The sequence below is a fragment of the Solanum verrucosum genome, unplaced genomic scaffold (assembly GCF_900185275.1).
Source record: "Solanum verrucosum unplaced genomic scaffold, falcon-dt-bn FXZP01000260.1, whole genome shotgun sequence".
In the NCBI taxonomy this organism is placed as follows: Eukaryota; Viridiplantae; Streptophyta; class Magnoliopsida; order Solanales; family Solanaceae; genus Solanum; species Solanum verrucosum.
Window position 1 is genome coordinate 304,722 of NW_026019972.1, and position 72,089 is coordinate 376,810.

General features: G+C 33.7%; 5 protein-coding genes across 8 annotated transcripts; 1 reads left to right on the forward strand and 4 right to left on the reverse strand.

Moving 5' to 3' along the window:
- Nucleotides 1-17,615: 17,615 nt before the first annotated feature.
- Nucleotides 17,616-26,228, reverse strand: LOC125817196 (protein FAR-RED IMPAIRED RESPONSE 1). 3 transcript variants are annotated; one of them, XM_049496743.1, is made up of 12 exons: nt 26,195-26,228; nt 25,153-25,277; nt 22,820-25,037; nt 22,674-22,730; nt 22,387-22,455; nt 22,195-22,257; nt 22,038-22,106; nt 21,908-21,952; nt 21,724-21,829; nt 20,551-20,674; nt 18,360-18,434; nt 17,616-18,209 (listed from the first exon to the last, which is right to left on the reverse strand). In XM_049496743.1, the coding sequence occupies exons 3-9, from the start codon at nt 24,938-24,940 to the stop codon at nt 21,779-21,781; spliced, it is 2,475 nt and encodes an 824-aa protein (XP_049352700.1). In that variant the 5' UTR covers nt 24,941-25,037; nt 25,153-25,277; nt 26,195-26,228; the 3' UTR covers nt 17,616-18,209; nt 18,360-18,434; nt 20,551-20,674; nt 21,724-21,778. The 3 variants fall into 3 exon arrangements, with proteins under 3 accessions (XP_049352700.1, XP_049352698.1, XP_049352699.1); XM_049496741.1 differs by having other exon boundaries at nt 22,195-22,263; XM_049496742.1 differs by lacking the exons at nt 17,616-18,209; nt 18,360-18,434 and adding an exon at nt 19,913-20,141 and having other exon boundaries at nt 22,195-22,263.
- Nucleotides 26,229-29,315: 3,087 nt separating this feature from the next.
- On the forward strand, nt 29,316-30,068 carry LOC125817207 (uncharacterized). The gene has a single exon (XM_049496754.1). The coding sequence runs from the start codon at nt 29,316-29,318 to the stop codon at nt 30,066-30,068; it is 753 nt and encodes a 250-aa protein (XP_049352711.1).
- A 20,649-nt stretch (nt 30,069-50,717) lies between these two features.
- On the reverse strand, nt 50,718-51,964 carry LOC125817208 (MDIS1-interacting receptor like kinase 2-like). Its single transcript, XM_049496756.1, has 2 exons — nt 51,145-51,964; nt 50,718-51,049 (listed from the first exon to the last, which is right to left on the reverse strand). The coding sequence occupies exons 1-2, from the start codon at nt 51,962-51,964 to the stop codon at nt 50,718-50,720; spliced, it is 1,152 nt and encodes a 383-aa protein (XP_049352713.1).
- An 85-nt stretch (nt 51,965-52,049) lies between these two features.
- Nucleotides 52,050-54,223, reverse strand: LOC125817209 (probable leucine-rich repeat receptor-like protein kinase At1g35710). The gene is made up of 2 exons (XM_049496757.1): nt 52,317-54,223; nt 52,050-52,131 (listed from the first exon to the last, which is right to left on the reverse strand). The coding sequence occupies exons 1-2, from the start codon at nt 54,221-54,223 to the stop codon at nt 52,050-52,052; spliced, it is 1,989 nt and encodes a 662-aa protein (XP_049352714.1).
- A 4,893-nt stretch (nt 54,224-59,116) lies between these two features.
- LOC125817197 (polyadenylate-binding protein-interacting protein 7) lies at nt 59,117-65,095 on the reverse strand. Of its 2 annotated transcripts, none has more exons than XM_049496744.1 (7): nt 64,964-65,095; nt 64,809-64,857; nt 63,043-63,948; nt 61,915-62,365; nt 61,748-61,818; nt 60,325-60,449; nt 59,117-59,731 (listed from the first exon to the last, which is right to left on the reverse strand). In XM_049496744.1, the coding sequence occupies exons 3-7, from the start codon at nt 63,817-63,819 to the stop codon at nt 59,440-59,442; spliced, it is 1,716 nt and encodes a 571-aa protein (XP_049352701.1). In that variant the 5' UTR covers nt 63,820-63,948; nt 64,809-64,857; nt 64,964-65,095; the 3' UTR covers nt 59,117-59,439. The 2 variants fall into 2 exon arrangements, with proteins under 2 accessions (XP_049352701.1, XP_049352702.1); XM_049496745.1 differs by having other exon boundaries at nt 64,979-65,090.
- Nucleotides 65,096-72,089: the final 6,994 nt, after the last annotated feature.

Sequence of the window (72,089 nt, forward strand, 5' to 3'; positions counted from 1 at the left end):
TTTTAAACAAAAAAACCAAAATTAATATATAAACTTGCATTCATTTAATAGACACTTTGTGACAAACTTATGTTTAGTATTTGGGTTCCACTTGCACTTGTGTAGATGCCAAATCCAACATTACTTGATCCACCATCAGTTGGCCTCTTTGGTCCCCCCTATTGCAGAATCTTCTCCAGTTGCAACTCTTCCTCTTTTTTGTCCAGCAGTTTGTCTTGTCCTTGGAGGTAGTTGACTGGTTATTCCTCTTGTGACAGGAATACTTGTATCCACAAATGGTGGTGGTTGGCTTGTTTTTGCAGTTTCCCTTGCCCTCTTAACTCTACTGGTATCACCACAAACTGTTGTTGAAGAAATATGATTGCTTGATGTTGTTGATGCAGGTTGGTTGAATATTGTTGGTCCAGATTGGTAGGAGCTTGTTGGTTCAGGATGGCTACTTCCTTGTGAACTTTGACCAGCAGTAAATTGTGAACTGTGGCTAGCTGATTGTGAAGTATGGACACCAACCTAAATATCAAACATAAAGTTTGTTCATTACATTCAACAAGAATTTAAAAAAGGCACAAACAAATAATAAATTATTTTACCTTGCAATATTTCTTGTTGTGGCCTTGTTGTTTACACTTGGAACAAGTAATTTTCACCTCTTGTTTGGACATCTTTCCATACTTCTTTCTTGGTTCATCTTTATCTTTTTCTCTATTTCTTGGAGGTCTACCTGACATTTATTTAGGTTCAGGATGCTCAATCCTTGGATTGTTAGTTTCAGGCCACATCTTCATATTTGGAATTGGTTGAATGAAATGACTATAAGCCTTTAAGAAGGTATCTTTCTTATACCAATGCTCCACAAGTTGTTCAGGTTACTGTTCTATGTGGTACAAAGCAGAAATAGCATGTTGGCATGGAATGCCTCTCAATTGCCAAGTTTTACAACTACAAACTCTATCAGTCAAGTTGCATGTTTGCCTATACTGCCCTTCTCCAATCTCAAACCCAACATCAGCATTCCAAAACACCTTGCATGCCCTAGACTTGTCCTTATTCTCCTCCAATATAAGTCTAGCCATAGGTACAATATCACATATCCAGGTGTCAGCAAACTTAACCATATCCACAATTCTAGTCATTAATTTTCTCCTAATTTCCTCCAACATGGTTATTATAGATTTGTGTCTACATGATAAGATCCATGAGTTAAAGGTTTCACACATGTTATTTTCAATTACATCACATTTCGAATGCTCTTGAAAGAATGTCCTAACCCATGACACATGTGGATAATGCAATAAATCATCATTAATTTCATTACCAAGTCTGCTTATTTTAAGAAGCTCATCACTGTACTTCACTTCAAAAGTTGCCTTGGAATATCTCCAGAATTGTTTTCTCTTTTCCTCTCCCTTCCATCTTTTACTCCAATTAGACCAGATGTGTCTAGCACACATTCTAACTTCAACATTTGGTAGCAGTTCGTGCTTGAAGACCCTACAATAAAATACAATTCAATACAGAAAATACATTTCTACATATCTATAGTTATCAAAGAAATAGACAATTACCTTATGCATATCTGACATTACAGTAAGACCCTGCCCGGTACCCAACTGCAGGTCCTCTTTCAGGTAGTTGATAAAGAAACTCCAGCTATGTTTAGTCTCCTTGTCCACAACTGCCCAGACTATAGGAAACATCTGGTTGTTTCCATTCCTTCCAACTGCTACTAGAAGTTCACCCTTACAAGCACCATTTAAGAAACATCCATCAAATCCTATTAGTATTCTACATCCTTCCTTCCACCCTTTCTTCAATACATCCAAGCATACATAGAAGTACACAAACAAATTCTTTCCAAGTACAGTTTCTCTATCCATCCTTACCCAAACAGAACGACCAGGATTGGTTTGTTTTATAACTTAGCATAATCACATAACCTTGCAAATTCCATATTCCAGTCACCCATGGTCTCTCTAAGAATCATCATCTTTGCCTTGTAACAATTTGTTCTACCCGCATACAGTCCTAACTCCTCTATGCACAATTCTTGTATTTCCCAAATCCTCAAAGATGGTTGTTTAGTTATTTCATCCTTGAATCTACTTGCTAGGAACTTAGTTGTACACATTTTGTTCCTATTTGATGGTAAACACTTGTGTATAGGATGATAATTCTTAATCATAAAGTTACCAGAATCCCTATCAATAGCACCAGAGCACAACCATTTGCATTTTTCTTTGAATTTACATTTAGCTCTCACTCTATGAGATTCATTAGGCCTTAACTTAATATGATAATCTTTTTCAACAATATATTTTGCCAAAGCCTTTCTAAATTCCTTAGCATTCTCAAAAATCATTCCAAGTTCAAAAATAGCAACAGTACATTCATCATCATACCTGACCTTTTTGCTCTTTCTTCTGCCTGGTAGATCAACACCTCTAACAGCTTCTACATCTAGCATATCAGTGCTATCATCAGTATCACATTCTGAGCTATCAATATACTGCTCATCTCCTCCCAATCTGCCTACATATCTATCCTTCTTATTTATTCCAATATATTCAAAGCCTCTGTCCACACCAGCCTCACCTATTCTTACTTCTTCAGGTATTATTTTCTTCTTCCTAGGATTAGGATCTCTTTTCTTGCTAAGATTATGATTTCTTTTGTTTCTCCTTTCTGCCCTAAGGGATCTCAATTCTTCATTAACATATGAATCATCTTCATCTGGAATAACATCTACATCTGTGTCGCTACTTGGCAGATATGATTCAGCTTCATTCTGATTTGTATCACCTCCAGAACTAGGCAGTTTTGTATCAACTCCATTCAAATCTGAATCATTCTCCACAGTTCCCTCAGTATTTATACCCACAGATTCATCAACAAGATCACACCATGGTAAAAGACCAGTTGAAGCAGGCAATTCTTCCAACTCATCAACTTCATGGACCACATACACATGAAACTCATCACCATCTACCAAGTCTTTCACAAATTCTAACAATTGAGTATCACAAGTAACTTGAACTAATTCATTGTTATCTTCATAGTAAAATCCCTTCACATTTGTATACCCAAGGTCTTAAGTGTAGGAAAGAAACTCGACAAGACTAAAATGATCTTTTTCTATGCCAACACCAAATACATCTACTTCTCGTTGGTAAGTAAGGTTACGATTTCCAAAAAAAAATCCCTCATGATGAAAACAAGTTAAAATATAGCTGTCCATATCCTGAAAAGAAGACCCCCCCCTACAAAAGGAAATACCTAAAAACCCCTTACTTTATCAGAACTAGTTAGGCTAAAACCTAGATTAAAAATGAAAATAAAGCTGAATCAACAACAAAATACTCATTCTTCAAGAAAACAAAGGTAGAAAGCAATGGTAGAAAACAAAATACACCTTCTTCAATTTCTCCAACATCGCACAACCCGATGCCTCGTCAATACAACCTTCAACCTGAAAAATGGCGACATAAATATAACAATGGTTATTACTAACAACTAATTGAAGGAAAAACAAAACAATACATGTGAAGTGAAGAGACATTTACCTAGGGTTTTCATCGGGGAAGAGAGAGAATCGTATGAAGGAAGTTGAAAGATCAACAAAATACAATATTACCTTCTTCAATTTGTCTTTTAGTTTGAATAAAAATGACGTGTAAAGAGGTTTAGAGTTGGCATCATATAATTGGTCAGTTAATCCACGTAGAACGGGTTGTGTTGCACGCGCCTATGGTCTACAGAAATCTGTGCAAAAAGTGTTAAAGTGACACATCAGGACCCTACATTAGGTGTTTAAAATGAAAATCCTTCCGTTGAGGTGTCTATGTGAAAGATTGTGCCAAGTTTAGGGGGCCACCGATGGGTTAGCCCTAGAAACAATGTGACAAATCAAATGAACCATGCACATGAGTTTACAAATTACATCTTGCTCAAAAGAAAACACTTTTACATTATAAAATAACCAAGAGTTGAGACAACCACAAATAAAAGTACGAAATCAAACTCTAAGTCAAGGACTTTATATACAAAATGGTATAAATATAATTATTGAATTTACTATCAGGTTATCGGTTAACCAGTTAAAAAAAAAACCTCAAATCGATAACCCAATAATAAAAAAATCAAACCCGTTATTAAAACCGTTAAACCAATAACCCAATACTGATAAATCAATAACTTTTTTTCGGTTCGGTTTTGAACAACCCTAATTTATACCATAATGAATTGAGTTATCTTATATACATGGTGAGATAACTTCTTCAGAAATTACTTATCTCGGGATAATTAATCTCAAAATAACATGTTCCCAATCAAATGACAATGACAAGTTCTATTGAAAACTTCCTCTTATATACAATATATAATAAGGACAAGTCAAATTATATATTGCTACAAATTATTTTCTAAGAATTTAATTTTTGACAATTCATTTCATATAAGATAAAAAATTAATAACATATTTTTTTTGTTGCAATTTAAGTTAGAATACTCATAATATTCTCCACTTACCTCCTTATTCTAATTTTTCCCATTCTCTTTTTTCTTGCGGTTGTTCCTTAGGAAAGGGTAAAAACATGCTCGCAACGTATTAAAAATGATTGAATCAATTTTTTCCATCTTTCTATCTATCTATCTATTGGGGACAAAAATGTCCTTAATCTATTTGAAATGGTTTAAATTTGCCATTCTTCTACCAAAAAAATCTTTAGCAAAAACAATTTTTTTTTATCAACTACTAGTTAAGTAGTTATGTGCCCGTGCTTCACGGGATCTCAAAATAACTTATTTAAATTTATAAATAAAATATTTTTATAATATCAAAATATCTTTTAAAAAAAGATTTCAAATTTGAGTAAACTAAGTCTCGCTTTTAAATCCATTTTACTACTATTAGCATTATAGTTATATATCCTTTTTTTTCATTACTTAAAAAATTTAGTCTATTACAACTACTGAGGTTTTTATATAATTTAGGGATAAGGCAGAAGTATCCCTTAGACTATGACCGAAATTCTAGAGACACATTTGGGTGATCGTTGTTCGATTGACCAAGTCAACACACTTCCTTCCCGCTCAGTCTTCCTTCAGTGCCGAGAGCTTAGCTAGTGCCTACATTATGGAGGTAGTTCATCTTCACAGGGTACCGATATCTATTATTTTAGATCAGGATTCCCAGTTCATTTCCAGCTTTTGGAGGACCTTTCAGGAAAAGTTGGGCATATGTGTTCTTAGCACATAGTTTCACCCACAGACGGACGGGAAGTCATAGCCCACTATTCATCTTTTGAATGATGTGTTGTAGTCTTGTGTTTCAGACTTTATAGGTTAGTGGGATCAGTTTTTGGCTTTGGCGGAGTTTGCGTACAACAATAACTATCACTCAAGAATTCAGATGGTCTTGTTCAAGGCTTTGTATCATATGGTAGGCGTTGTCTCTCTTTGGTTGGTCGATTTGAGTCTTAGGAGCCTAGGTCGTGTGGCACAAATTTGCTTCAGTAGTCTAGCACAACGCAAACATAAGAGTTAAGTTGACCCTAGGCATTGGCCTTTGAGATTTGGGATTAGTGATCAGATGTTTCTTCAAGTTTTGCCCATGAAGGGCGTGATGCGGTTTGGGAAGTGGGGCAAGCTTATCCACAGGTATATAGGGCAATTTGAGATCTTGCGGATTGTTGGTGACATCACTTATGAGTTTTCCTTACCTCCTACTTTTTCAACTATTCATATGGTTTTTCATGTTTCTATGTTTTGTCAGTATATTCCTAATGAGTCTCATGTACTCTGGTATGATTCAGTTAAGATGGACCGTTTAACCTTCGTGAAATAGCCAATTTCTATTCTAGACAGAGATATATGGTGGTTTTATTTGAGAGCCATTCCTACGATTAAGGTACATTTGAGACATCATCATGTTGAGGAGGCTACCTAGGAGACTGAGCACAAGATGCGAGAGCAATTTCCCCACTTGTTTAAGCCTTCAGGTACTTTATCACACTTACTTTCACAAATGAAACTCTTTTTTACTAGTGGATGTTGTAGTAACCCTCCAGGTTGATTTCCTCTTATTGCCTTATTTTCATTGTTTAGAATTGGGACTGACAGTTCCATCACCTAGTCGTTTGTTTGGATCATGTGTAAGTTTCTATGTTTTGGAGCTTTTGAAGCTTGAACAATTGACTTCTATTAGACGTTTAAGAAGATAGCCTCATAATGCAATTTTGATTGTTCCATTAAATCCAAAACATTGAGTTTGGTCTAGAAGAACCTTCGATGTGTATCCCAAGGATTTTCGGCTTATCCTGATCCCCCTTGTGGAAGTCTTTCTTAAATTGGAGTTTATATATTAGACCCATTTTTCATCGAGATTATGTGGGTTGGAAGTTTTGACATCTTCATTGAGTCCACAATGTTGAATTTGGTAGGGTAGCATATCTCATTTGAGTGCATGGGGTTCCGAACCAATTCCGAGCACTCGAGTAGAGTCCATTGACACTTAGCTAAAATTTCTAGTGTATCATGTTGGTGCAGCCGCTTTAGCGACCCTGATGTCACTTAAGCCATATTCACTTTAGCGGCTAGGGGTCTGCTTTAGCGCGCCAGACCAGTGAGGGTTTAGTGGCCCTAGCTTCGTTTAAGTGTTTGTCTCTTTAGCAGTTAAGGGCTTGCTTAAGCGGTAGCTAACTTGCATGTCCAGCCGCTAAAGTGGCCATGTGGTGCCGCTTAATCGGTATAAGTGACCAATTTTACGGCACATACAGGCAGTTAAGGTTGTTTTGGGATCTTTTTCATCATTGTTTTATGATCAGTTTTAAGGCTTCAAATCTCTTTTTTTGTGGGAATTTGGTTTTTCTTGCTGGAAATTGGTAGATAATTATTTGGGGACCTTCGGGAGGGCATTGTGAATGCATTCCAGAGGTAAGTTCTTCCTCTCTAGACCTCTCTTAGCCCTTTAATGGAGTTTTTTGTGTGGAGTTCTTGAATGAGTTGGGTTGGTTATTTTCCAAGCTTGAAATGTGTCCTATTTTGGGACACAGGTTTAGTAAGCTCATTAGAACCTTTTGATAGAGTCAATTTAAGGAATCTCGGTGTGGGTACATTACTATTTTTTACTAGATTTTGGGTTTATCTCTAATTGTTGTCTTTTTGTGTCAAACCGTTTGTATTGATGTTTTGGTTATATTTTTTTATAGTTTGACAACGTTTTGAGGTTGTTCGAAAGGGAAAACCTCTGGAATCATGATTTTAGAACGTGTGTAATTTGCATTGAGATAAGTTATCGCTTCTGGATCTCCGATTGATTTTGAGAATGTGAATTCATGTTAATTAGTTGAAATTGGAATGGGTTGGTCATCGATTCATGTTTACTTATTAGAAACATGCATTAGGCCTTATTTTCGGGTATTTCGAGAGTGCTAGTGTGTTATTCTTGCTTTATGGTCATGTCTTACCTTGTGGCCTTCGTTCATATTTAATTATGATTATTGGTAGCTTGTTATTTGCCTTAACCTAGGTGTAGGCTAGTGTTTGCCTTAGACTCTGGTTTTGAGACCGATCGGCCTTATAATTGCTCTCACATTGCTTCAAATGGATTAACTCCTTATAGACTGATATAATAGAATTGGGTCTGATAGTATGAGCCTTAGCTATGCAGTAACTCGGCTTTGAGGACCTTGCATCCATAATGCCTTTTGATACTACTGCCTTAGTGATTCTCTTTTGTAATTTCAGACTTTGTTTGACGATTCAGGTTGGATTTGGTTTGGACTTGAAGTGTTTCATATGCAACTTTGGGGTGGACGTCAATCCACAGTGGCCTTATGATGGTGACATGACATGTGACTCTCCCTCGTCATTTTGTATAGTCGTAGATTCAAGGTCCGGGCATACCGCTCTTATAGTTGCATAACAAGGTCTGGGCACATGATCTTCAGTCACAGTTCGAGCTTTGGGCATATTAGCCTTTATTGAGTTGATACCTAGATGCATGGTTTTAAAGGATTCCATGGGTGTTATATCTACAGTTCGAGGTTTGGACTATGCATTCTCCTATTCTGGGTTTACCAGTTTTTGTACTAATTAGTTATAGCTTGTTTTTGTACTTTTCAGGGCTTATGGGGGTCTGTTGGTTATGTACTTAAACTTGTGCATGAATGAACCTTCTAGGCTTATGGGTTCCAGGTAGGTTATAGTTAGTTACTTGCTTTTCACTTCCATACTTTCCTAGACTCGTGTGCATTCCTCTTAGATTTCAGTTAGCATCCCATCTATTTGACCTCTAGTTAGTGTTATTTCCCACTTTTCATATTTTTTTAATTTTCAAGAACAGTCGGCCTATGATGTCTACTGGGTACCTGTTATTTTGGTACTCGTTCTATACTCTACATTCTACATTTATTTTCATGATGCAGGTCCGAGCACTAGTCACCAGTGTTGATATCAAGACGATTGCAGGAGTATTCAGAGATGAGGGCGAGCTTTTGGCGTCCTGGATTAGTCTGCCTCTATCTTTTGTAACTATGACTAGCCTTTTGCATTTTGAGATAAGTCTATTTATTTTAGGTCCACTTTTGGGACTTATATTCTTTTGTAGTAGCTATGTACATGTGACTACCAGTTTTATATATAAATACACACACATTTATATTCGGCTATTTCTTTTAAAGTTTATCTTGTATTTCTCGTTAATAGTTGTTTCTACCCTATATGCATGTTACTTGCCGTTTCGGGCTACAATTTGCCTTACTTACTGGTGGGTTAGAGTAGGTGTCATCATGACTCGAGTTTTAGGGTTGTGAAAGAGACAAACATAGGTTGATGGACCAATAATAGGACTTGGTTTCTTGCATTACTACCCTGCATTACTACACGCATATTACCTCCTAACAATAATGCATTACATATGCAAAGAGATTATTGGTCTTTCTTTGACTACTATATCTCTAAACGATAAATACATAAGTTGGGAGGATAACTAATAAAACTTGGTTTCTTACATTATTTCACATGTATTACCTACTGTCAACAATGTATTCCATATGTGAATGAATTATTTGTCTTACTTTGACTACTATATCACTAAATAAAACATACATAAGTTGGACGAACCAATAATAGAACTTGATTTCTTACATTACTAAACGTGTATTTCATAATTGGATGGAATATTGGTATTTCTTTAGTAACTATATCACTAAACAAGACATACATATGTTGACGGACGGATTCGGCTCCTCTCCATTTCTCTTCTCTCCATTTTTCCAAGTTCTAGCTTGGATTGGAGACACATGTCATAGTTTAAGATTAATGGTTGAGATCTAATTGATTAAAGCAAAGTTCTAACCATAGTTATTTACTTCCATATATTTGCTTCTTAAATATTTTTGCAATCCAACAATTCTAGATTTACATTATATTTTTCCTAAATATATTTAAAAGAATTTCTTTTCTTAATTACTTGAGTAATTTTTTTGCTGATATTTTACTTTTTTTCCCTAACGTTTGCCATTTCTCGAATAGTATTTGCCAAATTAAAAATTGTGAGCTGACGTTTTTTTTAATTTTAGGAGTAAAATAAATTTTGTCACTCAACTTTAAATTCTTTCTTACTCCCTAAATGGAGTCCATATTGCTCTATAAACACTGTAGTCTTAATACTCTATTAGAATAATAAAAACGTTTAACTGTATTATAATTATTTTTTTTAAAGTAAAAATATTTAGTAAAAGTTTTAAATATGTATGTAGGGCAGTAAAAAAAAGTTTTTAATATATTTAGGGAAAATATAATGGATTGCAAAAATATTTAAGAAGTAAATATATGGAAGTAAATAACTATGGTTAGGACTCTACTTTAATCAATTAGATCTCAACCATTAATTCTAAACTATGACATGTGTCTCCAATTCAAGTTAGAACTTGAAAAAAATGGAGAGAAGCCGAATCCGTTGACGGACCAATAATAAAACTATATTTCTTACATTACTACAAGCATGTTATCTCTTAACAATAATGTATCACATATGCAGATAGATTGTTGTTCTTTCTTTGGCTACTATATCACAAAACGAGACATATATGGGTTGGATGGATCAATATATAATAGAACTTGATTTCTTACATTACTACATGTGTATTACCTCCAAACAACTATGTTTTCTAGATATATTAGTCGTAATTCTTTGGCTACTATATAAATAAATGAGACATACATAGATTGGACGGACCAATAATAAAACTTGGTTTCTTACATTACTTCACGTGTATTACCTCTTAGCCACAATATATTACAATACTCGGATGAGTTATTACACTTTCTTTGGCTATTATATCACTAAATAAAGACATACATAGGTTGGATAGACCAATAATAATACTTAGTTTCTTACATTACTAGACGTGATTTTCTTCTAACAACAATGTATTTCATACCTGGATTTATTATTTATCTTTCTTTTGCTACTATATCACTAAGCGAGACATACATATTTGTTGGATGAACCAATAATAGAACTTGGTTTCTTACATTACTAAACGTGTATTACCTACTAACATCAGTTTATTTCATATTTGGCTGGAATTTTACTTTATCGTTGGTAACTATATCACTAAACGAGATATACATAGATTGACGGGCCAATAATAGAATTTGTTGTTAGTAGGTAATACATGTGTAGTAATGTAAAAACCAAGTTTTTGATCCTCCATTTATAGCGTTAATCTCCCTACTTTTCACTATAGATGTCCAATTTTGGCTTTTTCGATGTTGCTTCTGTAGAATTTATTGTTTGTTTTATGAGGACAGTGAGAGCCAACCTATGAGAGACAAAAACATGATTGTTGGCGTTATCTTGTTGATCGACAAACCAATTGGTTAGGCTTGAGTGTTGAAACACCACTTAATGGTACTAAGGAAATTTTAGACAGGGGATGATAGTGCTAGAAACATTGAGTGGACCAATCCATTGATTACTCTCAAACTTGCTAATACTAGCCCTTTTGTTTTTCTCTTTTTCTTATTTGGCTTGAATTTGAACTTCTTTGTTATTTTCTGCTAAAATGGTGATCTTGGGAATGTGTTTTTGGATTTATTTTGTGACATATGAAAGGAAAATTGGTAGAGTTTTCTACGATGTTTTGAATGTTGTTAGCAAGATTACATATATGTGATTAAGAAATAAGGTTCTTGAGTTTATCATTGGTGCCAAGTGGACATTCAGAATAATTCTAGCCTTTTCTTCTAGCTGTTGAAATAGCATAAGACTTTGATGGATTGCCACTGGTCAGTAGCTTGTGTACATAGCTGAAAGATTAGGAAAAATGAAAAGACTTAGCATTGCGTGTTGCTATGGTATGGTATGTGACAACAAGGTTGAAGTAGTTCAAAAGCTCCCATTGTTAGAGGAGTAGAGTATGATGTTGGGTTCTGAAGGTGATTAGGACGTCATGCGGAAGCTTACAATTGCAAATTATAAGACGATAAATTAGACGACACATAAAATTATACTAAAAGAAATATATTATTGTAGGATATGACCAATTGGCCTACATAATTAAAAACTAATCAAAAAACATAGAAACTGTAGAGAGAAAATCTCCCCATAAACAAAACTCTTAAAGAACTACATTGTGGATGTTATTGTTATGTGTTAGAAGAAAACAAACCTATATTTATAGAGTCCTAAAATCTTTTCTTACTAGGAAAGGAGTCCTAAAGGAGAAAATAAACCAAATATAAAATAATATTATATTTTCCTTTCAAGAAAAGTAAAAATATTTATGGTAATGTTTATTTTTTCTTTAAGGAAAAATAAATCTTAAATTATGATAAGAAAATCAGGGCAAAACCCTAACAAATCTCCCCTTTTGGCTGGATTTTCTTGACAAAGCGTGATCTGTCTTCTTCATTGCATGATAATCTTGTTCTTCACAAAATCTCCATCACTGTTGCTTGTCATGGTTAAAAATAAAGTTTAAAATATATGGGTTAAAAAAGGGTTAAAAATATTTTATTTTTATTCTTAAAAATTGCAGCAACAGGAATGTTGAAAATATGTTGAAACTTCTTCTCCACATGTAGCTTGACAAAAAAATCTTCATTAACATCAAATTGATTTGAAACCATCTTGAGCCTGTCTTCAACCTCGTTGAACCATAGGACCATCGGACCATGGGATCGTTAGACCATGTGCTCTGATACCACTTGTTGGGTTCTGAAGGTGATTAGGGCGTCATGCGGAAGCTTACAATTGCAAATCATAAGACGATAAATTAGACGACACATAAAATTATACTAAAAGAAATATATTATTGTAGGATATGACCAATTGGCCTACATAATTAAAAACTAATCAAAAAACATAGAAACTGTAGAGAGAAAATCTCCCCATAAACAAAACTCTTAAAGAACTACATTGTGGATGCTATTGTTATGTGTTAGAAGAAAACAAACCTATATTTATAGAGTCCTAAAACCTTTTCTTACTAGAAAAGGAGTCCTAAAGGAGAGAATAAACCAAATATAAAATAATATTATATTTTCCTTTCAAGAAAAGTAAAAATATTTATGGTAATGCTTTATTTTTTCTTTAAGGAAAAATAAATCTTAAATTATGGTAAGAAAATCAGGGCAAAACCCTAACATATGACACACACAACCATGTATATGTGAGAAATATTCTTGTAATTACTCCTCTTCTTGTATTGATAATTTTGTCAAAGATCTCCTTGGGACTATGTTCCTAAGGAAATCAAGATGTAATGATCATGTAGTGTTATTATTTATTTCTTAGAAATTGAGACAAATTGTTCTGAAAAAACTAAACACTTAGCATTCTAGATGTGCTATCAGTAAAGCAAAACTATGAATCACCTTCATAAATTAAGAAATCATACGTGATTTCATAGAAAGTAACTTTATATTCTAATTACTATGCCAATATTAGGTTTAGACTCTAGAGAGAATTATAAGAATATAAACAAAAAGAAAAGATGCTAAATTTAATCATTCTATAAGTTATTAATCATGTCCTTTGTTAGAAACTTTAATGTTTTGCATCTTTTTCAGTAAATATATTGAGATTTTATCTTTCTTCTTTATAAGTTTATTTTTTTCACTAAACTACATAAACTTCTATTTTTACAGCTCGAGAATTTGAATATGAAAAATCCATCATTCAAGAAAGTATGGAGCAAGTTGAAGTTCAAGAGTTCTTGTACTTTGATTAGGGGTAGTTTAAAGACGGCATCTTATTATTTATATATGCTGCTTTTTTTCATTTTTAGGAGTTGATAAAGATATGACATATCAACTTGAATATGATTTATCTTCTTTAATTAGTTCTTTGTATAATTACCAATGATGTTTTATATGAGTTTAATTATTAAATATATTTTCATGTGTTTCTGTGTATAAAACATTTAATATTATTCATTAGTATAAATTTTTGTATAACAGCAAATGAAAATGGGGTCATTAAAACTCATTTCCAAATATCTTATCAAATATAGAAATGGCCATTAGCGATGGAAAATTTGATCATTAAAAGTATTGATATTGAAACTAACATACAATTAACAAAATGAATTTTGATCGTTAAAAGTACTTATACATGGGGGAAATTCGGTCTCTAAAAAGACATATAACAATCAACATTTATTTGGTCGTTAAATGTACTTTTAATGACCGAATTGAAATCCAATTCGTTGACTTCTAACGTTGGGGTTTTTAACTACCAGTTATGATAGTATTTTCTCCGCTCGTTATTCATATTTAGCGACCTGATTTAGACTTTTAACGATCAAATTTTCCCTCTCTAATGACCATTTTTCTTGAAGTGTAAGATGAGTTTTTAGGACAAGCCCTCAACTAACTCTAACTGACTGAAACTGAAAGACTAAAATGAAGAAATAACAATAGGTCTTGTCCTCAAAAGATGAGGACTCACCAAACTTTGTTGCTGAGATTATATGAAATTGTACTAACCGCAAGATGGATATTGAGCATCTAAACCTATATTTTAAAATAATATAACACAAGAGATTATACGGTCAGTACTTTGAATGAACTGAGTATATGAGATGGGCACAATTTGAACATGATAAATCTCAAATATTGAACTAAACATGGAACTGAAATATGTGAGCTGATGCGATGACCAAAGAGTAAGACATACAACTAATAAATACTGAAATAATTGAATGCAAGATCAATGCTATAATCTAAAACTGAATTGTGGGAGATACTATTAACCGACATACTTTATTTGAGCTAAATGGAGTCCAATTTGTATCCAACTAAGAGGGTGCTCTGTACCTTGTCAGTCATGATTCGATGGGTGATCCTTAAAAACCTATGACGACACGTGATTCTGGGACTTATATATTGCTACTAAAGGTCTCAGTCCTAGCTAATTATAGGTGAGTTTTTAACCCTATGTCCGCTCAGTGCTAAATAATACTACCAACTGAACTTATGTTGATAACTGAATAATACTAACAAAATTGAATAGCTCAGAAAAATTGAAAATCTGATAATAACTGATAGACACTTTATCTGAAAGTATCTTTAAACATGCAAAACTAAAAAACTGAGTATAAAACTAATCATGACATTTTTTGTATTATGAAGAAAACATGCAATTTAAAACAACACAGTTTAGAGGCATCAAGTATTTGTATTCTCAGGGTTCAAAATATTTTAAGAAAATGTGTTGAGTCTTGTGGAAAAACATGTCTTTATAGACTATTCATGACAAGGTATTGAAAACAAAAGACATTCATGTTTTTCGTAAAATCCTAGATTTTTGTAGGAGTGAAATATTGGAGAACCAAGTTCATTTTGAGACTCAATGAGTGAAATGATACCCATTGATGAAATCGCACATACCTGGAATGAAAAGCCTTGGTATATTCCTACATGAACTTGAAGGTGAAGAACCCTAGTTTCTTGTTTGAGAGAGCTTATAATAGGGAGGTGTTTTTGTCGACTGGTTTCCCCTTAATTCCACTTAAGATAGGCCAAAACATTGTGGTGTAGGAGTTAAAAGATTGGGAAAAGACCAAAATAACCTTGACTAAAAAGTTGTCGGAACATTCCACGAGGGTCATCTACAAACCGTGGTTTGATCTAGATCCCATCTGTGGAATTCAGGGATAAAATTTTAGGCCTCAAAATTTCATTCTACGAGCCTAATTTATGAATCATAGATCGATTTACAACCCATTGTTGAATCCATGAAAAGTAGATTGAAAAATCAATTGCAAAAGTTCATTTTACAAGCTCAAACTATGGACCGTACTTTGGTTTACGGACAATAGATTAGACCCATAAACTCAGGTCCTGAAATCTATGTTGAGAGTGTCTCTAATGAAACAGTCATAAGTTTTTACTCCAAAATCAAATTAACGAATGTTTGATGGTGTTGGAAAGAAGACACATTTTTAATTTGATAGGTCATGAACTTACCTAACTCTTAATATTCTGAGAAATATAGTTGTTTAAAGTTGACATGTGTAGAAACTCATGCAAAAAACTTATACGGTAGGAAATATATGAACTCGATTTAGTGCTATAGGTCTCTTATGACCCTAACCACATTCGATACACTTCCTACACTTGGAAATGAACCTTAACACATAAACAAGCCTCACCTGGTCCAAACTAATACACTTATGATGAATGGTTCAAATATTTAGGATAGAATTCACCGAGATGTTACACCATGTATCCAGCATAATCTGCATAGCATAGCAAGCAAGGTGATTGATTCTATTCAGAGATCTAGAAAAAACCTCTGCACCCAAAATAAAAATAGAGGGGGATAGAGGATTACCATGTTTGAGACCTTAGGATGAGAAGAATTAGTCATATCTAGAGTCATTAATCAAAATAAAGTACCAAACATTCGAAATAAGATTTCATATAAGAGTGATCCATTTTTCTGATAAACAGATCTTTTAACGACTGCTATAAGAAAATTTTAACATTCTATCATAAATTTTAGCCACATCTAATTTGATAACAATATTACAATCAACATCAGGTTTAGACATTCCATGAACAATTGCTTGAGCAAGATAACATTTTTAGTAATCTACCTACTGGTAATAAAGCCGCTTTGACTTTGTAGAACTTATCTTTAAGTTTTGGTAGCATCTTTATCACATAAGACTGAATGTGCGCACTCCATTTCATCCACCATTAGGGATGGCAATGGGGTGATGTGGGGTGGGGGCGAGGCGGGTTGAGCTTAACCCATAAAATTTTTAATTCGACCCGCCCTGCATAACATTTTTTTTTCATTTTCAACCCGCCTCACCCCGCCCCGCATAGAATCGCTCCACATGAACCCGCCTAGCATAGTTTTTTTAAATATTTCTTTTTTTTTAGTTAAGTTTGATACTAAAAATAAAATTCATAAACATAAATTCATTTTTTCATTAAGTTGTATTAATTTAATAGGATAGTGACTTAATTTATTTTTTTTAGAGGTCAATTGAAAAACATGTAAGAAATTGAATTATTAATTTTGAACCATTTTGGTTTACTATCGTGAATATTTTAGTAGCTTTAAAGAAATTATCTTAATAAATAATGCTCTATCACTCTTATAACAAGTAAAAAAATTAAAATTAAATTTAAACCCACATAAACACATATACCCGCAACCCGCCCTACCCTGTGTTAAAAAAACCCACTTCAACCCGCCCTGCACAACCTTAAACCCACCCCACCCCGCATCCTCCCCGCCCCATTGCCATCCCTATCCACCATGTACCAATAAGGTGAGTGACATCCTAGTCAATCTTCTTATTTTTCTTGGATAATAGATCCAAGATATTTGAGACTTACTCTCTTTTACGCAATATGTGTATCAACCCTCACTTCTACACTAGTCACATGTGTTACGATGTTGAACTCACACTTCATGTATTTAATCTTGGACTTGCTCAATCTAAACCCTTTAGAGTCGAGCGTATGCTTTTCCGACCTCCAACCGCCAAGTTTCATCAACCAAAACTATATCATCCACAAATAATATACACCATGAATCCTCACCTTGATAAGAGGCATATTTGATTATGAAATGTATGGGGTGCATCCAGTAACAAAAAAACATTATAGTGGTGTTCAATGTAATTAACTTAATAAATTTTGATACGCTGTTTGCTTGCAACTCTCTCAGTGATAGAAGGTAACAGTGTAATAGATTGAAGAAAGATAAAGGTAGCAATTGAAAGCTAAGCTAGATTAGAAAGGGATCTAGATCTCTAGAACAGATTAAACAACAAAACCTTGCAAAGAAGAACCTAAATTATTAAGCTAACAATGGCAATTATCCTTGGGAAGTTGATATTATCTGGTGTAACGACACGATGTGTGGACAATTTTAACACATAAACCGACTCTCATTCAAGACTCAATTGTCTCCTTCTTAGCCCATTCGCAGCTCAAGGAATCAAATGTTGACTCATGTCAATCTTTCAAACATCTACTTATGATTTGTTTACTGCTCTTACTCTAAAAGTCATTTCAGTTTCCCCAGGACATCAACACAGATGCAGTTTACCAACATCATAGACACAACTGTAACAATTAATGAATTAGACCAAACATGGAATCTGCATCTTTAGAAACAAAATGAACACAAGTTAGTTCACTTTGGCCAAATAATTACGGGTCTAAAATAGACACGCAGCTTACTACATATTACAAACATCTTTGCAATTCTCATGATCAAGGCTATAACCTTAGGGTTCATTTACCATTTCCGATGAAAATCACTATTAGTGTGTTTTGTCCTCCTGCCCATTTCCTCTAAAAGCCTGATTCATATTCTTTATCTTTCCAGATGCAACCTTGGGCAGCTGTAGAGCGTTCTGACTTCGAGAAATTAATCAAAATTTGCATGAGAACTGTAACAGTCATGAGAGCAGCTGATATTGCAACACCCTTCCATGACGACAACAAGGCAGTTGCTTGTAAGATTTTTATGGTTCTAAGATAAGAATGCATGCCCAAGATGCAACTATATGTTATTTAGGAGAGACAACAGATAGTTTGATATAAGAAAGGAATTGAAATATCCCCAACATAATCAGAAAGTATCTTACCACAAGGGATTTGATTGGGTGGCATTGTCTTGCAACTTTTCTTCTCCAAAAGTGTCTTCGGCAATATGTTTGTCCAATAACTTACTGGTGGAAAGCAGGTCACAAGACAACACCAAAAGTGCTTTTTAGACATCACAAATAAGCACAAGAAAGGGTCATTCCACAAAAAATATTTTGGCAAGGATAATTTTCTTATTGAAGGAATTTTGGCAAGGATACGTAACAAGGACAAACCTTAGCCACATAGATATCTCTACACCATTGGGCTATGGCATCATCATTTTCAGGCAGATCCTTCATCTCATGCTGCTTGAGATACACATGCACCTACGCAAAAGCAAAAAAAATCAACTAAACACTAGAAGAAAATAAACCACTATCTCAACACATTTTTAAGTGCTACAAGGCACCACAAAGATACAAGGCTTAATGTTGTGGCTTCATTAACATCTATGAATAGGATAGGCGAAATGGTCTGATGGACCCTTATACTTGTATGAGTTTGTATTCTAGACTCTTCTACTTGATCTTTTGTCAACTGAACCCTTAAACTTAATTAAAATGAGACTTTTAAACCCTTCTGACCATTGACCGAGCTTATGTGGCATTTATTTTGCTAACTCATTACAGCGCGTGCTATCACATTTTAAAAGGCGAGTGAGAGAACTGAATTCGCTTTAGAAAATATTAAATAAAATTAAAAATAAAAAATAAAAAAAAGTTCCCAACCCCTCCTTCCATTGTCGTCCCCAAAACCGTAGCCACTATCAAATTTACTAGCTTCAGCAAACCCATCAATTAAAGTATCATAAACAACCTCATTTGGTTCTACACCTGCTTTGGACATTTCATCAAAGACATCAACAATATCAGAAACCCTACTCCTACACACATAAGTCATAACTAGTAATTAGGCAAAGAAGGTAGAACCTCAAGGTTTAAATCTCAATTGAGTGTTTTGGCAAGTTTTAGTGGTGCCGAAAGTTTCGGATGTTGAACAAGAAAGCATTCAATGGCGATTTCGCTCCAGTAGCTATGGATCTTACATGGTGGTTATTTGGTGATTTGAGTGATGACGATGAACATTAATTGAGCGATTTCACTCTGATAGCTATGAATCTTCCATGGTGGTTATTTATTGCTTTAACTGACAGATGATGACGAGAAATTGAGAAGAGAGTAAATAGATTTTTTTTTCAGAGTTCGGGTTTGAGTTTTGACTGTGTGGTCTTATTCTTTCAGACTCAAAAATCTGCCACAATCCAACATTAAGAAAACGTTGTCGGTTCATGTCAGTTAGTCAAATGCTACCTATCATCAAACCCCCAACTTGTGGTTTTTGAGATATTCATTATCATTTTTCGAAGAAGAAAGGAATTAGGGGAATGGAGATGGCGTTAATGGTGGTTGTGAGTTGAGGGAGGCGGATGATTGGTGAAAGATAAAACTATTTTATTTTATTTTTTAAATCGGAAACTTCTTATTTTTATCTCTAATATGGAGTAACATTTTTGGTTAATAATTTAAAAATAGCTATGAAATAATTATGACATGACATTAATATATCTGATGTGGTTATGACATGTCATTTATGTAAGGGAGAGTGAGCTACACACATAGTTGGAGGGGCTTAAAAGTCTTATTTTAATTGAGTTTAAGGGATCAATTGACAAATGATTAAGTAAAAGGGTTTGAAATACAAAACACATACAAGTACAAGGATCCACCAGACCATTTCACCAATAGGATATGCCGAACTCCTCTTTTTCCATTGGCATGCATTGGAACTCCCACATCACACATCAGTTGTGGCAAGCATAAGCAAGAAGTTCTTTCAAAATGCACTGGCCGTTAACCTGAACTTCCACTCTCATCCACAAGAGATCCACTTCACTGTCCCTATTAAGATTCCTCTAGGACTTCCACTTCAAGTACATTTACTGAAGCCCATCTTAAAGTCTGAAACAAGCTTAAGAATCCTATTAGGTTCGGCTCTGGACGATCTTACAAAAACAGCTGTTGAGTCACATTGACAGGATGCAATTATGTCATTAAGAATCAAATTAGAGTCATCACTAAAAATAATAATCAAATCTACTCCCTCCTTCCCAACTTGTTTGGCACTACTACTTCCTTAGTAGTCCCAATCCAAAAAGAAACGCAAATTTCTATGTCCAGAAACAATTAACTTTAAACTCCCATTTTACCCAGAACTAGAAGCTTTTACAACCACACAAATGTTATGGCATGTTTAAAACCACAAGTTTCAAAAGTCTTATAGCCACACCGTTGTGGCATATTTAACCTTTCTGCCAAGTCAAATGTACCAAGCAAATTGGAACATGAGTTTTTTTTCTGTAATTATCCATTGGCAGAGAAGGAAAAAGAGAAACAGAGTTCCAACTTAATGGATAGTTTTATTTACCACAGAAGGCTGCCCCTTGAAGAGTTTCAGCATTGTAGGTGCAGGTGAACTTTTGGAGATGCATATTGTTGCATCATAAATAGCTGGAACAAATGAGTGCATGAATTACTGCAGTAACAAAACCCTGAAACCAACAAAATACAAAGACACCACTTCAGGATATATACTAAAGAGATTGCAACGCAACGAAAGAATAGAGTAAAAGTGGACTAGAATCCATTATAAACTTGGGAAAAATCTGTTTGGCATGCCTTAATCGGTGTATTGCATTAGAGGCAACCTTGACAAATACAATCGTGTGATCTGTGAATCTGAAAGAATCAGTCTCTTATTTATATTTCAATGGTTTTCTCTTCCTTTTATTTTTTGAGAGCGCATTATTAACAAAGAAACAAGGAGTTGTCAAAAACATCTACAACGTATTTAGATTGCTACAATTTTAAAGTTGGAAAATCCAATCTCCTAGTTCTTCATTACTCGATTATTTAAGAGTACAACAAGTCATCCACCATCTCTTGTAATTGTCCGCAAATTTTGAGATCCAGGCAATCGGCAAGATTATCAGATTTACTAAGCAAGTGTAGTGACCCTTTCTCTCTTTTATTTTGTTCTTACCTTTTTCAATATAGGCAACTATACTCGAATTTCAAACTGCGATTTTGACATATAGAAGGTTTTTATACGTGCAGAAGCAACTACACCCACCAGCTAATTCTTAGGCTAAGCTCCTCATGGCACACTTAGCTTCTTCCAACGGGGCAATGGGTTGTTTGACAGTATTCTTCTTGAATAAAGAATTTCAAAAGATAATGATTAGGGAAGCAAAAAACCGCCAAGTGATTTCTCCTCTTTTGTTGAAGCCTTGGCGGATAGAGTTACCTAGTACCTATGCTAGAGCAGGCACTTTGTAGATTGATTGAGGTGCGCACAGGTTGACTTGAATACCATCATAATAAAAGTAAAAGAGTAAACAAAAAAAATATATTGATCACTCAATTAAACTACCCAGCAAAGCAGCAACTTGATTGTCCGTACACTAATAACAGTATTACACTGTCGTAAACATCAAACTGGAAAGCACAATACCAAAACAAAAAAAGAACATGAGACCAAGCAGCTTACGCAGTTCTGCAATTTAAAAGCTGTAGTGAAAGGAAAACAGTGTAGTATTACCTAATCTAGAAGCAGGAAACACTTGGATATCCATAAACAAAAAATTGATGAGCAATCATCTAGCATTGTTTCCATGCAGCTGAGCAGCTCTTAGACTAGGCTCATCCTGAAGTGACATAAGATGCTGGATGTTATTCGTATCCTGTAAATTACAAAGTGCAAAACTGGAAGACAACGGACAAACCTGCAAACCATATGTGAAGCTCGGCTGCCTAAAATCCAAATGCCCCTATATAAATGAAAGAATCATTTAAAAAAATTCATGCTCTGAATCATAATTTCTAGCCAATAATGTTAAGTAGCGGCATACATACTAGTCCTGGAATGCTTTGTTGAGACCCAAAAAAACCATCATGGCCAGGTGCAATTATATTGAGTTGTCCCTGCAGCATGATTAGAAGAAATTTCGTTTACATGGATCTTAATCTAATTTGTTAAGAAAATCTAACTTAATAGACCCATATCACATACCAGTCCTTGCATATTCTGTTGGTTAACATAATAGCCATCATGGGGAGGTTCCATCAAATTCAACTGTATCTACCAGTGAACACTAATTAGAGATCATAACAATAGAAAATCACAAAATTCTTTGTACAGACTAATTCTCTTTTTGTGAGATCAAGCAATAATCAGAAATGTGATTTAGAGATTGTAACCTACCAGTCCCTGCACATTCTGATGTGTACCATAATAGCCATTCAACGTCATTCCACCCACAGTAAGATTATCCTATAACCAGCAAAGTAATAAAATTAATGTATCACCAAAGTCTCACACGAGCAAATATATAGTCACTAGGGACAAAAAGGACATGTAGCAAGTCCCAACATTTCTGAAAGGTTTAAAACTACCACTGCTTGTAGAAAGGATTTATCATATACTGAAAGCATTTCTTATGGACTTGGCTATAGGCAACAAAATAATAAATACAGTGCTAAGAAACAAACCATTTGTTGTAAGCTGTCTTGAGCTTCAACGATTGCAGCTTCTGGTTCAGAGTGCACCTGAGATACCATTATGTTAATGGTCACGTCAAAGGAGCCAAATTATTATAAAAAGTTATGCTAAAAACATCAATGATCCTAAAACTAACCTTCCGTTTCTTGTTTGTATTTTTCTTCCTACTTGTTTTGGTAGCATGAATCCCTTGAGTATCTTCTTCAAGATCACGAAGTCCAACAGCACTGCTGCTACATTCTGTTAATGCAGAACTTCTATTGTTAACATTCACACAGTTCTTTAGAGCTTCATCTAGGGCACGGAAGGCAATGCCGTAACTCTCCTCAGATAAAGAACCCTCCTCACCCAGTTCAATTGCCCTTCTACATAGATCATTGTATCTTTGTACTCTGGTTTGAATTCTTTCAGTCCCCTCAAACATTAACTGTATATTCTTTGCATCTTTGGTCCACCTCTTCAAAATATATTGGGATGGGATGATTGAAAGACCACACATCTGAAGAACAATCATTGCATGCCTACAGAGGAAACCATTGTATTCAAATAGAAGGCACGAACAAGAAACATCTGATCTTGCCTCATTCCATGTGACCATAAAATTTTCATCTTTCTCGCAGTCATCAACTCTAAAAGTTACATTTTCCCCATTTTCAGCTTCCTTCTTTGGATGACACCCAACTACACCCAATACTTCAACTTGAAATTTCTTAAAGATTGTATGTGTATAAATTGTTGACATCTGCTTTTCCCACGGTGAAGGTGATTTCAAAGCTGGTTGTTTGTGCAATGTATCAAAGTCTGATATTGCTTCCTCTTCATATCGATTTTGCAGAATCATTCCATATTGTCTCATAAACTCTTTGAGACTGATTTTCTTATGAATGTACTTGTCAAAGAAGGAGCTTATACTCTCCGACCGTTGAGCTGTTGACATTCCAGCCATAAAACTGCCTCTCATGTAAGCTGGAATCCACTTTTTGCGGTCCTCATACAGTGTATGAATCCATTCATTCTCTTGCAGTTCAAATCTGCTAACCATCTTCCACCATCTTAAATCAAATTGTTCATCAGTTACCGACTTAAATATACACTTGCTGAATTTTTGCATGAAATTCTCATGCTGCTTTACTACATGAGCAAGTATTTCCGGGATTCTTTCAAGCACATGCCAAAGCGCAAAGCAGTGACTTGAACATGGGAAAACTTCTTCAAGAGCGGATTTGAGTGACTTATCTTGATCAGTGATTATCACTTTTGGAGCCTGCCCACCCACTGCTCTAAGCCACGTCTTCATTAACCACACAAATGTTGGTTTGGTCTCATCTGCTATAAGTGCACATCCAAGCAACATAGGTTGACAATGATGGTTTACCCCAATTAAAAGAGCAAACGGCATCTTCTCATTGCTTTTCATATAGCTGGTATCAAAGAAAACCACATCACTAAAGCTGACATAGTCTTTCCTACTTTTGGCATCAATCCAGAATAAGTTCCTTAAGCGTTGATCTTCATTGAGATCAATTGCATAAAAGAAATATGGATTTTCTTTCTGGATATGCATGAAATACTCGAGCATAACTTGAGCATCTCCCTCTTCTAATGACAAGCACAGACCTTTGTCAAACTGGTAATTTAAATCATTAGTCAGCAAGCCAACTTCTTGACTTCCACCACATTGTCTAGACATCTCAACATACATCTTTCTTGTTCGTTCACTAACAGCATTAAGAATATCAATGTTATTTTTCTCTGCAAGTTTAACATTCCTGTGGATTCGGAAATGATAAGCCAAGGCTGGTAAAAGCTCATGATTATGATCTTTTATAAACTCATGGATATACCATTTTCCATCACGCTTTCTCTTAACATGCATGCTTGCTTTGCAATCAGTCTTTTTGACACTAGGACGCCTACTACTGCCAGTATCTGATTCTGGAGTCGTGCCATATCTAGAACATGCAAATTTAGCATCGATAAATTCTTTTGATTTCTTGGAGCGACGGCTGTTCTTAATTGAGGTTGTGAATCCCATGGACTTGGCATACTCTTGGTAAAATGCATACGCAGCCTCATGGGACTCAAATTCTATCCCATCATGTGGCTCAAAATCTGCATGTTCTTCAACTCCAGTAATACTTCTCTTTGGAGAACGAGAAACTCCGCCATCCCTACTGTGACATGACTTATCTACAGCATCAACCATATCACCAATCAATTGAACACTACTTTGCACAACATCGCCATGATCAACCATTTTTTGGACAACATTTCAGTTCTTTTTGCTTAATCATGTTGTGTGAAAAGTTCTTCAAGAGTTATTTCCATGAGAAATCAATCTTCTCCAGCAATAGCTGGAGAGAAGAAAATGCCAAGTCAGTACTAAAAAATTACTTTTTCTTGTTGATAGATCTGCACTAAACATTAAACAATTTAAAGTATGCAAAAGTTTCAAGTAATCTAACTCACCTTCGTGAAGAAACTTAAAAATCAACAGACTAAAGTTGACCTGAACCTTGTTTACAATCCACAGTTCAGCAGCAAGTTGAAACCCAAGTTTAGCACCCACGAAGAGAAATGTTTCTACTTTATTCCTACAATAAGCAAATGAGTTATGATATACAAAAAGTTGTCTGCAATATCGTACAAAATAAGAGATCCCTTTTAACTATGCTTAAGCCAGTACATTTTGAATTCCAAATGGATATCACATGAAGTGGAGTAAAATAATAATAATAAACTGCAATGTGTTGAATAGTTTTCTTTAGTGGATTCATTTCTCTCAAAAAAGCAGCTTTCAAGCAGCCCAGCTAGAAAAAAACCATGATTTCATTCTTAAAAATAACAATTAATCCAAATGGGATAGTAACTGAAAGAATTCAAGCCAACTCAGAAAACTTATCAAGTGATGATGATGCCTAAAAGAAGGCTATCATTTCTTAAAGGTATTAAAATGGACTTGTAAATTTAGGAATTTTAGAGCAACAAAGGAGGAAACACTCAGATCAAGAATGATAAATTAGGCTCAGTATAGATACTTAAATACAAATAGCTAACAAAATTATTCCAATCCAACTGAGATTTGAATGAACATGCCAAAAAAATAAAAAATCACAACTATATCAAAAACATAGTGAACTGATAGGATTTCAACCGATGTGACTATGAATCTAAAATGAACAGGACATCAAACTGAAAGGATGAGATGTTAAATTCTAAATAGGCAAACGACAGCATTTGAGCCAAAGTAACTACAATAAAAGCATGATTTATAAGCAGAAATTAAACTATGCTTTTCTGAACAAGATTAGGCTACATCAAAATCATGAAACTGATTCAGAGTAGCATATCACCACTTCACATACACATATCCAGATCAAATTCAAATAAAAACAAACAGAAGTAAGAATGGAAAGCTAACCTTTGAATAAGCACATAAACATTGAGCCAAATCAACTGCTAAATAGTAGACTAAAGCTAAAACAAAAGTAGAACTAATAAACAAGTATACCTCAGCGACACCGGAACAACGACCTCGAAACGATGAGCTTCGCCGCAAATGAAGCTTTTGAATTCCAATATTTCGAGAGAGATTTTAGGATTTTTGAGGAATTTGGGGGGAAATCGAGGGGGGATTCCTGATGAAAATTTGAGTAATGTACGAATTGAACTCGGATTTGGAATGAAATTCTGATTTGGGGGAAATGACGAGATGAAGAACGAAGTGGTAAAACCTGGCTCGGTTCGAGAAGGTTCTTGGTACGAATTCCGTGTTCTCCGTGTGGGATTGTACTGGCTTGGATGAGAGTCGATTAGGGTTAGGATTTCTGGTCAAGCGTGGGAAAGAAGAAGAGACAGGGTGTGGGGTCGGGTGGTACGTATATATATGAGTATGTATTTTTGCTGAAAGAGTGGGAAATTGGGTTGGGTTGGGTTAAAGCAGATTTGGGTTAGTAAGAAAAGGGTGGTAAGTATTATTTTATTATTACGGTCTGTTTGTTCATGCAATATGAAATCATGAAATGAAATTGAAGTTTTGCTTGGACATGTCATATGAAATTTTTGTGTCGTATATTTTCTCATAAACATAAGAATATCATAAGTTGTAAAACTATTAAAATAACCATAATTATTTATTCAATCTTATCAAATAAATAAAAAATTATAAAATCGCATAATAAATTATTACAAAACTATTTTTTCTCCACTTAAGTAACTATTTCATCTAATTTTAATTGATCAAACTTTAATTTAGTAAAAAAAAATTGAACATAAATTATAGTGTACTAGTCTTTAATATAATTTTCCCACATAGTACGAACAATCTCCTCACGTTGAATTTGCATTTCTCGATCATATGACCGAGAAGACGAAGCAACATTGTTACTTTGAGCCATTTGTTGGTCAATATCATCCACAACTATATTTTCATGCTCATAGACCATAAATATTTCATCACTCATTTGGTATTCTCGCATACTATGTACTGATTTTTTCCTCTCTCTAAAACTCTCCTCCTTCTCTCTAACCTTCTTATAACAACCTTACACGTTTGTGCTCCTAACAGTAACAAAAGACCGCTAATGGTCAACTTTGCTAACTCCACGAGCAGCTGCTCGCCATGGCTTCCGGCGCACAGAAGCTAGATCTTCCGCGTGCCCCCCCAAAACCACCAAATCCATCCACATCGGACTTTCCTCCGTTAAATGGTCTGACTATTTCCACCAACCCAAATGAACAAATCTATCCTAAAGATCCTTAAATTAACTATGTGGCAGCTCTTAGGGTATCAAATGGCAGAAACTCAAAGAAGACGGTGAAGCTTCAACATCGTCCTTACGAATTCTTAGAAGGTAAGCCTGTAGTATCCTTTTCTAAAGAGGAAAATGACCGATTGGCTGAAATTCGCAAACTTACCATCGTAGGTAAGTTTATAAGGATTAGACCTTCAATTGAAAAAATCAGAGAGGATTTCTCGAAAAATATTCCTATAAAAGGATCAGTTAAGATAGGAGCCTACAATATGTATCATGTATTCATAGATTTCGACCTAGAAGAAGATCACAGAAATGTTTATGGTCGAAACTATCTGAATATTTGTAATACCCAAATGAAGTTGTTGAAATGGATGCCGAATTTCAAACCTGAAGCAAAAACAACCTTGGCCCCTGTTTGGGTTAATCTTCCAGATCTTAGATGGCATTTTTTCGAGTGGGAAGCTCTGTGTAGAATAGTGGCCCCAATTGGTCTACCCATTATCACTGATAAAGCCACTATTTCCAAAACAAGGCCGACCACAACAAAAATCAAAGTGGAAGTGGATTTAACAAAAACCATGGTGACAGAAATCCAAATAAAGGTAAAAGGTGAAGATGGGAAATCTGAGTCTATCACTCAAAGGGTAGAGTATGAAAGTGTACCCGATTATTGTTTTCACTGTAAAGTGCAGGGACATAAAGATGACAGTTGTAGAATGCTACATCCCGAACTACGAAAGATGGTTGATCAAAATGACAACAAAAATAACGAGAAGACTCAGAGAGAAAGAATGGAGCCACCGAAAGATTCAACTTGTTCTCAAATGAATATGGAAGTGGAAGCCACTAAAAGCAACCTAAGTGAAGGAACCCCTCAAACATGCCAACAAGAGGTCAACGAAGCGAACAAAGATGAAGAAGGATGGAAACAGTCACAAAAGGAAAAGGAAAAGGAAAAGGAAAGAATAAATACAAAGAGGACACAAATCCATTCAAAAAGAGTACTGAAGGAGAACCAATTTCCGAGAAGGTTCAAATCATAAAAAATGTCAAGGAGATCAGTGGTCAGAGCGAGATTGGAAAAACGGGAGTGTTTGGAATGACCTTCACTGCTCAAAATAAAGACAAACAAGAAACACCAAGTAACAAAAAAGGTAAACGAAAGGTAACAACTAATCAGAGGACTGCCCAAGAAACGTATACTCAAACCTCTAGTAAAGGTAAAAGAGTCCAGAAGAAGAATATGGAAAACATGAACCCTCCTTACGAAAGGAGAACAAGAAGCAGAAGAGGAATTAGTGGAGAATCCATCAACAATGATACCAACAAGGGAGATAACACTATGACCAAGAATATCCATCCAAACTCTGCGAAAGAACTGGAGGGAACAATAGAGATATCCCAAAACTTTGAATCCCATGACAACATGGATATGGGAAAAGATTTAAATCTAGTCGACAGAGGAAAAGATGGTAATCAGAGACAAATGAACGAAGGGATTAACCAACCACTCGATGATCCTGGAGAAAGTAAAAATCAAATGCAGCAAGCTGATAACACGGACATCTTAACTAATAAAGTTGAGGATGATGAATACAAACATTATGAATCAGCTTCAGAGGAAGAGATGGATGAAGATCAATTTCATGATGTTGTGGAGCCTCACCTAGACAAAGATACCAACAAGGTTATGGAAAAACAAACCAGGGAAGAAAACAATCCTTATTTTGTAACTGTACAAGATCAAAATTCTTCTTCCTTATCTAAGATGATAACCAATAGCGGACTACCTTCAGTCAATGAGGACAAGTCTAAGATGGTCAATCATAAGGAAGATCGCATGGATATGCAAAGTTCTAATCTCACTAATTCCAAATGATTAGTACAATCTCATGGAATATTAGGAGTGTTAGAACTGTAAGTGCTTTTGAAAGACTCAAAACTTTAAAGAACCAATACAAAATCTCTTTTATCAGCTTGCAAGAACCTTTTATCCGAGCAGAACAAGTCGGTTTCTATATGAGACACTTGGATATGCAAGGTTCTTATGTGAATATTAACAATAAAATTTGGCTCTTTTGGACCAATGATTTCAATGTCAACATCATCAAAGATTCTAAACAACATATTACTTGCCACATTAATCATGTAGCTTCAGGAATTGCTTACCATGCATCCTTTGTTTATGCTAAGTGCAGGACAACTTTGAGGAAGCTCCTTTGGGAAGATCTAAGCTCTTTGTCTAACACAATTCAAGGATCATGGAGCATTCTGGGAGATTTTAATGTCATAGCTGAGGTGGAAGAAAAGACCGGAGGCACTCCATATAGATTGGACAAAAGTTTTGATTTCATTAATTTTATTGAGGAATGTGGGATGCAAGATGCAGGTTTTGCAGGGAATATTAACACATGGTGTAATAACAGGGATGCGCCAAACACCATCTGGAAAAGACTGGATAGAGTCTTGTACAATTCTGAGTGGTTTGATAGTTTTAACACTACTTATGTTACTCATTTACCTATTACCTGCTCTGATCACTCTCCTTTAATTGTGCAGTTCAGTAATAGAGAAGAGGAATTCATCAAATACTTTAAGTTTCTAAATATTTGGACAGAGCATCCTTAATTTCGGGAGGCTGTTAAGAATGTTTGGGATGAAAATCATCAAGGAAATCCATTATGGGTACTACACCAAAAACTGAAAAGAACGGCTTCTCACCTGAGCAATTGGTTTAAAAATACCTATGGCGACATCCATAGTGTGACAAAGACAATGGAAACAAACATCGCCATGCTGGAACAATCCCTCCAAGAAGATAACACTCCTGCTAACAGAACCAACCTTAACAAGGCGAAGGCTGAATATGTCCATCACTTAAAAATTCAAGAAGCTATTCTAAGACAGAAGGCTAGAGTGAGATGGCTAAAAGATGGAGATGCTAACTCTGCTTACTTCCACAGGGTCATTAAGAATAGAAGAAGAAGGCTCAGCATCAACAAAATCATGGATGAAAATCAACAATGGGTAGAAGGAAATGATAAGGTGGCTGAGGCAGGAGTGAGATACTTCAAAGGAATTTTCAGTCAAACTCCCGAGTTTAATGATTACTCAAACCTAGAAGCAATCAACATCATGATCACTGAGGAAAACAATGTTTCCCTGATTGAAATCCCGAGTGAAGAAGAGATTAAGAGTAATCTAATGTCAATGGATCCTAATAGTGTCCCTGGGCCTGATGGATTCACAGCTATGTTCTTTCAATCTTGTTGGGATTTGGTTGCTTACGATATTACTAATGCTTTTTATGCCTTCTTCTGTGGGGCTAACTTGCCAAAATGGTTAAATCATACTTGTATAGCTATGATCCCTAAAGTCAATTCTCCTCAAAGTTTCTCTGATATGAGACCTATAAGCTTATGTAATGTAATTAGCAAAAAATCTTCAAAAGTTCTAAACTCTAGGTTGAGCAAGATCCTTCCTTCTCTAATCAGTAACAATCAAAGTGGTTTCATAAAAGGTAGATCCATTATTGAGAATGTTCTTTTAGCTCAAGAAATTATCCAAGATATTGATAAGCTGAATTTTAATGGTAATGTTGTTCTTAAGCTTGATATGGCTAAGGCATATGATAGGGTATCTTGGCCTTATTTATGCATTCTCATGAGAAGGATGGGATTTTGTGAAACCTGGATTGATATGATATACAGACATATTTCTAGTAACTGGTACTCCTTGCTAGTTAATGGAAATAGACATGACTTTTTTAAATTAGAAAGAGGCCTTAAACAAGGAGACCCTATTTCTCCTTCCCTTTTTGTAATAAGTGCTGAATTTCTGTCTCAAAAACTCAATGCCTTGAACAACAATGTTGAATTCCTTGGATTTAGCATGAATAGAAGATGCCCCTTTATTAATCACCTAGCCTTTGTTGATGACATTATTTTGTTTTCCAGCGGTTGCAGGAAATCCTTAGAACTGATGATGGGGCTCTGAGTACATATGAAAAAGTATCAGGACAGATGGTGAACAAACAGAAATCAAGTGTGTCCATCTCTCCCAAAGAACATTATCAAGCAATAACAAAGATAAAAGAGATTACAGGAATTGTTCACAAGAGCTTTCCAATCAAGTACCTAGGGTGCCCTCTTTATGTTGGAAGGAAAACTACAAATCTCTTTTCAGATATGATGGGCAAAATTTTGAACAAAATTGGGGGTTGGCATACTAAAATTCTATCAGTAGGAGGGAGGGCAGTACTTATTAAACATGTCCTACTATCTATGCCAATCTATTTTCTTGCTGTTATGCAACCCCCAATAGGAGTTATGAACCAGATTGAAAGAATGCTTAACAAATTCTTCTGGGGAGGTACATATGAAGTTAAGAAACACCACTGGGCTTCTTGGGAGAAAATGTGCTACCCATATGAAGAAGGAGGAGTAGCGTTTAGGAGAATTCATGATATTTGTGCTGCATTTACTGTGAAACAATGGTGGAACTTGAGGGCTAGGGAATCTCTGTGGGGTGATTTCATCCTAGCTAAATATTGTCAAAGAATTCATCCTGTTAAAAAAAAAATGGTACTCAGGGAACTCTCAATCTTGGAATGCAATGTGCAAAGTAAAAGTGACTATGGACAAACACATCATATGGAAGATAGGAAGAGGAGAGGTATCCATGTGGTATGATAACTGGTCAGGTATTGGAGCTCTTTGGACTTTCCTTGCTGAAGGCAGAATCCCCAGAAATGATAATCTTTCTGAAATATTATTGAATGGCCATTGACAATGGGGTAGTTGGGATCTTTATTTGCCGGACCATGTAATGAACCACATAAACTCTATGCAGATCAATATCAATCCGAATGTGAAAGACAAAGCTATTTGGACTCCTGATGAAAAAGGCAACTTCACTATCTCCTCAACATGGAACATCATGAGACCAAAAAGGGATAAAAGTTGGATCAATGCCATGAATTGGAACAACAAAGTCCCTTTTAAAATGAACTTCATCCTTTGGAGAGCCTTGAGGGATAAAATACCTACTGATTCAAACCTGATGAGGATGGGTATCCATGCCCCCTCAAGGTGCTATTGTTGCAAGAATCCCCAAGAAGAAGTTATTGATCATCTACTGTGCTCTGGAGAGTTTGCGAAAGAGATATGGTCAATCCTGTGTGGTCCATTTGGTATCTCGTTTTTAAACATTCCCTTGAGACTTCTGCTTAGTAACTGGTGGACCTGGAAAACCAGAAATTCGATCCTAGCCTTAATTGTGAAATATCTCCCTATTGTGGCTACATGAGAATTATGGAAAACAAGATGTGGGGCGAAGTATGGAAAATAACATTATAGTGTCAGGAAGTGTATAAGTCAGATTGCTGTTACTATAACTCAGCTGGTGGCCAGCCAATTTGTGAATGTGAAACTGATGCCTAATTGGGAGTCTATTGTCCATCTGAAGATGAGTAATATTAACAGTAGGAGAAGAGTTATGGTTAAATAAAGTAAACCATTGACTAGTTTTGTGAAACTAAACTCAGCTGGTAGCTGCAAAAATGATCTTTGTGGAGGTGGAAGGGTGATTAGGGATTGCGAGGGGTATCTTATTTTTGCTTACTCACTAAATCTTGGAGAAGGCACTAGTAATTGGGCCGAAGCTATGGCGTTGTTATATGGCATAAGGTGGTGTATCAACAATGAATATGAGTTTATCTTGGCAGAAAGTGACTCAAAATTACTAGTAAATTGTGTCAACGATCAGAACTCTACCCCATGGAAGATGCAGAAAGAAGTGGAGGAACTAAAAGCCCACATGGAGAATATAAGTTATATTTTGCGACACTATTACAGAGAGGCCAACAAGGTTGTTGACAAACTGACATCGCTATGCCATACTAATCAACAGAGCACTATATTTACAACTTTTGCTGAGCTTCCTAGAAGAATTAAGGGCATTATGACCATGGATAGATGGAATATGGCTAACTTCAGAACTATCCGAAAAAAGAAGATAGAGATCATCTGGGACCCACCTTGAAGTGGAGTTTCGAGAATCTGCCTTTTGACAGATTGTTAGATTTGAAAACTTGGTGTCATTTGGTTATGACCAAGGTTTCAATCATCTTTTGCATTTTCTTCATCTCAAATAGGAGTTTAAATCCTTTCAAATTAGGGAGAAGTAAGCTACTTTTTGTATCTCCCTCAGATCATTGTACTTTTGAGTTAAGATGAATAAAATGCAGATTATCATTGAAAAAATAAAAAAAAATAAAAATAAAAATAAAAAAATAATTATGTAACACTGCACAAACTATGACAATTTCACTTGTGTCACTATCATAATGATTCATGCTTTGTTTCATTTGTGTGCAATTATATATTTTCAGTGCATTAATTTCGTGTTAAAAATCAAACATATTGGAAGTAGTGTAATTCAAACATATATCACCAATTTTGTCTTTTTTTTTCATATTAAATTGCTTCAAACATTTTCATATGTAACCGAAAGAGACGTTTTTTTAATTATGAAAAATCGAAAAAGTATTACTCCCTCCGTTCTTATTTATATTCACCAAATCAATTTCTACTTTATCATTTATATTCACCAAATTTAAAGTAATAATAAATTTTATGTTGGTGAGAATAATAAATTTTTAAAAATAATGATGTGATTATAAATTTTATTTACATATGAAATAAATGGCTAGTAGATATAAATGTGATGTTGTTTTAACAAAATATAAATTTGTGGGTCAATTTTTATATTTAGTAGGCGTTTGGCCATGCGATACCATATCACGATATGGTATCGTGAGATGGAATCAGCGTTTGGACATGTGATTTTACGCTGATTCCATCTCATGATTCCATATCATGAGAGTTGATACCATATTCTCCAAAAACCATGATATGGAATTATATGGTGATTCCATATCATGATTTGGGATCTTTTAATACAATAATTGATCCATGAGTTTATATTTTGTTAAAACAACCCGACATTTATATCTACTAACTATTTGTTTCATATGTAAATAAAATTTATAATCACATCATTACTTTTTAAAATTTATTATTCTCACCGACATAAAATTTATTATTCTCACCAACATATAGTCACTTTAACTCACACTTCATGATTGTGAAACTTTTCAACATTCACTTGAAACAATTAACCGGCATGTTAAAATAGTTGCCGAGGCAATTAGAAAGATGGCACCAACATTTATACAACAAAAAAATATGACTGGTGTACATTCCAAAATTCGACATAATACTCGATTTTGGCCTTGGTTTAAGGTAAAATTTCAATCACATTAATAAATTTATTTTATGGCCTTAATAAGTGCACATTTATATTTTATGTGTAAGTTATTAGTATTTAGTTACATATTTCCTATCAACTTTGTTTAAAGAGATAATATTTATTTTATGACTTTGCATTGTCTTGGAAGCACTATTTTTATTACTCTTACAAACATTATTTTTATGAAGTGCATTCTATAATGCTTCCAATTTATTTTATGTTCACTAAACTAATATTGATGTATTTTTTTATTTGGTAGGACTGTGTTGGTGGGATTGATGGAACATATATAGAAGGGGAGGTTCCTAAAGCGGTGCAACAAGCATATCGTAATCGCAAAGGAGGTTCCTAAAGCGGTGCAACACTACAATTTATGTTCAATTTTTTTTATTAAATTAAAATTAGATGAAACAATTACTTAAATGGAGAACAAATAACTTTGTAATAATTTATTATGCGATTTTATAATTTTTTGTGTATTTGATAAGATTGAATAAACAATTGAGGCTATTTTAATAGTTTTACAACTTATGAGATTTTTATGTTTATGAGAAAATATACAACACAAAATTCCATATCGCATGTCCAAACAAACCTTCAATTTCATCTCATGATTCCATATCATAATACCATATCATGATTCCATATCATGATACCATATCGCATGGCCAAACGGGCCCTTAAAAATTCCAAATCATGATATGAGAATGATATGGAATTCTCATATCATGATTTTTGGAGAATATGAAATTTCATCTCATGATATGAAATAATGAGATGAAATCAGCATGAAATTGCATGCCCAAATGCTGATTTCATCTCACGATTTCATATCATGATATGATATCGCATGGTCAAACATCTACTTATTCAGAAATCTCGATTTTAAGTTCTTTTGGGTATGAAGTAGTCTTTGTTAGAAAGTGTTTTATCTCTAATGTGAGACTTTTCGATTCAAATTCAAATTTAGTCAGATACCAAAATGGGCGTCAAACACGAGAATTAAAAAAATGTGGTTAGAATTGGACTTAATAAACGGCCAAGTGATTATAACTATACTCAAATTGGATTTAAAACGTCGCAAAATTGAATTGAATTAATTGACTTAATTCTGCTACAATTTGAAATTGACATTTATTAGTAATTATTATATATTTGAGTTTCTTAGCTTCAACAATATAAAATAATTATTTTGAACATACCAAATTATTTATTTTTAAAAAGACAAATTATGCAATTTAATCAATTTTTTAAATATTTTTTTAGAAAATAAATGCACACTTACACATAGACGATAATGTGCACGTTTTGCTACTTTTTTATACTATGAATTTTTTTCTTTTTATGGTTTGTCATTTTATTTTATTTTTGGAAAAATGGGAATTTGATCTTAGGTCAGATAAAATCTCCCATGATGTAACTTTCATAATTCAGTCAGCCATTCAAATTTATTTATTTTTTAAAAAAATTCATAAGGTATTTATTTCACATCAATGACTAGAGTTTTCTTGAGTTGCTATAGAGAAGACCGTTAAAGAGAATTCCTATTTTATTTTCGTGCGTGTCTTTCAATGGTTCTATTCTATTTTCTTTGAGAATCCTTCTAAAAACATCTTGAGGTTTATTTTGATAGAAAAGAGCTCAAGAAAGAATGGAGAGAAGAATATTCCTTTCAAGCCTATCCAAAGTGTTATTCAGCAAGCCACTACACCACCAAACGGAAGCAAAGTTGCATGAGAATTGTGAAAGCTACTCATCTTTAAGGTAGGTTATGCTTTACTCATCTCTTATACTTAGTTAGTGACATGTACTATGTTGTAGAGATGCAATGGATAACATATTTAAGCGCCCAAGCATAAAAATTTGGGTGTTGACCTTAAAAATACTCTAAGTTAAATATATAACTTGTTGCAATCTTCATGTGTTTCTGACTTTATGATTTAACTTTAGAATGGTAACATTGAATGAGATATTTAGAAATTACATAGTATTTTAAAGACTAGAATCAGCTGCGAAATTAATAGAAAGGAGTATATTTGTATTGATTTTGGTGATAGTGATAGTAATGATGTACTTGATAATAGTGATGATAATGAAAGATTGTTTAATGATCTTGATACTTTAGTAGATAAAAATAAGAGTATCGTAAACTAAAACTTTTATAATGTGTTAATTAAAGGTGGAAGATGTTCCGTAAAATGAAGTTAAAGAGGTATTTATAATTGTATGGTTCATAAAACAAGTAAGATAGTGGTTAGCCTTGAAGCAATTATTGAATCATTTACTTGAGTGAGTGTCATGAATTAAGTTACGATTTACTTGGAGTTATTATGTATGAAATGATAATAGGCCTCTTTGAATATGTTCAAAAAAGCTTAGCCTTTTCACATACTATCATTTGTAGCCTTGTTGAGCCTGTAGCCTTTTATTAGCAGCCATATTTTCACCTGCCATCACTTTATTGAATCCCTAAGTTGTTTGCACCCTGCTTGCCTAAGCACTGTAGCATAGACTGTTGTGGACTTAGTAAAACTGAAAGTGAAGAGGTAGCCTGAAATAGATGCAAGGTAATTGAGAAAAACCCTCAGTAAGAGAATAAAAAAAATTGTTTTTTAAAGGTTGGTTCTTAGAATAAAAGAAATGAGGGGCAATTTGAGAAGTATGGAAATCATGTGTGACAGAAATGTTGAGTGAGAGATGATAAATGAAGGAAAGGATGATGATGTCTTAAAAGTGCAAAGTGCTTAGGTAAGTGTAAGTCACTACTGTATACTTATTCCTACCCGTCCTTTAGCTGATAATACAACCTAGAAAAGCCCTATTTGATTATTTGCAAAGCACGTTTAATTAGTAGAGATGTACATAATGGGCAAGCTTATGGTTCTCAATGCATGCATGTGAGATGTTCTTTTTAAGTGAGAGTGCTCTGCGTTGTTAAAATCATTAAGTTATATTCGATATGTTGAGTTGAGTGTGCGGACTATTTCTTTGAGTTAGGGGCACTTGTTATATGAAAGATAGGTGATATCTAATGGTGAACATGAAGTTTAATGCTTTGGTTGCAAAAAGTTATCGAGTCAGTACTTGAGTTGTATGATGTATGAAAGGGGTCAAGGCCAAATGTAAATGAGAACATGCATGTTTGATCTGATGAAAAATCCTTGAAAATAAGTGGCGGATGGACAAATACTAGTGTTAGGAATTCTAGGTCTAGGACTAGTGTGGTAAGTTGTTCGAGGACGAACAAAGCTCTAAGTGTGGGGTGGTGATCTTAAGCGTATTTATATGCTTAATAACCAAATAACACCCGAATTTTGGCCAAGTTCGGAATCATTCTTTACTAATTAATAGTAGTGTCGAGTCATATTAATTCATTTATATATATGAAGAAATGAGCGCTGAAATAGGCCTGAGAATCATAAGAGGATCCAAGTAAATGAGCAAGAATTTAAAGGAGAACGAAAAAATAAAGATCAAGGCAGATCCGTATCCTCTCCGTGTCGCGGAGAGGGATTTTATTTCTTGTTCACGAATTAGAAGTGGAGACAGAATAGTCCGTATTGTGCACGAGTCGCGGAGAAGAGATAATTTCAGAGAGCTGAATTTGAGAAGTCACTCCGCGTCGCGGACCCTTATGCCAGATTTGGCCGTTTCGATTAAATATAAATAGTCTAAGATTTTATTTTATTAATTATTCTTTTTTCTAGGTTTTAAAGAACGACGACTTTGGGAGCTTTTTCATCCGTTCTTAGGGTTCATTCCTAAACTCTTTTATTTTCGATCTCTTTATGTTATTTAAACATTGCATAATCGAAATTCTTAATATGAGTAGCTAATTTCCCTAGTTCTAGGGTTGTGGCTATTGTATGATTGTATTTTATTGAAGTTTTATGGATTGAAATTAATTATTACATGAATCAATATTTTGTTCTTATTTTCGTATTTCGTGCTTGATCACCACCGAAATAAACACATTGTCTGAATTAAACTCGGAAGAGGGATCAGAAGATAGAATGTGGGGACAAAAGGATCATGATTTTCTCTTAAGATCTAGAGTTAAATTTGTATCTAGGATAGGGATATACCTAGAAACCGTGCTTGGTTATTAGACAAGACGAAATCCTAATGCTCGTTAATTGGTCCAGCCTATCCCTGCTCAATGATGTAGTTAGGCTACCAATTATCGTAGGCGATTAGAGGTCGGGAGGCCATAATCATATAATTAACCCTGTGATCATTGATTCGATAGTTAATTAATAACTATTTTACAAGATAATATGCATGAATCCTGAAGTGAGATACAGCCCTGGACTTTACCCAATCATTGTTCAAACCCTTTTGAAATTGAATCGCATTAGTTAAGTTTTTAATTAGATTTTAGATTCTAAAAACATTCACTTCATTATTCTCGATAACACTTATTCCTAATTGAAAGTATTGGTAAGATCGAAGTAGTTTAATCTTGAGTCCCTATGGGTACGATACCCGACTCTTAAAAAGAGCCACTTTAATACTTGAACGACCACGTACACTTGCGTGTGCGATTGGACGCAACATAGTTCATACATTTCCTTATAATGCATTGAGTATATTTAGATTGGAGTGGTGTTTCCTCCTTGATTTGTGCATTTCATGCATGATGGGCTATTGGAGCTAGTTTTACCTCTCTTAAGATGTTTTGGTAACATTATAGTTTGGAGTCGATAGTTCCTCCTTGGTTATATGCATTTAGATGAAGTTGCATTCTAGGATGGGTTGATAGTTCATCTCCTACTCTTTTAGAACTAGTTTAAATCTCATTCGAGGACAAATGATCCCAAGGGGGAGATATTGTAACACCCCATATCCGAAAAAGGGGTAAATAACACTCTTAGGGAGCTGTAGGTGCCAACCCACGAGGGCCACCCACGACCCGTGGATGGGACCACGGACAGTAGGAGTGGTCCGTGGATGGGCTACCCAAAATAGTCCGGGAATGACAGAACCACGGTCTGACCAATGGTCCGTGGTTGGGCCCGTGGTTCGATGGCCCAACAGACAAGTCCCTGACCACCATCGACGGCCGTGCAAGATAGTCTGTCGTCCTGACCACGATCCGTTAGTGGGGTCTCGTGGGTCACTGTTCGGTAGTTATTTTAGGGGCACATGGGTCTTTTCTGGTTTTTATTAAATCAAAGTGAGGTCGTTTTACCTAAGTCTAGGACCCCTATATAAGTTATTTTAACCCCTAAATTCACTCATTCTAAATCATTCTCTCAAACTCACCAAAAGAATAGGGTTCCTCTCCAAAATAATTCTCTATCTAGGAAGTTGAATAAGAATGAAGAGTTGAAGCTAGGGTCAAGTTCAATTCTCCATTCCTCAAGCATTTGTGGGCTTTGTGATTAAGGTATGATAGCTTTTCATCCATGGAATCCTTTCATCTATGGAGCCCCCATGATTTCCCCAATTTAGAAGAAGAATTCCCCAATTCTAATTAGGGTTTCTTCTAATGTTATGGGTTTTGATCCAATTGAGTGGATTATGATTGTTTATGGTTGAATTGATAGAATTGCATGTTTTTAGGATGAAATTACATGTACCCATGCCTAACCCATGTCTAGAAAGATGAAATTGAAGTAAGTGAGTTTTATGCCATGAAAGGGAAAATTGAGGAATTAGATGTATTCTTCAAGGATTGATGATATGCATTGTAGATTGCTTAAGAGTAAAGCATATAGATATGAATTGAGATCAAAGTATACATGATGAGTTATGACTTGTAGGCTTTGAAATTAGAATTGTCTTGAGATCAAAGCATGTATGATGAATGATGATTAGTAGGGCTTTTAAAGTAAAGCTTATATGATGAATGTTGATTAGTAGATAGAATTGGTGTGGAAGGATTTACCCACATGATCTATACTATGAACGTATGAATGCATGAATGTGAAAGGTTTTCTCATGTTGAATGATTCTAGGTTGAAAGTTTTGTTCACCTAAAATGAATCAAAGCATGTTTGAACTATGATAGATTGAAGCAGTGATATGAGATCCATTCCTGAATATCTTGACTTGGTAAGACAAGACCATGCATGGTAGCTTGAGTTAGTAGATCTCATGGATAACTATAGATTGAGCAATGGTACCCTTCCAATGGTTAGCTTGAACTAGCATGAGAGGATTCTTGCATGATAGTATGACTTGGTAAGGCCAAACCATTTCATTGGTAGCTTGGATTGAGCAATATTACCCTTCCTTGAGTAACTTGGACTTGCATGAGAGGATGCCTTCCATGATAGCTTGGTTTAGCATAATGAGGTGCTTTTTCTTGATAACCTTGAATTGGTGAATAGTAACCATTCATGGGTAATGATTTGTCTTAGATTAGTAAAGAAGTACTCTTTCATGAATAGTAGAAATAGTTAAAGAGGGACAAGTCCCTAACCAAAGTAGCATACGTATGATGGATCAAAGTTACTTTATGAAGATGCATTGTAAGCATATGTGAGTATGAGATTTTGATTGTATGATGATAGGTTAACTTTGATTGTTGCTTGAGTTGCCTTTCATGACATGTATGACTAGAGGTGGATACCCAAGTCCTAATCAAGGATAAGTTGAGGTTACTTGAGAAGTGTTCCTCTTACATTATGATAATCTATGTGCATTGATTATGCTTATGATTTATGTTGTTATCTCTTATGCTTATGGTATATGTCTTATGTTGACTAATGCCTATATTATGCCTATGTTGATGTTTATGCTAGTTATCATATTTAATACATTTTTGTACTAACGTATACTCTTGCCTACATTTCTTATCCAAATGTAGGCGATATCGACTTTTCTCCCCGTGGCTAGGATTTTAGTAGAAGCAAGGATTGAAGATTAGTGAGTCCTCATAGCATTCGAGGATATAGCCACCATTACTCTTATGTTCTTTCATTTTATGTTTTGAACTATTGTATGGGTTGTGTCCCAAGGATATTCATGTTTTAGATGGTTTGAGACAAGTGTAATAGACTTTCGCTCGTTTTATAAAGACTTTGATTGTTATTGAAAATGTTTTAAATTTCTGCTAAATTCTATTATTCTTATGTTATGAGGACTAAGTGGCTTGTATGGAGTCCTTCGGGGTTCTATTTGTCATATTACATCTAGGAGGTACCCCTGGGTCGTGACATACTACCTCATTTTATTGAATGGTGTTGCCTTTGTGGTGCTTTGATGTGAGGTTGTGACTTATTTGGTACAAATAGACTTAGTCAAGCCTTGTGAATCATAAATGAGCACCTTCCAAAATTTTGTGAAAATGATAGAAGTGAATGATAGTGTGACAATGGTTTGATTCTTTTTGTGACTCCAACTTACTAGGTGGTAAAATATGATAAATAACTCCCTTGTTCTTGACTAGAAAGTGAAATTGATCCATCTTGAATAATTTGCATTCTATGTGTGGTGAGTTTGTTGAAAATAATTCCTTGTATTCACTTGTGTTAACTAGAATTTGCCCGGTTGGTCTTGATTGATTTTGGTTGGAGACTTGATCTTAGGCTTTCTTTGATTATTCGTAAAGTTTCCTTGGCCTAAAAATTCCACCTTTGCACTAAATATATCCGTAGTTGACCCCTTTGAGCCTTATCCTTTTTATTGGCAATCATATTACAAGTCTTCCCCTTTTTGAAAAGTAATCTTCTTTTGAACCCTTCCCTCCTCGAACTTGATAATTGTGAAAGTTAGGGCAATTAGCCTAAGTTGGGGGTGTTATGAAAAACTCATAAATGGGATGCTTACGACATGAAGGCTTGATATTAAAAAAACAAAAGAAGCTTGAGAATGAAGGAAAAAGTTTCATAGAAAGAAAAAGTTGCAAAAAAGAAAGTGATAAATGAGACTTGAATCCTCCAAAAGTTGAAATATAGTTGCATGTGAAAAGGGAAAAATATGGTAAAATGTGCATTGGTTTGAAAAGTGGAAAAAGTTGGAAATGATGAGTTGTTGTGCAGTGTTCAAGGAGGGCGTAGTCACTTGTACGTAAATGATATACTAACCTTCCCCAAGCCTATATTACAAGCTTAACAAAGTCCTTTGAGATTTCCAACTGAATGAAGTTGAGTCAACGTTGATTGAAAATATTGGCAAACCTATGATGTGGCATTTGTGTTCATGAGATGTTTTCTTTGTGAGTGTGAGTGTTTGAATATTTTGTCCCTTGTTTTGTGAATACTTGTGTGTGCATTTTTGGGATAATCTTCTTTCTTGCGAGGGCATAAAAACTAGGATAGATTGGTGAAGTTGATAGATTCCAAAGTTGAGTAAAAAGAAAGTTGTGTAGTTGACTAGTAATTGTGAGTTACTTCTTGAGAATTTTTGTTGTCACTTGATCATTCATTGAAATACATTGAGTTTTGAAATTGTGCTTGAACTTGAGGAGATTGCTTGAATTGAAAATCACTTGCTTTCTTGCTAATTATTAGTACCAACCAAATCCATGACCATGACCCTTAGTTGAAATAGAAGGTGTTGTGCTTAAATTGAGTGCCTTTTATATTTTGAATTTTTGTCTTGCTTGAGGACAAGCAAAATTTTTAAGTTGAGGGTGTCGATAAGTGGTGGTTTGGCACTCATTTGAGGCTCTTTTCTTGTAATTTTGTGACACTCAAGTAGAGAAAGAGGCTACTTATACATCTAATTGTGTTGATTTCAGGTATTTGTTGCTATGAAGAAAAATGATGGACAAAAGTGAAAAGGAAGCTGAAACAAAGGGCTGAACTTGGAAAGAAATGAGCTTCAGATGTCGCACCTTCAAAAGAAGTTCGCTTTTGCGGAAGAGTCAACAAAGTCGACCAGGCAGGGTTTGCTTTTGCGAACTGGTCCAAAAAAGTGGGGGTCTCTTAAGCGAACAGTGTTCACTTTTGCAACATTCGCTTTTACGAACTCCCTATCACTTTTGCGAAGCCCGCCTAATTGGTCAGGGGTAAAAGTGAAAATTCTCAAGCATTGGATCCAAAATTTTCACAAAAGAGCTGAAAAAGAAGCATGAGTTCAGAGGAGAATATATTAGATTTTAGACTAGAGTTTTTCTCATATATAATTTTTAACTCAGATAAAAGAAGAACTCTAATTTGTAGATTTTAATTTCAGGTAAGTTCCCTTGTGATTCACCTTTGGTTTTGAAAATTGTGTTCTTGATAGTAAAATCTTTTTTTCCTTCTTCATTTCTTGTTTTGCATTGCTAGAATTGTGGGTGTAATTGTTTGTATGAAATTGGGGCTTTTGTGCTAGAAATAGACAAAGTGTAACACCCCAAAAATCTCTAAGCAAAGATACGAATCATTCTTTATAGGTGTATAAGGTTGTATCGGATGATTCTTAATTGTGCATGTGTTAAAGTTAATTATTTAGTGTGAGAGGATATTTGGAGATGAATTAAGGCAGTAATAATCCTCCAACACAAAGTTGAGTTGAAAGTTTCCTTATCCATAGAGTTTCCATAGAAGATTTTACTTTGGTCAACTTCAAACATCTATTAGAATATGAAGAGTTATGTGGCTCATAACCTATCAAATTAAAATTCTATGAATCTTCTTTTCTACGCCGCCAAGTTTTCATCATTCTGAGTTCAGAGTAGAGAGTTATGACATTTTATGAAATGATGCAGTGCAGTTCCGTTTTGCCCGCGGGAAAATTCTAAATAAGGAAATTTTCTTGTCCTTATACCCCTAGAAAAACCCAAAAACGGTTTTCTTAACTTCTATAATGCCCTAAATAATCATATTTCCATCTTTTAACTTCTTCTTCTCCTATCTCAAATCATAAGACAAAATTACAAAGAAAATCAAAGCATAAGACTTCCAAGCAATAATCTTTCAAATATTTTTCAAGATTCTTCTTCAAGTAATATTCAATCAAATAATTTCCAAGATTATTCTTCAAGGATTTTCAAGAAACTAATTCAAGAATCTCAAGAAAAAATTTCTTGATTGTTCTTTTTCAAATTAGGGTTCTTCTTCAAGATTCATGGAGCGTTTAAGGTATGTAAGATTATTAAAGTGAGGAACTTTGTTCTTCCTCACGCCTTACTCCTACAATATATGTTTTTAAGATCAAAGCTATGGTTTTCACCCAAATTCTATGATTTCGAATTCCTTTTATATCCTATCATTGATTCTTGATTTTTATCATCAAAATTATGGTACTTTATGTCATTAATAATTTTTAATTTATGGTTCATGCTCTTATACCACATTGACCCCTTTCTAATCAAAGTTATTTAAAACCTTATTGTAGTATTTCATATGCATTAATTTCACAAAAAAATATGTTCAAGATTATAAAGAAGTCTTTCAAGAAAGAGTTCAAGAAAATATATTTTACTTCTAGTGCATTATTTTCAAGAAAGTTTTCTTACATTTAATTTCAAGTGCATTATTTAAAAAGTATTTCAAGAGAGTATATTTTACTTCAAATTTATTTCACCCAAAAATCTAGGGTTTTATGCTATTCTTTGTGGGTTCAAATTGTTGTGATTCAATTACTTATATTCAATCTTATTGTGCATGATTTAACTTAATTACATGATTTTCATTGATTTCACATTAATCCATGTCTATGCCTATTTTATGAATATAAACTATGCTTATGAACTCATGAATTATGATTAGGAATTTATGCATGTTTTAAAAAATGATGTTTTATGAACTAAGGATGCTTTTGAGATAAGTATCAATGAATTGTGAAAGGTTTTCTTGCATATTATGAAATCATGATTGTGAAAGGTTTTTCACATAAGTATGAATCATGATTTGAAGGAGCTACTGTTATAAGGCTTTATGGTTTGGATTGGTATTATGATTATTGTCTTTCCTAACATTACACTTTGATAATTGACTTCATCTATTCCGTGGGGATTTAACTTAGCACCGAGAGAACTTTTAGGTGGAGGCTCAAATAGGGTGGTCTCTAGTAGCAACCTCTAGTTCCAAACTATGTGCCCCCGTAGGATTGTCTTAAGTGACTTAGCTAGTGGATCCATATAGCCGTTATGATATGATACAAACCTCTACCTTGTCAAGTAGACTCTCCCTTCTCGATGTGGGAGTTACATTGAATTCCATGTTATAGCTCACATGATCTATTGTCAGTTAAAGCTAATATCCCACAAAAGAAATATGTTTTCTTCAATGGTTTTTATGACTTCCTCAAAGACTATGATTTAAGCTTATGTTATGATTTTCAGAATATTGCTTTGACCTTACATTCATGTTTTTCAGTTTCATATTCAGTTTAGTGTCTCATATTCATCATGTCCAGCTTTACAAATTATTATTATTATTATTATTATTATTATTATTATTATTATTATTATTATTATTATTATTATTTATTATTATTATTATTATTATTATTATTATTATTATTATTATTATTATTATTATTATTATATTATTATTATTATTATTATTATTATTATTATTATTATTATTATTATTATTATTATTATTATTATTATTATTTATTATTATTATTATTATTATTATTATTATTATTATTATTATTATTATTATTATTATTATTATTATTATTATTATTATTATTATTATTATATTATTATTATTATTTTATTATTATTATTATTATTATTATTATTATTATTATTATTATTATTATTATTATTATTATTATTATTATATTATTATTATTATTATTATTTATTATTATTATTATTATTATTATTATTATTATTATTATTATTATTATTATTATTATTATTATTATTATTATTATTATTATTATTATTATTATTATTATTATTATTATTATTATTATTATTATTATTATTAATTATTATTATTATTATTATTATTATTATTATTATTATTATTATTATTATTATTATTTTATTATTTTTTTTTTATTATTATTATTATTTATTATTATTATTATTATTATTATTATTATTATTATTATTATTATTATTATTATTTACACACATCATACTCAGTACATTCAAAGTATTGATTTGCATACTTCTTGTGTCTACATTTTTCATGTGATGTAGAATCAGGTTCTTACTATCAGGATCCTAGTCAGTTAGATCACAACTTCTAGTCAAAAGGTGATGAGTTCTCTTATTTCGAGCACTCAAGTTTGGTTGTAGTTGTAATATGTTATTTCTATTCACATGTATTGATTAAGTTAAGCGGGGGTCATGTCCCGCTAATGATAATCAATATTAGTAGAGGCTTCATCAATAGTTAGCTATAGTTATTGTATTCAGTGCACTTTATTTAAGATTCCTTGCACATTACAGTTGTTATATACAAAACTTTATTCAAAAATATGTTAAACCAGTATTCCATAATTATGTTTTCGCTCAGTCATTTTCATTCTTTTACATGTTTATATTTAGTTGCTCATGACTATGCCAGTATCAAGGGTTAAATTGGGGTCACTCATGACTCTAAGCATCGTGTTCTCGCAACAGTATTGGCGCAAAAGGATCGGTCCTTCACTTGACGACTAAGGGGTAGTCTCGGGTTGTGACACAAAGCTATTTGGGTATTTGAATTATTGTTCTATTACTTTAGTAATTCCTTGATTCCATGCTTGAATTCATAAAATGAGTTTAATCTAGTTTTCATGTTTGAATTTATGATTTGATAGTGCACGCTTAGATCTAGCTTCTGATCTTTGTGTATTACTCGAAAGAGAATTAGGTTAATAATCATATTTGGCTTTGATTCCTAAATTTGAGACCGAAAGAAGATAATTTAGGTCTACCTTGTTGAATGCTAAACTTGCTAGAAATAGGGGTTTATGTTAAGTTCTTGGATTGCTTTTTTGTTGACTCGATTGAAACCGAAAGGAGATATCGTGATATAACCCTTTGAGACTGAAAGTAGGTTAGGGTTGATTGATGATGATCTAGCCTACCTATGATTGAATAAGCATGTGTTGAATTGCAATGAATCATTGTTGATTGCATTCCGAATTTCTCAGTACACATATATCCCTTGCTTGATATCGTCTTTGCCCAAAACCATCGTTTGGTTACCAAAATCACTTTCAATTTGATAAACTTGTATTTTGTGTGTTTAGATTCAAGCTTGTAGTAATTCATTCTTTGTATTTTTAATTGCCGATAAATAGTTCTCTGTGAGGTTCGACCCCGACTCTTAGTTGGGTATTTTTTTATTGACGACGATCGCTTTGTCACGACCCAAAAATGGACATGATGACACTCGTTTTATCCCACCAAAACAAGTCAGCTTAAAACTCAACCATTACGATAAAGCGCGGAAATAAAATATAAGTAACTTAATAAAATCCCCAAAACCTAGTTGTCACGTGTACAAGCCTCTAAAGTATTAAAATTGATTCAAAAGAAAAATACAAGTCTCAAATGACATTATTTCTATAATAGAACAAGATCATAAAATAGGAGTAAGAAGGTCCGCTGAGATGACAAACAACTACCTCACAAATCTCCAAGAAGCCTCAGAAAAGAAGAGAATGAAAAGTATCACAAAAATCGGGCTCGTAACCTACAAAAATGTAGAAGCAAGGGGTGAGTACCAAACCACACGGTACTCAGCAAGTAAACTTCTAAACATAAGCTAAGGGAATATAATATGGGTTCTCCTTACACCCCATCCGAACCTCCACAACTACAACCTGCATAAAACCAGCCCAACCTAATAGTTCATAGTTTACATAGCACACAGCTCAACAACAACACTCTAACAATTACATATCCTCAACAACAAACTCAATATTTATCAATCACAACTTCCATAGAAATGCATCAATGATAAAGATGTGCAATGCAATGAAATGCAATGTCAAGTATAGTGATGCATGTCTGACCTAACGATACACACCCGAATGTCTCTTAGTCCGGGACCCATGGAGGACATATCTGTCCATGCATCCGTCGCGGCGTGTGACACGGCCCTCGATAATAGTATCCATCGCGGCGCGTCATACGTCCCTCAATATATAATATCCGTCGCGGCGCGCGACTTGTTCCCCGAAATGGTACATCCTCTTTAATTTCTTATTCTTTCTCAATTCACATAACACTTGTCACAATCATGTATCAAAATAATGCAAATGACATGTTCACAATAATGAGGAGATGACCATTTTCATAACATTGCACAATTCACAACAACACAATCATGATACAAAACCAACAATGAATCAATAAGCCTTACAAAATAATTCTCAACACATCACACACCAACAATTAATCACATACTTTTATTACCCTTTTTTCATCGTTAGAATTATTCAACATGGACAAGTCAACCCATCACCAAGTCTCATTACTCCCCAACACATACCACAAGGAAATACACGACTCTATGCACTTAACAAGGGTTTAGAAATCATTTTGCCTCAATTAATCAACGATTCACTCCGGGACTTGAGCCTTCCCTTTTCGTTGAGCTTCCAAACCAATGCAATCTATTCAAGTACATAATCACGATAAGATTTCAAAACTAACGACACTCATATTACTATAGGTTTAGCCTGGACCCAAAAACTCACCTGAATCAATAATCAAGTTCCTAAGTTTCAAGCCTAGGATTAATTCCTAATTTCTCCCAACAATACGATCCTTATAGTTTTCATATAATATAATACATCCAAAATTTAATTACATATACTAATATATAAGAACTTAAATCATAGTCTAATGAACGTAAAAAGAAATAAGTTTAAAACTAAAATCGATACTACCTGTAACCTCTGAAAACGTAGCAACACTTAAATCTTTTACATTCATCTTTACCATTTTTTTTAATGATTACCTATGACTACCTTAAGTCCTTGACCAATCAAAATTAGTCCCTGAAGGTCCATAAAGTCACTCGTCCATCTAATATAATGCCAGCAACTACCTTTGCTTTCAAATCCAACATTATTATAATAACATTACTTTATATAAAGTGATTAATGTATGCCACCAAGGAATTGAAGATTGGTCTAAATGTTTACCTGAAATCTTTCGTCCCTTTTCGTTCGACGCCGCAGGCAAGGTTAGAGTCTTCCTCCGCTTTATTTTCTTTTTAAAATTGATTAGGTAGTAAAAGTGGCAAATTCTACTAATCTATTTTAATATATGTATGGGCCAAAAGGTATAGGGTCTTAAAAAAATATGGAAAAATTACAGAAATCCCACATTTTAGTTTATCTATTATCATTATCCCCTATAAGTTTTACAAATTTCCAAAATCCTTCATTTTTGTGCATCAGATTAGTGTATCATATATAAAATGTACATTAAATTAGTGTATCATGTATAAAATGTAATGTATCTTACTTAACGATTAATGTATCTTGCGCATCATATTAATGTATCAACGCTTATATTATTGTATCCGTTTGAGGGATTATAAACTTTTAAGGGATAAATTGTAATTTTGCCTTAAAAGTATGTGATTTCTGTAATTTGCCCAAAAAGTATTTCAGACTCGGCCCATTGACCACTAACTAAATAAATAAATTATTTAATATATACCCATCAATTAAATAACCGTAGTTATCGAATAGATTAAAATTTTCAAATCAACTTCACCAACTGATCATAAATGACTGGAAATCACAGTCGAAGGGGTAAAACGATAGTTTTTATGATAATTTCCAAAAAAATAATTTTCTGGGTCAGTACACGCTTACTCTTTAAATTTGTTTGGGAGAGTAGTTTGAGCGTTATACAGTTCCTCCTTATGTAGTGGATTACAGATGCATAAGCTATACATAAGATTTCCATCTTTCAACTGGAAAAAAAACATTTATCTTATACATCACTCTAATATAATAAAACCAGATAAGCACCCTGACAATACATACAATAGTAACCCTACTAATAATTTTGCATGGACCTTCTAATCAAAATAACTAATTACTTCACAAACACTTGGTGTCAGAGGTTATTCATTTTCATACAAAGACACCTTAAATATATATCAGGGATTAAAGAACTCGCTTTACATGAGTATGTGGACGTACATCCATCGATGATAACTTATGAGAGATGAAGTGCATTGTTGGCCTTGATTTTGGAGTTTCAAGCAAACAAGAGCATGCTAGCTTGATGATAAAAATCAAAACCTCTTTTACTCTATCTTCAGGATATGGAAGGCGTTCATCCAACAAATCACTAAGCTGCTCATGATCTATAGTCGATGAATTTGCTAGCACGGTAATGTATTCCCCAAGATGCTTTCCTTTGATTATCTCCAAAGATAATACTCCAAAGCTATATACATCACACATTTGCGTAATCTTCATAGTATATGCAAGCTCTGAACAATACAATTTCCAAAACAATATAAACATGTAAATGAGATATAAACAATGGAGTGTTTGGCTTTAGTTCATGAAATATTTTAAAACTTACCAGGTGCAACATAACCATATGTCCCTGCAAGCGTTGTGCAATTGAATGAGTCTGGATTGAGAAGCTTTGATATGCCAAAGTCTGCAACACGAGCTTCATACTCTGAATCAAGCAAAACATTATTGCTTGATATGTCTCGATGAGCAATGGGTGGTGAACAATCCTGGTGCATGTAAGATAAAGCAAAAGCAACACCCTTGATGATATTCACCCTTTTAAACCAATCCAATTTCTTGGACTCAACTTTATCACTCAAAATACTAGACAAACTCCCCCTCTCCACATACTCGTAAACCAAGAGTGAGTGTTGTGCTTTCGAACAATAGCCATAGAGGTTCACAATGTTTCGGTGCTTAATCCCAGTCAATGCCCTTACTTCATTCATGAAGCTTTTGGGATGTGTATTCTGATATGAAGAATGAAGTCTCTTCACGGCTATATTCCCTAATGATAGAAGGTTTACCTTGTAAACGCTTCCGTGTCCTCCTTGGCCGATGCAAAATTTTGCATCAAACTCTTCTGTGGCATTTAAGATGTCCCTGTACAATGCCTTTCCATCTAACATGGATATTGAAAGCCAACCATCACCATCCCTTCTTTCAACGTCTCTAACTCTCCTTCTTTTATTACACATAAAGAGAACACCAATGAAAACACAGAGCAGTAGTAGTGCTCCCATAACAGGAAGTACAGTGATGAGGATGACTTTACGTCCCTTTGCCATTGAGTGCTTCTTCACCACAGAAGATGGTCTATCACAGGGTTGGAGTCCTCTTACATTGCCGCACAGACCTTTGTTACCTTCTAATGAAGCATTCATAAAAGCTTTACTATTGGGGATTGGACCTTCCAACTCATTGTATGACAATACGACATCCTGCAAACCAGCCAAACTTTCAACTTCTTTAGGAAGTCGCCCAGATAGGCCATTGTGGGAAAGGTTTAAGTTTACCAAGACCTTCAAATTGGCTAACTGAGGGGATATATCTCCAACCAAAAGATTATAGCTCAGATCAAGTACATTAAGCTGAGTTATCTTCCCTATCTCCATTGGAATATTTTGGCCAAATTTGTTGTTGCTCAGGTTCAACTGAAACAAGTGTATGTAATCTCCTATAAATGTTGGGATCGACCCATTCAACTTATTGTTTGATAGATCAAGGGATTCTAACTTTGTCATTGATCCAAGTTCCATAGGAATATTGCCAGAAATCTGGTTGTTTTGCAAAAAAAGATTAACTAGAGAGGTCAATTTTCCAAATTCCCAAGGGATCCTCCCAACCAAATGATTTTCTGAAAGATCTAGTCCTTGAAGACCTTTGAGGTTTCCAATCTCTGGTGGTATGTGACCACTAATTCTATTTCTGGCTACTCGAAAATCAGTCAACTTCTTGCATTTCCCCCAGTTGCTACTAAGTTCACCATGAAAATCATTTTTGCTCAAATTAATAAACTGTAGCTCCGAATAGATACCAAAAGCTTCAGATAAATTTCCAGTAAAACTGTTGTTATCAAAGCGAACCCTTTTGAAACTCAAGCACTTGGACATGCTTCTTGGTATAGGCCCTGACAACTTGTTACTATTCACCGTAAAGTTCTCAAGTTTCCCACCTTGGCAAAGATGCTCAGGCAAATGACCTGAAAACTGATTTTCACTTATTATCAGCTCTTCCAAGTTATCCAAATACGCAAGTTCTTTTGGAATAGAACCGGAAAGTTTGTTGGCACTCAGATACAGAAATTGCAAGTTTCTCAAATTGCCAAAGGAAGCGGGAATTGGACCAGTAAGTTTGTTGGCATTGAGATACAAAAATTGCAAGCTTCTCAAATTGCCAAAAGAAGCAGGAATTGGACCAGTAAGTTGATTTTCGTACAAGGACAGACCATTGAGGTTCTTCAAATTACCCAACTCACTAGGTATGGGACCAGATAGTTGGTTAGAAAAAAAGTATAGAAGTTTGAGCTCAGTTAAGTCACCTATAGTAATCGGAATTGAACCAATAAGTTGACTTTTAGATAAATCTATCTCTGTTAGATTTATCAGATTTCCCAACTCACTAGGAATAGGACCAGTAAAATGATTAGTGGATAAATCCAAATCAGTGAGGCTTTTCAAATTTCCCAACTCTCTAGGAATAAAACCAGAAAGTTGGTTAGAAAATAGGTATAGAATTTTGAGCTCAGTTAAGTCACCTATAGTAATCGGAATTGAACCAATAAGTTGACTTTTAGATAAATCTATCTCTGTGAGATTTATCAGCTTCCCCAACTCACTAGGAATAGGACCAGTAAGTTGATTAGTGGATAAATCCAAATAAGCGAGGCTTTTCAAATTTCCCAACTCTCTAGGAATAAAACCAGAATGTTGATTAGAAAAAAAGTATAGAATTTTGAGCTCAGTTAAGTCACCTATAGTAATCGGAATTGAACCAGTAAGTTGACTTTTAGATAAATCTATCTCTATGAGATTTATCAAACTCCCCAACTCACTAGGAATAGGACCAATAAGATGATTAGTGGATAAATCCAAATAAGTGAGGCTTTTCAAATTTCCCAACTCTCTGGGAATAAGACCAGAAAGTTGATTAGAATAAAGGTACAAAGTTTTGAGCTCAGTTAAGTCACCTAGTGTTGTTGGAATTGGACCAGAAAGATTGTTCCTCTCTAAGAGTAAAACCTCAAGTGACTTCATCTTCCCTATTTCCAAAGGAATGAGATCATTTAAATGGTTGTCAAAGATGAAGAGGGTCTCAACCTTTGATAGTAAGCCGATTTGAGGTGGGATTTTGCCTGAAATATGGTTGATCGACAAGTCAAGATAGACAAGATTAGTGAGATTTCCTATTGCAGGAGGTATGCTACCAAAGAGCTGATTCATGCTAAGATCAACATATTCAAGAAACGATAGAGATGAAAATGGAAAATCATGAAGTGTACCAACAACACCAGCATTTGTAATATTCAACTTGTTTACCCGACCATTAAAGCATATAACTCCATACCAATCCCTGCATGCATCACTACTTAGTGTCCATGAAGTCAATAAGGAATTATTTTGCTTAGGAAAGTAGCTTTCCATTTGAGGAGAGCAGTTGCTTCCTCAATGGAAGCAAAAGTAACTGTGAAGAGAGTGAAAAACTGTAGGAAATAAAGTATTCTTGGAAACATCTTGAAAGCTAAAAGATTTCAGTTGTTTGTTTGGTTATTAATGAACTTGTTCAGGGTAAAGTTTTATACTATGTAGAGAATCATTAAAAGTAAGATTATAGTTGTGGAAATATATTCAAAAGTCATTTCTTAATTGACAAGCTACTGGACATGCAATACGAAGAAATTACACAATTTTTAATTCAAATAGCCCGGTTTTTAATTTCTAACGTTTAGCGATCGAACTTACTGCATAAGTTATTAAGATTCAAGTTGGATTTTGCGTTGCTCCAGTAAGCTTAACTATAGTATTTTTCAATGCACATCTAAAGATGACTGACACATGAAGTTATAAACATGAATGATTGAGATTGTTTTTCAACTTATTATCTAATTTTTTATTGTATTATTTTATTAAAAGTAAAATTGCGCCAATTTGCAAGTTACCTTTATTAGTTGGAAAGAGACAGCCGCCTCTCCTTTTTACATTACGTGCCCATCAAAAAATCAAACATTACACTATGTGAACATGGACTAAACTTTATTATCCCATGTGAATCATTTATAAGTTTATGTCAATAAGAAAATCCACAATGTGTACATGGGCTAAATTTACTATCCCATGTGAAGCACTAATAAGTTTATGACAATAAAATAATTAATTAACAAGCCCCTACATCATTAAAAAAAAATAGAATCAAATTAAATTCAATATTAATCCTTCAAGAATCATATTAATGATTTACGAATATTTCAGATTTGTAGATCATGTCTAAACATCAGTATCACTATTTAGACAAAATAAATTTTATGTACATAAATTATTGTATTTATGATAAATATTTCACACAACTCCAGTATATTTAAAACCGTTTTTACATAATTTTATCAACAATTATATATATGGTGCTTTACAAATTATTTTAGAATATCTAAAGATAAGTAAAAGATATGCTAAATTAAGCAGAAGTAACCACCTCCTAAACTAGAGACGTGGGGCGTAAGTCCTATAGATCTTTAAATTTGTAATTTACAATATAGTATAATAATAAAATAACACAAAATTATAAAAATACATCAATAGTTTGAAATAATTACAAACATGATTAAAGAAACTCATAGAAAATAAAGCTTCTAACATGATTATACAAGTATAAATAATCTAATATCTTAACTTTCTAATAATAAAGAACTATTATTTCTAAAAATGTTTTTTTATCATACTATACAATTTATCCCCGAAAGAAATAATTAATAAAACTTACTAGTATTATAATAAAAGTATCACTCCATCATGAATAAAAATATAATTACTTTCAAATAGCTAAATAAAATATGATAATATTGAGACATATTACAAAATCATGAAGACCAATGATAAGTGAAAGTAAAATTTCGCTACGTATTTTTAAAAGAAATGTTACGTAATATAAAATTACCTTCACAGTGTTACGAAATAGTAAAAATGTGATACTGCAACTTGTTATATGAATTTCTCTCAATCTTCTTATCTCTATAGATTAAAAAATTATTACGTACCATTCATTTATTCAAGAATTATGAGGGTTAACAATGTTAACTAATGATTTAACACATAATTTGTATAAGATCTGTTAGGCAAGCCCCGAGTGTTGGACGTTGGACATGCTTAGGGCGTACAGTCGAAAACTTAGAACATAAGTCTTACAGAAATAAGCCCCACACTTGAATCTCGAAACGTTTTGCTAGAGCCCCACCCCAGAACGAGCCCCGAGGCGAGTCTCAACAGATTCTTTTAAAGCACTGCTCATTTCCATATTTTCCTGCAATTTCGTATAAAAAACATAGTTAAATTTACATCATCTGTGCATAATGAAAATGTACAGAAACGGTATGAGAGAAAAATTACTCTCTTCGTTCAAATTTCAAGATTCAAACAAGTCTATCTTTGACCGTAATTTTTTCATAATTCTTTTAAATATTTTGAATTGAAAATTATTGTGACTTATAATACTTTTTACGTAGTTTATAAATATATAAATTTCATTTCAAAATATTTGAAGATTTCATGCGCAAATTATCGGTCAAACTTAAACTGTTTGACTCTCAAAAAATGAAAAGTGTCACATAACTTGGGACAGTGGGAGTAGTTCCTTGGTGAAATACTTTTAAAAGTAAAGCTCCAATTCACTAAAACGTTTACTCCCTCCTCCCGTAATAGTTGTCCATTATACTAAAAATAGTTGTCTAACATTACCTGTTCAATTTAAAAGATCAAAAGATATTTATCTTTTGTGTCTATTTTACCTTTGCTATTAAATATTATTTATCATTTAACACATTTCAATGCATTAAATTTAATAAAGTAAAAAAATAATATAATTATATTACATTTATTATTTATTATTTTTTAAGAGGTGTGCCAAGTTAATTGTGGACAATTATTGTTAGACATAGAGAATCAAAGGAAACGTTAACACAGAAAACAAGACCAACATTTTGGCCAAGAAAGAGTTGTAAACTTAATTGTGATAATCTATTGGTCAACTTCTCTTTTATAAGATACTTCATCTGTCCCTAATTACTTGTCTACTTTATCTTTTTTAGTTGTTCCTAATTATTTGTCCATTTTGACAAATCAAGAAAGGCAATTTTTTAACCTATTATATCCTCAATTAATTACTTTGAAAAATGTAGAGCTTCTTGAAACTCTTAAGTTTTTAATTCATCCACTTCATAATTAATAGGGATAAAATGGTAAACTCACTATGTCAATCATTATTTTCTTAATAGGTGTGTCAATTCAAAAGTGCACAAGTAATTAGGGATAGAGGGAGTATTGCTGAAGGACCATATACTTTTGGACTTCTAAATTCTAATATTAATTGTAATGAAAAGATTTAATGGTTTTCTTTGGAAAAAAAAGTAGTATGAATAAATTCTTGACCTTTAATAGAGAAAATAACCCAAAGTGTTTGAATAGACTTCATTAAGTATTTTCACACGTTTCTCTCTCATTTAAATACTTATCACGTTGATAAAAATTATTATTTTTTAAAAGGTAGATTTACTTTTCAATGTAAGATTAATAATATATCATATAGGAATAAGTATGATGATATGATATGATTATTCCCACTTTTAGTACTTAATATAATGTGATATGATTATTATTTAATATTTTATTAATTATATGTGTTATAAAATATTTAGTGTAGTGATAAAATGGTAGTCTAACTTTAAATCTTGCAGTTTCTCACTTTTAATAATACTAGTTTAGGGAACATGTTTTGCACGTTTATCCCAAAAACTTAATCTAAATATATTGTAAATAACAAATTTCGCACAATATATTATAGGACATAATTATCATAAAATACAAGAATACAATATAAAACAAAACAGGATTGACTAATTCAAGATTCAACCAAGAACTTAAAGCACCATGTCCGATTCCACTGCTACACTGAAATGTACAGTATTAAACTATAGAAGTAGTTTTCTGTTTTGCATAACATATAACAAAATGTGATCTCATAAAACTTACATAAAATATGAAAAAGCTTCACCATTTCAATTAATGGTTTGAGGAAAAAATGAGCAAAGAAAATAAAAGTAGAACTGACAGACGTGAATGAATTGTTACATATCTGTTGATTTGTGTCATTTAATGATGAAAGTAATATACATTCTTGATATTCATTTATATAAGATATTAATGAGAAAATTCAATATAAATTCAGCATTAGTGTTAATTGTTACTAAATGGTGGAAAACAAAAGGTTTGACAACATGTAACAATTATTTAATATTTAATAGAATTTCATTAAGTTACATAACTATTAATTATCTTTAATTAAATTGTCTATATTCATCAGAAATGTGAAATTTTTTCCATGTTATTAACCAATATCATTCTTATTATTACGGTAAACTAAATGTATGCTTGAAAGCAATATGTTAAAGGAAAAATTAAGCTTGCCATAAAAATGATTTTATTCAAAAGTTAACCAATAAATTAACGATATTCATTTTCGATTTATTTTTCCATATTAATCATATGTTATTAACTGGTCACTTTATAACTTGCAAAATGAATATTGTCACTTTATGACTCTTTAGCTTGTAATTAAATTAGGAGGTGAAATGATTGTGAAAATATTTTCATTAATTAATATTTAACTCATTAGATATTTCATAACAATTTGAATTATAATAGGGATAAAATGGTATTTCAACTTTTAACTTTGGGACTTTCCACTTTTAGTATAATAAATAATAAATATAATGATACGATGATTTCTTGAAACAATCTATCAAATCATCAATCAGAAAAATAAAAATAAAGTTCAAAATTTTAAATTAGTGTATCAAACCATTAACCACAAAGACAAAAATGAACTTCAACTAGTAAGTCAAAGTCCATCCTATTCCTGAAACGATTATGGTTCTTCATTCCTTAAATATATGCCTATCAAAAATAAATAATTTTAATACGACGATAAATTAATCCATGACAAAAAAAAATAGAAAGGGACAGTACTAGGTGAATTGATTATCCCATCTCTCTCATGCTAGTTCGACAAGTGACTTGATTATTTCTAAGCAAAATTCAAAGGGAGATAAGTGCTTCTAGGTGGGCTGATTTGGTTGATGAAGAAGAGCAGACCTCACCATAATAATTATTCAATGTTTAGAGATTTAGAGAGCACATCTTAATATTTAGATGTGTAGTCAGATTAAAGCACCTAGATCTTAATATTCAAATGCTTACTCAGATTCAAACGTCCGAATCTTAATGAAAACAACTGAGGCCCAAAACACTTGGTGAATTTCAGCTTTCACGTGAAAGAATTCTATCAGTTACATCGGCTAATCAAAATGAAAAGGAATGTGAGAAAGAACCAACGTTACAAAAAGTTACAAAATCGAAGGGGGCCGATGCAAGTCCCCGCAAGCTACAAAACGTATCCTCCTATCCAACAACTAAACCTTAAATGACACAATTTTCTTCCACTTTTTTTCACATTTTCATTTTCCCTTTCCAGAATTTGCACTAATCTTCCGTTCCCCCCATTTACAGGTACAACAATTTTCTTTTTTTCTTTTTCTTCATCTGATGGATTTTCTAGGATAATGACGTGTCAAAAACTCCTATACCTTCACACCTCAGTATATCACAACTCGGAGAAGCCCTGGTTGTGGCTCAGAGTAGTCAAGGCCCTCCTCTAGCAGGTAACGCTGGACAGAAATGGGAAGCCTAGCAGGAGTACGCGAACCCTTTGTATGATGTCCTGTTCCAACGCAAATATAAACCTGTATTCGCTGGTCTGCTGATCTGGCAGCATTCCTCAACACAGACAGCTCACGCTTAAGGACATGAATGGCCTCAGTAACATGAAGACCATGCAGATCTATGATTCTCTCTTGTCCTCTCCCATTTCCCTGCATCTCTGGATTCCTGCAAAGAATTTTAAGCACCACTAAGACACCTAAATATTCTATATATTAAAAAATATTTGTTGAGGCAAAGAGATTTTTAGGGCGGGGGCTGATGCACAAAACTTTATGAGCAGAGGAGGTTATGTTTTGTCACCATAAACTCAATTAGCATGAATATTCAACATTAGCATCCTCACTGTCATTTTTTGTCATTGCACAATGATGAAGCAGAAAATCACAGCACCTGGCAATTGTAAAAGCTACCCAAGCAGAACATACATGAAAAATGCTGGAAATCTATAGGAAGATGATATGATTTCGAATAGAGCAGAAAACATTGAAAAGTTACTGTGTGAGATGAAGATTGTGATAATAAAGAATTCTAGAGTTTGAAAATCTTGTTAAAAGGACATCATGAGCATATGAAAAATGTAGATATGAAGAGTTTAGGGTGTCAGAGCATAGACAACAACATACCCACTGCCACAAGTGGGGTCTAGGGATTGTAGGATGTACCTTACCCCTACCTTTGTGGGGTAGAGAGGCTGTTTTTGATAGACCCGTGTCTCAAAAGAAGCGCCAGAGCATAGACATGGAAAAATAAAAACAGACCTTAGGCGATATATAGATTCTTGAGCCTTCCCATGAGCTGCCTTCATCTGCATGTTGTGAAGCTGTCCCTTGACGCTCAGTTCTTTGGCCAAAGCCTTGTTACCAATAAGATATGCCTGGCGTGCCTACTCAGACACAGTTACATAGATTAAGGATCTTGTAGTGTGGCATAAGAGAGCCAAGACTACTTGACATGATCATAGAGTAAATTCCTGCCACAATGATTCTCAATCCCAAAAAGAAAAAAGAACAATGAATTCATCATGTAGTGAAGCTAAAAATCGAACATTCCACAGGTGTAACATCCAAAATATTATGATAACCCTATAATAAGATGGTCTAGCGATTTGTACAGCCGTAGTAGCATTATTGCTAATACACTTAAAAATGATTTCATAATTTCTTTTAAGTAGATTTTAACCAACTGTATCTCTTCCTGTACAACCTTTTTCACTTCATAGTTGTACTAAGGAAGACTGCACAATTTGTTTCTCTAAGCTAAAATGTGCACACTTAGTTATATCCAGCAATCAAAGTGCCTTTTATCTCACAACAGGAATATAGTTAACAGTAGAATGCCAAAGAATATAGGCACAAACAATAATAGAAACAACCATGACAGAATCGTGTATCTAATGATACTAAATTGTTTAAGAAAAGAAAGTAATCAAGTTAAGTAGATGTTAATGAACCTAGATGCATTATTTTGATCTCAAAATAGATCACATAGAAGTTAGACACCACAGATGGAAGAATATACAAGGCAGAGGATCAATATGTCATTTGAATGTCCAGTGAGATCAGAATTCAATAAAACCTAAGAAATGCTCCAATTCCTTTTCCTGGGTCATGATTTAATTTTTTTGAAAAAAAAGGAATAGTGCAAGCAATCACTTCTGCTTTAAAAGAAGCAGGGCTTTGGTTCAGTGGTAAAGACGCAACATGTGATGTGAGGGATAGACAAACATCATAGGTTCGATCCTGCCACACACAAAGCCTGGTATTTAGGCTGGAAGGAGGGTAGAGGGGTGGGCCCATACTCTCCATAGTTTCAAACCTGTGCATCACCTAGAACCAGGAGCCACAGGGCATTGCTCTGATATCAAAAAAATAAAAGAAAAAAAGGAAGATGGTATCACTTCTGACTTCACATCAACATTCAAGCACCTACAGTAAGCTTTTCCAAGGATCATCATTAGTTCTTGGTCAGAATTCCAAGTTAATTCCCCTTACAAGCATGTGACACATGGATTCATCACGCCTTCATGGCCTTCTTACTTATTTCTCTTTGGGGTTTTATGGGAGAAGAGGGCTAAAGTACTATGCCCTTGTGGCTTCACATACTAATACGCATGAACATTGAAGTGAGTTCACATCTACATATATTCTATCCACCTTTGCAATCATCATGTATACCACATACCTGTTCAAAGTATGCATTACGTAAGCGTGCATGGTCACGAGCCTCTTCCCGCATTTCAGAATATATATTTGCTGCAATCTCAACAAAGTCAAAGCAGATAGATGGGCAGAAATTATTTTCCTCAATGAACATTCAAAATTATATTGGCTGCTTCAGGAAAAAATTACCAACTGCTTCTCCAGTTTCAAGCCAGACAGGAGCTGCACGTGTGGAACCTCGGCTCTGCAACCTATCAGCATAAACTCCCCTACTCTGCCCACCATTGTAAGAGCTAGCCAATACAGGTGAATTTCTACTTGATCCAACACTACCATCAGCTACTCCAGTCCTATCATACTTCCATATGCTAGAATCCTGAGATGCCATCTTCCTGACAGCAGATGCAAAATCTGTAGCACCTCGAAAAGGGATGGAAGAGCCAGATCTAAACAGAAGGGTGCTCTCTTTTTCAGAAGGCCTATAGGGATTGACATTTTGTTGAGCATCACTGCCAGAGTACTTTAGGCTGCTGTTTTGACTTTCTGCCACAGAAAGAGCAGGAAAATCCAGAGCACTAAGATTTGGAGCAGACAAGGCTTTTGAATTCATATTTTGATTAAACCCACCATCAACTTGAAGCTGTAAAAAAGAATTTTGAGCCATAAGTATGTAATTGAAGGTTCCAAAAGAACATAGTATCCAATTGAAAATCAATCCTTAAAACTATCAGAGATATGATCAGAAGTTTTACCATTTCCCACATTGTGTCCATAACCACTGTTCTGTTCAGTACAAATAATTTGACTGAACATCTGACTTATTTTGTATAATCCTTAGAAGAATTAATGCTTTGGACTCGAGACAATCTAAGAAATAGATAAATGACATAGACTACTAGGACACTGAGACTCAATGATAGAAGCTAATTGATTTAACTTTCTTTTGTAAGTAGCTGATTCACTAAACTTACCACATAATTGAATTTCTAGACATTTATAACCGTAGAACGTTTAAACATCATGTGTGGAGAAAATCTGGATTACTTAATTTAATGTAGACACAGTGCTCAAATAATTCTAATCACTGAATAATATTTCTCAAAAGTTGGAAACACTTGGAAAAGATTCTTTGAAATAAAAAACATGATAAAAAAGAAAGTCAAATAGACCACCAAATCCCAGCCCATACTGATCAATATAACTGCAGTAACTTTAAGCTAACAAATCAATTCTTGAAGATTAAAAAGCCAATTTCCTTATAAAACTAAACAATTTCTACACTACTGTATCCATAAAGATTGAGAAAATGAACCATACCTCAAGCTGAGTAAGCATTTCAATTGTCAGATTCAAGTCACCTCCATTGGCATAGTACACCTCTCCAAGACTTTCAGCAGCAAAACCAGGAAATTGAGAGGCTAAAAATTCAAGAGGGTTTACATCTGCTTCAAAAAATGGTTGCTCGTTCATCATGTCTGCAAAGAAGCTGTTTCCTGAATTCCCATTATAATGAGGCCCCTCCCTAATATTGGCAAAAGGCTGGTCATTGGTCAGCGATGGCTTATCCCAGGGTTTAGAAGGCAGATGAAAACTAGTTGAGGAAGCATCTTCGCCAAAAGATGTAATAGGATATCCTGTCTTTTCAACAAAACTACTACCATTAATGCGACTAGGAGATAACTCTTGCTGGTCCTTCAACATGAAGCTACTGCCAGTTGAGGCAGGGAATAATGAAGCTTCATTGACATCAGTTACTGATAATCTAGAAAATGGAAGACTGCTGATTCCATGAGAATCATCTTCTCCCATGACATTGAAGTCCGGTGTAATATCATCCGGGAGCTGGCGACGCCAATACTGGTGAGCTTCATCATCTGAGTTGTTCGAAGCAGATGATTCTGATCTATCTAGTACAGCTTTTCCCAGAGTAGTAGTGGAGTTAGCGAACTTTGATGCATCGGTGCTGCTAGTGCTACCTGAGGGTGATCTGAGTGCAAAGGGAACAAATTCTGCAGCATTTGGATTCAAGCTTGTCACTTTTGCTAAGGTTAGCTTTTTGTCACTGGTTGGAGTCCCTTTTCCTGATAAGCTCATTCTTTTTTCTTCGTTATTTTTTTCCTTTTTGTCTTGTTTCTAGTTGGTTAAGAAAAAAGGGTCTCTACATACATCATGAAACTTCTAATTATAAGATGGCGCAACTATGCAGTCAATATCACCCAAACCCTGCCAAAATGAAAAGCTTACTTAAGAACTTAGCTCTGTTTATCAATATCTTTTAAGACTAAAGGTCAAGATAAAAAATAATCATAAGCACCAATGACCTCTTTTCATAGTTCAAACCGAGAACAATAATCTAAGTCAACGTTACCTTATCACTTCAAACAAAATCAGATATTACTGACATTAGGAACAAACACAAGTATAAACAAATAACTTTACGTGGTTTGATAATACTAACTAATTGCATGATCATGTGTAGATTCATCTAAATTTTTAGTTCAGTGCATATTCAGTTACTTCAATCAACAACCCCTGATCATCGAGTCAGCTGTATCAACCCCCTTATCCACCCAACTCTATATCATATCCATTTCATTCCAACACTAAGTAATTGCGCTCATATAATCTACAAGAATAAAATATGCAAATTTTGTTAAATAAACCAGAATTATCAGAGCTTCATGACAATTGAGTCACATATCCCCATAATTAACCAAATTAACAAGATGTCCTACAATTCAATAAACTAATCATCTTTTTTTTTTTACTGAAAGTCACTTAACAGTGATAAATCCTAATCATGCAACGCAACAGTGAATTTTCTAAACCTCAGTATACAACCAAATCGTTTCAATAAACCACGTAAATCACTACAAAAAGACATAAAATCACATAATTACTGAATAAACAATACTATTAAACTAAAAAAACCACTTAATGCTCCGAGACAAATAATATCCGCAGATCTCCATGAATCTCTACAAGAAAATTGAAATTGAACACTAAGAACAGAAACAAAACAACAAATCAACCAAAAATATAAGATCTGAGACAGAGAGAGATATAGATATTGATATATACACCTTTACGAAGCTCGATTATGGACGAAACATAATTGAATGGATCCATTAACTGCAGACGTTGATGACAATATATATTCAGATTCAACGATAACAAGATATGAAACAAAAATTAAGAAAATGAAACAAAAATAGGAAGACGAAGAAGAAAAGTATACACCACAGAAAAATACAAAGCAAAAAGATATGAGAATTCTTCTGCTTGGCTGCTGTTCTTCGTCTTCTTCAATGTCTTAGCTGAGATAGAGAGAGAAAGTGGAAGAGGGAGAGGGTTTTAATTTTATTAGTATTTTTTATTCTATCTATATATATCAGTATATGTTTATCTATCTGCTATACTACTGCTCTACTAATTCTAGCATTGCTTTTTCTTCTCTTTATTTTCTTTTTTCCCTTTTCTTTGGTTTTTAGCTTTTAGGAAATCCTCTTCTTTGTGACCACATAATAAAAGGGCAATGAAACCTCAACCCTGCGCCACTCAATATCAACCCACCCCTTTCTCTATACGCCGCCCTCTCTTCACTCTCACTATCCTTTGAGCCTATTCTTGATATAATAACTAAGGAGTCGTTAGTTCGAAGGTATAACGTATAATAATTTTAGGATATAATATAAGATTATTTCATTTTATGTTTGGTTAGAGGTATTAGATAGTAATTGGATTATTTATTTCACTACTTATATCATAGTGATATAATAAGTTATCTCATATATACGGGTGAGATAACCTATTCCAAAATAATTTATCTTTGGATAAATAATCTCATGATAACTTGTTCATACCAAACGACTCCTAACAATCTATAGACCTTATTCTTACTTTTGTAAGATATAAAAGTTTTTTTCAATAGACATTTGACTTAAGAAAATGTTATTGAAGCAGAATTGCGAGAAAATTATGATAGTTAAATAACAAAATATAGAGGTGTTGGACTATAACAAATGGCGATTATGTCTATTGTTGGAACATATTGAATAGTTATACTAAGGTTAAGTTAAACTGATCCAGGCAGATTCTTGAAAGGCTGTCGAATAATCTGTTGGATTACCCGTTAGCCAGGGGGCATTAGGGCGGACCCGGATAGTAGAAGTTTTCATTAATCTTGCCAGAATTGTTTATACTTGTAAAGGCACCTTGAGTAAAACTGGACGATCTACTATTATCCTAGACCTACTCCTCAAGATGTGCTTTTAGCGGAACATGAACACATTATAACTAATAGTTATAATGGAAAAGAAATCTATGAATGGAACATAGATGGTTATACAGATAGATAGATTTATATAACGGTACATAGAATGCTTATGTACAACACTATCTGTAAGGCTAATAAGAATAGTAATAAAATTATTGTTGATATAATAACGGCTGATTTTACTGGTCACTTAAAGGGCTGGTGGGATAATTATTTAAACCCTGAGCAAAGGGATAAGATTCTTCAAGCAGTAAAGCAAGAAGGAGAACAAAATCTTACCCAGAATGTTGTGTATATCCTTGTTCTCAATATAATAGAACATTTCTCAGGAAGATGGTCTGATAATAGCGAGACCATTAGAGCTTTGCTCCAAAACCTTAGGTGCAAGACCCTCACATCTTTCAGATTTTATAAAGATGTCTTCCTTAGCAAAGTTATGGAGTTACCAGAATGTAATAGCTCTCATTGAAAATCCAAGTTTGTAGATGATTTACCGGTTCTATTTGCCGAAAGAGTTAGAAAAACTCTTAGAGGAGATAGTCATAGTATTTACTATGACAGTTATACCTATGAAAAACTCATAAGTGCTTATGTACAAGAAGGACTTTCTTTATGCAATGAAATCAAGTTGAATCAACAAGTTAAAAGGCATCGTCTTAAAGACAACAATTAGGAGAATTTCGTGAACAATTCTCTTTGGATATCCCTCAAGCAAGTTCCAAAGATAAAAAAGTATTCTTCTAAGGACAAATCTTCCAAAAAGGATTATAAAGCATGGAAGAAAAGAAGAATTGAAAAGAAAGATGGAAGGGCAGAATCTTACAAAGAGAAGAAGAGATTTTATAAATCTAGACAAAAATTTAACAAATCAGATACTTGCCACAAATCTGGAAGATTTGGATATTATGCTAAAGATTGCAGAGTCAAGAAAAAGATCAAAAATCTTGACATAGATGATAATATCAAGGACTCTTTATGCAAAATCCTGCTAAATTCTGATTCAAGAAAATCAGAAACTGAGTACAACAGCCATGAGAAATCCTCTACAAGTGAAGATCTACAAGCTCTTCACCAGGAAGATTATATGTAATTAGATGATGATTGCTTGCATTGTCAGCAAGGGCTAACTTGCGATAATAAGGAAGAAAAAGATGATCTTTATAAGATCTATTCCCAGTTCAAGGAATTAAGCATCAATGTCATTAATAATGATAAAGTCATAGAGCTCTTACAAATTGTTAAAGATCCGGAAATAAGAACCCAGATTATTGATAAAATTAGTGATGCTTCCACTTTCCAAAATCATATCACAAAGGATGTCCCTACCAAAGAAGGTTCATACACCATGACTGATGTCAAGAATCTCTTATTAGAAAGAAGGAAGCTTATAGGTTCTCCTACTATGATCAGTGATCTAAAATAAGAGATTAATAATCTCAAGGACGACATTCATCGTTTAAAAGAAAAGAATGTCACCATAGAAAATAGACCTGATAATATTAAAAGTCTTAAAAATCCGGATAATAGTTCTGAATCTTCATATAGAGATGAAGGTGATAACTTTCTTCAAACACTTAAGTTTAAAGAGAAGGATAAAGATAATTTTTTACAAAATCTAAAATCAATTACTTCTCAAAATATTTATACAAAAATAACTTTGCTTATTGACTATAATTATAAAAAAAAAAAAAGAGTTTATAGCTTTAATTGACAGTGTTACTGATTTGAATTGCATACAAAAAGGATTAATCCCTTTTAGATATTTTCATAAAACTACTCACAGTCTTAGATATGCTAATGGCAGCAAAATGGGTATAGAATATAAATCACCCAAGGCTTTTATTTGTAAAGGGAAAAAATGTATCCCGCAAAGTTTTGTTTTAGTAAAAGATATTACTAACCAAATTATTTTAGGAGTTCCTTTTATAAATGATATTTTTCCCCTAATTTATTGGAATAAAAAAAAAATTGTAGGAACTTGGGAAGGAAAACCTTTTACACTTGAGTTTATAACTAGACCCTTTACTAGAAAGATTAATGAGCTATCTTCTAAACTGATTTTAAAAAATCAACAAGTCAACTTTATAAAAGAAGAAATCAACAGTATTGAAGTTGATACTGTTTTACAAAATTCAAAACTGCAAGAAAAGATATCTTTTCTAAAAAACCAGTTCTCTCTTTAAATATGTGGAGATCACCCAAATGAATTTTAGAATAGAAAAAAGCATGTGGTCAACCTTCCTTATGAGGACAGTTTTAATGATAGTAATATTCCTATTAAAGCTAGACCTTGTCAAATAAATTCTGAATATTTAGAATTATGCAAAAAAGAGATTGATTCTTTGCTTCAAAGAGGCCTTATAAGGCATTCTAAGTCGCCTTGGTCTTGTACAACTTTTTATGTTGATAAACATGATGAACAGGAAAGAGGTGCCCCAGGTTAGTTATTAATTATAAACCTCTTAATAAAGCTCTTAAATGGATTAGATATCCTATCCCTAATAAAAAAGATCTACTTGATAGAGTTTATGATGCACTTATCTTTTTTAAATTTGATTTAAAATCAGGTTATTGACAGATTCAGATTACTGAATCAGACAGATATAAAACTGTTATTAATGTTCCTATGGGACACTTCTAATGGAATGTTATGCCTTTTGGCTTGAAAAATGCTCCATCACAATTTCAAAAAATTATGAATGATATTTTCATACCTTATAACAATTTTATAACTGTTTACATAGATAATATCTTAGTATTTTTCAAAACTATAGAAACACATTTTAAACATTTAGATTTATTTTAAAAAATCATTATTCAAAACAGATTGGTTATTTCTAGTCCAAAAATGGCACTGTTTCAAACAAATGTTAGATTTTTGAGACATTAGTTTTTGAGACATTACATTGAAAAGGGACAAATTAGTCCAATAAATAGAAGTATTGAATTTGCTTCTAAATTTCCTAATATATTGACTGAGAAGACTCAGTTACAAAGATTTCTTGGAAGCCTCAACTATGTTGCCCCTTTTATAAAGGATCTAGCTAAAGATACAACTATCTTATATGATAGATTGAAAAAGAACCCTCCAGCCGGGAATAATAGTCATACTGAAGCGATTCATGGAATTAAGTCTAAGGTTAAAAATCTTCCTTGTCTTACATTAGCTAATCCAAATTGGGAGAAGACAATTGAGACTGATCCTTTAGATATTGGGTATGGTGGTGTTTTAACACAATATTGCCCTAACAATAAGCAGGATTACATTGTTCAATTTTATTCTGGCAAATGGAATAACATCCAGAAAAACTATGCCACGATAGAAAAAGAGATCTTGGCTATTGTGAAAAGTGTTTTAAAATTTAAGAGAGATTTATATAACCAATTTTTTTTAATAAAAACAGATTGCCAAGCTGCTAAATTCATGTTTAATAAAGACTGTAAACATGATGTTTCGAAATAAATGTTTGTTTGATGGCAAGCTTTATTAGCTTTATTTAATTTCGATATCCATTATAAAAAGGGTTCAGATAATAGTTTGCCTAATTTTCTCACAAGAGAATACTTAAACTAATTCTTTCCACCTTAACGACAGGATGAGACCTTCATGACCTCCACCCTCAAGGAGGGGAAGAGGGAAAGCAAGAATTGGCAGAGATAATATCCTCGCTCAAGTGGGAAATCAAAGGTTAATAGTAGCAAATATTGCTTCTACAAGTGGTCTTTATATAGACCCTCCAATGTACAAGGAATTCTTGGATTTTATGTAATTCAAACAAGGAAAGGATAATATTCCTCAATCATAATCCACAGTTCTCACAGATGAAGAGAACATAGAAATATTTGATCAAAATAATAAAAGAGAAGTTATACTTCTTCTTGAACAAAGTGATTTATGATGAAAAAATGACCCATGGCAAATAATGCACATGTATCTAGATTCAGTTTATTATACCACACATGCTTATAAATACAAGATGCATTATGAGATGATACTCTCAGCAACAGGGTCTGGTGAATTCCAGCATTTCTACCCGGCCAACACTAAAAAAGTTTATAGCTTTTCAAAAATTATAATAAAAAGAGTTATGGCTCCAGAAGAATGAGGAATGAGCCTATTAAAATAAAGGGATTATATCCATCCAGATTCAAAAGGTGGCAGTAAAATGTAATTACTGGGACTATATGGATAGCTTTAATAGAGATTTATTATATGAAAATTCTAATAAAAAACATTCTTGTTTTATAAAAATATGCTCTCAAGTTATTAACCAACCGATTCCAAATTGGTTTTGTCAATGGTGGACTTTATATGGTCTCTCAGTAAAAATATTACCAGAGCCTTACAAAGGTTTATATTCTGAATGGGTGGATATCTCCCCTAAACTCATAAGTTTAGAGAAGGATAATATATTCTTTGAAGGTATGTTCTTAATGTATTTTTTTTATATAGAATTCTCAATCCCTTGGATCATGAAATGGTCTGTAGAGGTTATTAGTACCCCTGAATGATTCCCATGTTTACAGAGGACTTTTTATACAAAGTTTTGAAATAAATTAATACAAAAATACCTCGAAGGAAAAATCCATGGTCAAGAAATTATAGATTTAATTAATACAACAATGGATAAATATCAAAATACAGAAAATCAAAATCACAAATGGATGATCTTAGTCCATTCAAGCAGATTGCAAGAAAACTTCAGATGAAAAAGGGATTGATATCCATATAAGAAGCAATAGCTTTATACCTGGAAGAAGTAAAAAGAGATTTAATGAAAAATCTCAACATAGATGTAAGGGATATATCCATGGCATCAGCTAGCCACACCAATGATGATGAAGAATCATGCATGGTAGGAGAAGCACAAAGTGCTAATAGCAACGAAGAGGTTGATATCAATACTGTTCTCCAAAGACTCCAAGACCAAGTGGAAGAATCTTCCAACAACATTGCCTGCAAAGACAAAGGAAAAGGAAAGGTGTAAAATAAAGAAGGCCCCACAAATAAAATAATTGGGGTAATAAGTCAAAGACTTTAATAAAGTTAAACGAAGGCCATAATAATAGATGTAGGCCACATTTTCTAGTGGAAAGACCATGTTTGTTTGTCGGTCTTATCCTTTTCTTATTGGCCGTTGTAAATTGTGTAGGCCATATTATCTTATCGTTTTAGAATTTCCGACCTCTATATAAGGAGACGAGATTTTCTTTAGTGAGGCAGGTCTTAGAACCCCTCTCTCTCTAGTATTGTAATACTTTCTTCTGTAAATCTTCGAGTAGAACCCCCCTCCCCCCCCTCTCTCTAGTATTGTAATACTTTCTTCTGTAAATCTTTGAGTTTTTTTAATAAAAACTTTCAGTTTGGTTCATACTTCAAGTTCCTCAGGAGTGCTACTCCAGGTACATTTTAAATTTTATTTATTCTTATCTTTATGTGCTTAGCCTAAATGATATGCTAGACTATTTGTGTTGGACTATAACATACTAAGTTACTATAAGAAATGACGATTATGTCTATTGTTGAAACATATTGAACAATTATACTAAGGTTAAGTTAAAATGATCCAGGCAGATTCTTGAAAGACTGTCGAATAAATCCGTTGGATTACCCGTTAGCTAGGAGGGCTTTAGGGCGGACCCGGATTGTAAAAGTTTTCATTAATCTTGCCAGGATTGTTTATACTTGTAAAGGCACCTTGAGTAAAACAAAAAATTATCTTTATCCTTCTATTTAAACTTAAGCGTTTGAAGAAAGTTATCACCTTCATCTCCATATGAAGATTAAGAATTATTATCCGGATTTTTAAGACTTTCAATATTATCAAGTCTATTTTGACATTATTTTCTTTTAAACGATGAATGTCATCCTTGAGATTATTAATAATAAGTAAAACAATAAATATAGAGTCACATACATAGAAGAATAAGAAGTTACACAATTACTAAATAATATTACTAATAGTGAGAAGAGAAAAGGTGGAGGTTACTATTAGCCCCTACTCTCCACATATAGCGTAACAATATTTGGATATCTATTAACCTTTTACTCAAACAAAGTTCAAATATAAATCATCTAGTATTTTAA

What these genes read in the sequence shown, in the direction of transcription:
- LOC125817196 (XM_049496741.1), bottom strand. Translation starts at nt 24,940, where the DNA reads ATGGTTGATCATGGCGATGTTGTGCAAAGTAGTGTTCAATTGATTGGT. An exon ending in ATACAAACAAGAAACGGAAG is followed by an intron (nt 22,731 to 22,819) that starts GTTAGTTTTAGG and finishes ATGGTATCTCAG; the next exon opens with GTGCACTCTGAACCAGAAGC. An exon ending in AACAGAATATGCAAGGACTG is followed by an intron (nt 22,107 to 22,194) that starts GTATGTGATATG and finishes ATCATGCTGCAG; the next exon opens with GGACAACTCAATATAATTGC.
- LOC125817207 (XM_049496754.1), top strand. Translation starts at nt 29,316, where the DNA reads ATGATTAGTACAATCTCATGGAATATTAGGAGTGTTAGAACTGTAAGT.
- LOC125817208 (XM_049496756.1), bottom strand. Translation starts at nt 51,964, where the DNA reads ATGAATGCTTCATTAGAAGGTAACAAAGGTCTGTGCGGCAATGTAAGA. An exon ending in ATATGGTTATGTTGCACCTG is followed by an intron (nt 51,050 to 51,144) that starts GTAAGTTTTAAA and finishes TGTATTGTTCAG; the next exon opens with AGCTTGCATATACTATGAAG.
- LOC125817209 (XM_049496757.1), bottom strand. Translation starts at nt 54,223, where the DNA reads ATGGAAAGCTACTTTCCTAAGCAAAATAATTCCTTATTGACTTCATGG. An exon ending in GAACTTGGATCAATGACAAA is followed by an intron (nt 52,132 to 52,316) that starts GTTAGAATCCCT and finishes TTTTGGTTGGAG; the next exon opens with ATATATCCCCTCAGTTAGCC.
- LOC125817197 (XM_049496744.1), bottom strand. Translation starts at nt 63,819, where the DNA reads ATGAGCTTATCAGGAAAAGGGACTCCAACCAGTGACAAAAAGCTAACC. An exon ending in TGAAACTGGAGAAGCAGTTG is followed by an intron (nt 61,819 to 61,914) that starts GTAATTTTTTCC and finishes TTGAGATTGCAG; the next exon opens with CAAATATATATTCTGAAATG. An exon ending in GAATCTATATATCGCCTAAG is followed by an intron (nt 59,732 to 60,324) that starts GTCTGTTTTTAT and finishes AATTCTTTGCAG; the next exon opens with GAATCCAGAGATGCAGGGAA.